This window comes from Eulemur rufifrons, chromosome 9 (assembly GCF_041146395.1).
Source record: "Eulemur rufifrons isolate Redbay chromosome 9, OSU_ERuf_1, whole genome shotgun sequence".
Lineage (NCBI taxonomy): Eukaryota > Metazoa > Chordata > Mammalia > Primates > Lemuridae > Eulemur > Eulemur rufifrons.
The window spans coordinates 41690836-41760430 of record NC_090991.1 but is presented as its reverse complement, the minus strand read 5'-3'; the positions used below and the strand labels follow the sequence as shown (position 1 = coordinate 41760430).

At 55.8% G+C, this 69595-nt stretch overlaps 2 protein-coding genes across 2 annotated transcripts; both read right to left on the bottom strand.

Annotated features, from left to right (window-relative positions):
• Positions 1-27738: 27738 nt before the first annotated feature.
• SPPL2C (signal peptide peptidase like 2C) lies at positions 27739-29763 on the bottom strand. The gene has a single exon (XM_069481586.1). The coding sequence runs from the start codon at positions 29761-29763 to the stop codon at positions 27739-27741; it is 2025 nt and encodes a 674-aa protein (XP_069337687.1).
• A 10042-nt stretch (positions 29764-39805) lies between these two features.
• CRHR1 (corticotropin releasing hormone receptor 1) lies at positions 39806-65267 on the bottom strand. Its single transcript, XM_069481585.1, has 12 exons — positions 65183-65267; positions 56596-56715; positions 51905-51990; positions 45046-45152; positions 44179-44299; positions 43811-43964; positions 43484-43544; positions 41323-41395; positions 41006-41091; positions 40651-40786; positions 40444-40485; positions 39806-39946 (listed from the first exon to the last, which is right to left on the bottom strand). Exons 5-12 carry the CDS (start codon positions 44206-44208, stop codon positions 39806-39808), a joined length of 723 nt encoding a protein of 240 aa, XP_069337686.1. The 5' UTR covers positions 44209-44299; positions 45046-45152; positions 51905-51990; positions 56596-56715; positions 65183-65267.
• Positions 65268-69595: the final 4328 nt, after the last annotated feature.

Sequence of the window (69595 nt, the reverse complement as noted above, 5' to 3'; positions counted from 1 at the left end):
TGCAGTCCCCGCGCCTGTCTGTGCCTGGCTGCTGCCGTGCGTGCCCGCTAGCAGGGATCAGCGGCCGCCGAGTCGGTCCACATCGCAAGGCCAGGTGACCCCTGCCTTTCCGAGCTTCCCCAACTGGGATCCGCGCACTACCTTCTCCCAGGCACGGCGCTGCTCGCGTCCCTGTGCCAGGCGCGCGCAGGGGGAAGGGCAGCTGAAGTGACAGCGCCTGGACCCCTCCCCATCTCCCCCATTCCTCCCAGCCCCCAAATGTCCCCTGCGGGTTCCTGAAGGAGGAAGAGGGGAGGGGGCGGGCCACTGCCTTAAACCAGGGGCAGTGAAGGCCCCGCCGGAATCGCTGCCTAGGAGGTATAGGGAGGGGCATGGAGTCATCTTTTCTAGAACCCGATCCATATTTTCCTTAAGGGCTGATGGCAAACAGGGGCAGAGAAATCAGATTTCAGGTTCGGTTTCGGGGGTCGTTACTGGAACCTCTCACACACATACTGACACACACGCTCATTGCGGCAAAAGGCTGCGATCGGAGTGCACAGCAGCCCCCTCCCCCAAGCCATCGCCATCCGCGCCCCACCCTGTGGGCACAGCCTCCACCTGGGGTCCGCGCGAAGCGGGTCGTGTGGACCTTCCAGCGCGCGCGCACACACACACTCACACGCGTGTGTGCATCCCTGCTCACGTCCCCTTCCAAGCCACCCTAGCCCCAGCTGTCGAGCACAGAGGGCGTAGGGGGGGCCCCCCGCCGCTGCCCCCGACCCATGCCCAGCGCACGAAACCCATCTCTGCGGCTCGGGGGGGCGAGGGGCGGCGGCGCTGGTGTGCAGAGGGGCGGACGCGGAGGCAGATTTCGGAGCCTCGGCGCTTACCTGATAGTCGACAGAGGGTGAGGACGGGAGAAGACAGCGGAGGAGGAGAAGGTGGCTGTGGTGGCGGCGGCAGAAGGTGGGCGGTGGCGGCGGCGCTGCTGCCGGTGCCGGAGCTGGTGGGTGGCGGTGACTGCGAGCGCGCGCGCCGGCGAGAGGGCGCGTTCTCGAGGCCGGCGGGCGGCGCAGGCGCGAGTAGCGGGAGCGCGAGCCTCCCAGGGGCGGGGGGCGGGGGGCGGGCAGCACGGCCTCCACGGGCGCCTTCTCCTCCGGCCACCAGCGGGCGCGCGTGAGCCCCACTGCTCCGCCCTCCCGCGCCTCCCGGCTCGCTCCCTCCGCGCTGCCCTTCGCTGGTCCCCTGCCCCCCACGCCTCGGGCCGCGGTGCTGATCGCAGCGCGCACGCGCGTCTCGTGGCGCAGGCGCACTCCGTGCCTCCCGCGGCTGGAGCCTTTGTCTTGTCGGTGGGGTCGCCTCCTTCGGGCCCTGCGGGGTCGGGGCAAGGCCAGGTGATCCAGACACAAACCCGCTGCCCCTTTTCTTTCCGTCAGCCTGGAGCAGTGTCCTGTCTTTGAGAGGTCCTGGGCGGGCTTCCAGATGGCCGCTTCCTCATTCCGTCCTGCCGTCCACCCCGGACCCCCAGGCCTTCCCCGGGGGCCCCGACCTTCCCCTGAGTCCCTGGGAATGGTCCTTGGTTGGAGATCACCTTCCCTAGCGCCGCTTCCTTTCTCACCTTTTTTTTTGTAATTGACCAAGGTGAATTCTTTCCTTAACAAATCCTCATAAAACAGGCCAACTCTGTTGTAATACAGTAGTACAGGTTTTTTTAAACAAGGAGCATTTGAATCGACTATTCCTGACGCTAGAAAAAAATCTTAAACGAAGTTGGAATGGAGCTTACCACATTGCAGAGCATTTTCACATAGACAGTTATTTTTATCTCGTCTGTTGAGACACCTTTATAGTGTAAGTAGGGCTTGAGATCTGAATTTTTAAGTGCCTGCTAGAGATTGTCACCTGGATGATACGCCTCAGGCTGAAACTGACCAGTGACGCTCATTCTCCCCATCACTCAGTCCCAGGCTTTGGCCTTAGCTTGGATTCCTCATCTCCCCAACATCAAATTTAAGCCTTGTCAGTGGGAGGATTTCTATGTTTGGGGATTTAGGGGCAGCCGTCTCATTCTAGGAGATGGGAACTTGTCTTGAAGCTTTAATTTGCATAGCTCTCATGTTCTTTTTTAAACCAACGTTGTATCTTATAGATTAATAGAAAAAGCAAGTAATTAAACACGCTTTATTCACACGGGTTTAATTATTAATACCAGGAGCACTGGGTGGATGATGGAGATGGTGCTAAAGCCACTGGTTCTGAGTTTCTGGAGATGACCTCTTTTGTTGTCATTGTTCCAGCTGCCACCATCCTGGTTCAAGACTTCTACTTCTACTTTGGTTCTAGACATGTAGGGTGGGGCCTTACTGGTCTCCCTGCTCTCAATTTCTCCCTGTATTAGCCCACCCTAGTCAGTCTTCAGAAGTGATCGTTGTAATTATGGCAGTCTCTTGCTCAAAAATATCTGAAATTTTTTAACTGCCTCCTAAATGAAGATCAACTCCTTAGCCCAGCTTTCACGCCCCCTCCCCCTCCCCTTAATCTGAGCCCCCTGTCCTCTCCAGTTTCATCTCTCACCTGCTCTGTGGCCAACTGAGGTTGCTCAACTAGAACTCATCTGTACTCTGGGGTTTTCCTTCGCCTACAAAGTCCTTGCTTTTTCCCCACCCACCAATATCCTATCTAACCTTCGAACCCTTGCTCCAATTTTATCAAAGCCTTACCTACTTGCCCCAACTAGAAGGGATATTTCCAGTCTCTAGAAGGAGTTTAGCAAAGTTACTCATCTCTCTGAAAGTGCAGAGGAGGGTGGAATTAACGTCTATCTTGCAGGATTAAAATTTTATTATCATCCCCAATAGTTTCCTTTCCCCTTTTCCTGTAGGGGGATTATACATCCTTGTCCATTACCAGCTACATGATGTAGACATGCCTGAGCTGGAGCTTTAAGAGGCATTGCTACTTTCCACCACTTTTATTCTTCCTTCCTGCCAACAGAGTGGCATGTCCCCAGAGGACTGCTCCTTCATCCTTGGTCCCAGAATGAAAAACCCAAGGAATTACACATAACATGAGCAAGAGGTAAACATTTTTTTGTGTAAGTCACCAAGATTTTAGGAGTTGTTAACTCCAGCAAAGCTAACTGATACAGGAATTAAATGAGATTGTGTATGTGTATAATGTTTCTTACACGGTGCCTGGACAAGTAATGGACGTATAATACAATAGTATTATATAGACTTGTTATTTATTTAATCATCATCTTCATAATCAATGCTTTTGCTACACATTATTTTATTTTTATATGTAAAATAAACAGTAGCACTCAAATTAACACTTCACATTCAAATTTCTCATTTCCCCCTCTCTAAGAGATAGTATAATGAAGAACTGGCAGATACCTAATGACACTGTGGTCTCCTGATATTGAATGGTTACATTTACCTACATTAAACAGAAGTAATGAATGCTAGAAACAATCTTATGTGTATCTGCCACTTAACTGTATGTGATGCGGAGCTGAGTGTTCATTCCAGATATTAATAATTTAGTCACTGTAGGTAGCTAACGGCTTACTAATTCAGGTTAATAAAATGCAATCCCTCCCTACCCATCCCTCTTGCTGAAGTAGAAATCTCATGGCCACATATGTTACATATTTTTAAATATATTTTTATGTAACAACCCCTTCCAGATGACACATATGTTATATAACATATGTAGGACCACCGAAGGCAGAATCGCACAGGGGAAAGAAAACTGGATTAGATATCAGGGAGTTGGATTCTAATCTTAGCCATCTTGTATGACTTTAGACAAATTCATTACCTTCTGTGGGCTTCAGATGGGGTTAGAATTGAAATCCACATATCTATGGAATTTGGGAGCTCTGCAGCCACGTCTATTCACAAGGTAGGCTAAACTGTTGTTACAAATAGACCCTGAACTCTCATGGTTCAAATCCAACTCCCCTAACAGTCTAGGGTGGGTGTTCCAGGTTGGTGCGTGGCCTTCTCCACGCGAGGTTCAGGAACCCAGGCTCCTTCCGTCTTGTGGCTCCACCACTCCTTAGGGCCTTGTTGTTTTGTTTGGTTGAGGCTGGGTCATTGCTTAGAGGGCCCAGCTGGCAGAAAGGGAGGGAGCTTATGGAAGCACACTGGCTTTCTTAGAGGCTGGAAGTGGCATCTGAGCATGTTCCCCTGTTAGAACTGATTCACGTGGCCATCCCTAACTGCGGGAGATACCAGTAAATGCAGGAGAGTCATGGGCTCAGGAAGAAGAGGAGAAAGGTTTGAGTAGCAGCTAGTCTCTGCCATATATATGTACTTTTTACATGGAGGGTAAAACAAAATCCCTGGGATAAAAACCCTGAACTTGTCTATCATGAGATTCTGACATTTGTGAATATGTTGGTAGACTATGCGGGGGCAGGGGGATTGATAACTAGGAGAGAAAGATAAAAGCCAAATTTCCAGTTATGTTCTGAATGAGAAGGCATCATTGTATACCCCTGTATCAGAGTATATTTAACCTTTTTTGCACCATGGAACCCTTTGGCAGTCTAATAAAAGCCCTATCTCGGAAGAATATTTTTAGATGCATAAAATAAGATCCATAAGATCAGTTTTCTGTTGCTACTGCAATGAATTGTCATAAATTTAGTGGCTTAAAACAAAGCCAATTTATTATCTTATAGTTCTGGAGGTCTGAAATCCAAAATGGGTCCCATGGGACTAACATCACGGGGTGTCAGCAGGGCTGTGTTCCTTCTGAAGGCTCCTGGGGACAGTCTGTTTCCTTGAATTGTCCAGCTTCTGGCGCTGCCTGAGTGTCTCGGCTTGTGGTCCCCAGCCAGCAGTCGTGTCACTCCAACCTCTGCTTCTGTGGTCACATCTCCCCTTCTGCCTCTGGCTCTCCTGCCTCCCCATTTCACTTATAAGGACCCTTCCGATGGCATTGGCCACCCACATAATCTAGGATAATCCCCACCTCACGATTCTTGATCTTATCTGCAAAGTCTCTTTTGCCAAGTAAGGTAACATAGTCACAGGTTCTAGGGATGAGGACCTGGGCATCTTTGGTGGGGCATCATTTTGTCTGCTGCGGAGGGCGTGGTGAGGGGGACACAGACCCTTCATGGAAGATGGCCTGGGTCATGGGATCAGGTAGGCCATGAGACCAGCGGAGATGCTCGCTGAAGGCCAGGGCGGTCTAGAATGGACAGACCAAGACGTGTTACAGTTGTGGAGGCTGAAGCTTAATAGGGAGAACTAACCTTCTTTTTCTAGGTTTCCCCCGAGAAGAAATGCCTGCTGGGATATTGACGAGGCTGGTTCCTGAATGTGTATGGAAAAGTACATCTCAGCGGTACAAGGAATGGACTGGGTTGGACGTGGAGATGTGCCACTAGATCCCCTCTAGGGAAGGACTTGAGCTGCTGGCCATGCTGTTGCTGGCAGCCTTCAGCGCTGGTCTAAGCTGCGGAGAGCTGCCTCCTCCAAGGCAATGCCGTTCCTAAGGGCTGACCAAGGGCAGGGGGTAAAGACTCCACGTAGGGGCAACTCTGATGGCCCATTTTGGCTCCAGAGAGTCGCAGGTAGTTGGCCTAGGCTGTGGTCAGGCCTGCAGCGCAGCTAACCTCCTGCGCACTCCTGCTTCCTTCCCCCCCTCCACGCGTGTGCATCACAAGGGCACTACCTGCTAAATACACATGCTGGACTCCGTCTCAGAATCTGCTTCCCAGAGAACCTAGCCCACTCCTTCATTAATGCATTAAAAATAAAATTTAGCAATGGCCTTAATAACTTTCCTAAGTTCAAATAATGGTACTTTTAACTGATATTTCAAAATATCAATAACACATGTGCTGTGGTCTGAAAATAACTATTAATGACAAAGTCACTCATACTGTTAATATTATACTACATTTATTATTGAAATGCTAAATTTCGGTAGAAATTGTAAAAATAAAGATGAACTTTTTCCTTTCTAAGTTCATGGATCCTTAGGTTAAGAACTCATATGTTATTTTTCTGTATAATAGGGGTTTAATAAGTCCATTTAATTGAAATGTATAAAGGCTACAATGAGATGAAATGAGCATTTCCTAAATGACTATATTATTCCTGGGTTTAACTTTTGAGTGATAAAAAATACAAAGCAGCAGTGTTTTAAATAAGACATAATTTTGGCCGGGCGCGGTGGCTCATGCCTGTAATCCTAGCACTCTGGGAGGCTGAGGTGGGCGGATCGTTTGAGCTCAGGAGTTCGAGACCAGCCTGAGCAAGAGCGAGACCCCATCTCTACTAAAAATAGAAAGAAATTATACGGACAGCTAAAAATATATATAGAAAAAATTAGCCGGGCATGGTGGTGCATGCCTGTAGTCCCAGCTACTTGGGAGGCTGAGACAGGAGGATCGCTTGAGCTCAGGAGTTTGAGGTTGCTGTGAGCTAGGCTGACACCACAGCACTCACTCTAGCCTGGGCAACAGAGTGAGACTCTGTCTCAAAAAAAAAAAAAGACATAATTTTATTTATCTCTTACATAGAAGTTCCAAAGTATTAAAAGGCTATTTTAGAAGCTCCAAGGCCATCAGGGAGCCCATATCTGTCTATGTGGTTTCTCTATCATTGTTAGCATGCTGCCTCATAGTCCAAAATAGCTACTTGAGCTCCAGGCATCACATCTGCAATCTAGCCCCCAGAAAGGAGGAAGAGATGATAAAAAGAGCATCTCTGTACTTTAAAGACATTTCCTGAAGTCATGTATGATATTCTAGCTAACATCCTATTGGCCAGAATTTACACATAACCACACATAGTTGCCATCGAGGCTGAAACATGTATTTCCATTATAGAAAGCCTTGTGATCAGCCACAGGGGGAGAAGGGGACATCAGGGAACAGCCACAAAAATGCTAAGAAGTTGTCACTTAAACCATGCTATCAGTTGTGAAAACACTTTTCAAAAAAAAGGCATTTTCTGCTGAGACAGATGACAGCCTTCAAGACCAACATTCCTTTATTTTCTGTTGTAAATTCCAAAACCCAGATTGAGGGCATATTTAGACAGCCTCGCATGTATTTGTTCTGCCTAATTGTCTTCTAGGCAGTGTGCTTTGATGAGACACCTGACAGTCCTCTCTCAAAGCCAACATTGGGAAGTATCAACGTAAAATACAGCAAAATTAGAGAGTGAGTATTAACATCACCAACAAACGCTTCGAACGGAACCATCACCAGATTCCCCTAATGTCTGTTCCTCTGCGGCAATTGAAATGTGAGTTGACGTACCTGCAAATTTACATGCAAAATGTTTTTGAATGTTTTAATTATATAAAGCGAGGCAGATCCATGCTTTAATTTCCCTGAACTGACTTCTCACTGATTATTTTTTAAGCTGAAGTTTTCCCTTCTGTGTTTATATCTCCCGAATGCCTCTTACCCAGCTGCGCTTCCCTGTTTTCCTGCCAATGCCAGTTGCCCCTTGTCTAGGTTTCCTGGGTTCTGGCGAGAAGCAGGTAACTGCAGATGAGGGTTTAGGTTACACATGACTCAGCAGCATAACTCTATTGTCAAAAAAGCCAGGATGATCCTGGGGTCCAGAAATAGGGACAAGGCATAACGGATCCATGAGCTCATCGCCTCGTTATATTTGGCTTTGCTGACACACTCTGGACACCCCAGCGTAGGGGAATGTCAGATAATTTGGAAGGTGCTCAGAGGGGAGCCCTAAATACAAAACTTGAAAACGATGAGCAGAAATCCCTTGCACTTAAACCACGCGAGCAGCTGTGAAATCCCACTCTGTGGAAGGCGTAATCAGACTTTTAAAAGTAACCAAAATATTAAGATCTGAGTCAAATTTCCTGACCTACAGTCTGGCATTTGTACTTGGCTATTTTATTTTATTGTTTTATTTTATTTAGGAACGAGGTCTCACTGTGCTGCCCAGGCTGGCCTCGAACTCCTGGACTCAAGTGATCCTTCCGCCTCAGCCTCTCAATTAGCTGGGACTACAGGTGAATGCTACCACACCTGGCTTGGGCTTTATATTTCACAGGCTGTTCTTTATTCAGGGTGAAAAGAATTAGCATCTTTTTTCTAAGTAATACTAATTTCTAAGTGCAACTGCTGACTGTTCATAGACTAGTGTTCTTTCTTTTTAAATCAGAGAAGCAGGTTGTTCGTCCATTTATCCATTCAACAAACATTTGTGTCCCCACGTGCAGTGAATACAACAATGACAAAGGCCTCGAGTTGCTTACAGTGTAGTGATTTGCAGGTGACTTACTAATTTATACTGATCTTAAAAATTCGGAATTAGGGTCAGGTGTGGTGGCTCACGCCTGTAATCCTAGCACTTTGGGAGGCTGAGGCAGGAGGATCACTTGAGCCCAGGAGTTTGAGGCTGCAGTGAACTATGATAGTGCCCCCGAACCCCAGCCTGGGAAACAAGTGAGGCTTTGTCTCCGAAAAAAAAAACAAAACATGGGGGTTTAGCCAATCTGAAAAGGCTATATATGATATGATTCCAACCACATGACATTCTGGAAAAGGCAAAACTATGAAGACAGTAAAGAGATCAGTGGCTGCCAGGGGTGGGCAGAGGGAGGGATGGACAGGCAGAGCACCGGGGAGTTTTAGGGCAGTGAAGCTCTTCTGTATGATACTGTGAGGGTTGGCACATGTCATTATACACTTGTTTCAACTCATAGGTGTGCAACACCAAGAGTGCACTCAGTTAATGTAAACTAAGGACTTTGGGTGATGATGACAGGTCGATGTAGGTTCGGGGATTGTAACAGAAGTACCACTCTGGTGTGAGATGTCGATAGCTGGGGGGGAGCTGTGCCCGGGTGGGGGCAGGGGATATGTGGGGACTCTCTGTACTGTCCACATAATTTTGCCGTGAACTTAAAACTGCTCTTAAAAAAATAAAGTCTATTTTTTGAATTAAAAAATTGGGGCCGGGCGCGGTGGCTCACGCCTGTAATCCTAGCACTCTGGGAGGCCGAGGCGGGTGGATCGCTCAAGGTCAGGAGTTGGAGATCAGCTCTGAGCAAGAGCGAGACCCCGTCTCTACTAAAAATAGAAAGAAATTATCTGGCCAACTAAAATATATATAGAAAAAATTAGCCGGGCATGGTGGTGCATGCCTGTAGTCCCAGCTACTCAGGAGGCTGAGGCAGTAGGATCGCTTAAGCCCAGGAGTTTGAGGTTGCTGTGAGCTAGGCTGACGCCACGGCACTCACTCTAGCCAGGGCAACAAAGTGACACTCTGTCTCCAAAAAAAATAAATAAATAAAAAAATAAAAATAAATTGGGGGTTAGAGACCATCCAGGCAGCTTCAAACGATCAGTTTCAACTATTGCGGGTAGCGTACACTATTGCAGGTAGCATATACGTTCTTTAAAAATCCAATGCCGGCCGGACGCGGTGGCTCACGCCTGTAATCCTAGCACTCTGGGAGGCCGAGGCGGGTGGATTGCTCAAGGTCAGGAGTTCGAGACCAGCCTGAGCGAGACCCCGTCTCTACTAAAAATAGAAAGACATTATATGGACACCTAAAAATCTATATAGAAAAAATTAGCCGGGCATAGTGGCGCATGCCTGTAGTCCCAGCTACTCGGGAGGCTGAGGCAGTAGGATCGCTTAAGCCCAGGAGTTTGAGGTTGCTGTGAGCTAAGCTGACGCCACGGCACTCACTCTAGCCTGGGCAACAAAGTGAGACTCTGTCTCAACAAAAAAAAAAAAAAAAAAAAAAATCCAATGCCAAGTCATAAACAATACTCCTCAATGGCAAAGGCAGGTCCCCGCTGAATTGAGCGGGTCAGCCGGGAGGTCCTGCGCTGGGGGATTGTGCTCTGTGCCCCTTTTTCCTCTGTACAAGAAACTATCTGTGTTTTAAAACATTAAATCAAACCTGTCAGTCTCATGTCTAGCATTTCAAATAAATAATTGCCCTGGAAGAGTCCCTGGGATTGAGCAGCTCATGGAGTTTATCACTCTGTTCTGGAAAATTTTGCAGCACCAGGCTGTCCAGACTGTTCTCTTTAACACGTCTCTGGGTGAAGGCTGCTGCGCTTCTGTCTGCAACCGGTGGGCCCAAGACACATTGATTTCCTGACTCCTGCATGTGAGCGCAGAGCTGACAGCTGACACAATAGAACCTCCAGGGGCTCTGAGGCGCTTTGCTTTGCTTTGCTTTGCTTTGCTTTGCTTTGCTTTGCTTTGCTCCTGTCAGGGACGGTGGTGCTAGTCGAGTCTCATTTGCGGTGCATCAGGGAATGAGCTGTAAGTCACCCCCTGACAGGCTGTGCGTAGGGTGATACAGGGTCGGCTGTTTAAACACTGCTTTAGTGTAACGTGGCTGAGTTCCCAGCTCTTTAGTCTGCAATTCATAGATGTCTCTAAATTCACTCATGCCTTTCTCCCATATTCCAGGGGAAATCTATATGGAGAGAATTAAAATATTCCGTTGACGTAGAGGTCATGGGCAGTACTGGGAATTTAGGGGATCATATTCACGTTTTTGAAATGCAGTGGGTCCTCATGACTCGTGATCTCATATTGGCAAATTTGTCTACTTGCTAAAATGTATCTGTAGCCCCTGCGTCAACGCTTGGGGCACTGTCGTGGCTCTTCGTGGACAGGTGCCTAGTGGCAAAGACTTTGCTTGGCCCCACACGTGTTCCCTGCTAAGGTCGAGCAAGGCGACCCTCTGCCTTCTCGGTTCAGCTCTCAGACTGTAAGCAAGTGTCCTCTTTGTGATCTATTTAGTGCCACTTTTCGTGGGTGTGCTTTTTATTGGTGATTTCACTGTTTAAAACGGCCCCCAGGGCAGTGCTGAAGTGTCGTCTGGTGTTGGAGAAACGTGTGGGTTAGAGAAGCTTCGTTCAGTGTGTCGGCTGTGAGCTCGATGTTAATGAATCAATAGCACACATTAAGTAAGGTGTTTTAAAACGGAAACACACACATAAAAGAAGGTTATATATTGATCAAGTGATGAGAATGTTGTGCTCAGGGGCTGGCAGGAACCTGAGGCTGCATTTCCCCTGGGAGCAACGGTTCGGCATTGGCTCATTCATGGTGACTTCGCGGGACCCAGCTACTGCGGATGATGAGGATCGACTGTAGTTTGGTAACCAGGGACTGGCCTGTGGCCGGGCTTGGCACGGCAGACGGGGCCTCGGTTGGCCAGCTCGTCACATTCCTCACCGTCCACTCTTCGCTCGCCACTATCCCAACACATCTCACTTTTTGCAGTTCAGTGAATCACCACCCCTCTCACTTCGCGCCTTCCTCAGGCCGGATCATTTCCCATCTCTCCTGAATACCCCTAATTGTCCCTCCAGGCTCAGCTCAGATGCTCTGCTAAGGAGGCCTCCTCTTACCTTTGAGGGTCAGGAGTCGCCCTGAGTGTCCCACTCACACACTGGGTGTGATCGCTGGTGAACACGCCCACACTCACCCGAGTGGGCCACCCTGGAAGGCGTGGACTCTATTTTATTCACCTTCGTATCCTTGGCCTGTAACCCAGTCCTGGACACACAGTAGGTGCTTCATACGCAGCTGATGCATGGCCGGCAGACTGGATGGAAGAACAACTGGGTGACGTAGTTCTGAGAAACAGGTGCCGACTGTGGATTATAGCACAGCCTGGGGGTTCAGCATTAGCAGCCCAGGAAAGTGTTAACGCAGCTGGGAAAATAAACAACAGCAGGTACAAACCTAAGGCCCATAAAAGATATACACAAACCCTTTCCAGAGGACCTAGCGTGGAAGAGGCTGTTCAGCCTGTCTCCCGTGGCCTTCAAAAAGTCCTGAATCATTGTTTAGACTGCCTTTTATTAAATACCACTCCCCTCCCTTTCAAGGTCACCGTCAAGCTCTATTGGGTTCTGAGACGGATCGGGGGGAAGCTGGGGAGGAGCGGGAGCATCTCTCCCCGTCCTCCCGTCGCCCGTGTCTTGTGATTACAGCTCAACAAGCCGAGAGGCCAGGAGGACACCAGCAAACCCAATAATCCCACGATAACCACAGGCAGATTCAGACTGAATTGGAGTTGCTCAATTCCTCTTGCCAAGAGCAAGTGCACAGCCGAGTTACACACACACACACACACACACACACACACACTTCCTGCCCATTCTGGGGGGTGTCGCTCTTTTCTCTGGGTACAGTGCTCGCTGGTCATTCTCCGCCAGCCTTTACCAGTTCATTTCTTCTTAGTCCATAGGTCCCAGGATGGCTGCTTAGCGGGGAAGCCCAGGGTCAGGCCTTTGGAGCCCCCATGACCTCCTGTGCCCTCCCCGTCCCCCCCTTTCCCCAGCTGCCCCACCAGCTGTGGGCCCTCCCCGCTCTGTGATCACCCCATCCCCTTCCTGCCATCTGGGCCGTCCTCAGTGCAGCTGAAATCCTCGCTCCATTATTGTGTGTGTGTGTGTGTGTGTGTGTGTGTGTGTGTATGAGTGTGAAGGGGGAAGGTGATGACCAGAACGGTGTCAAAATGAAAAATTCAAGAACCCAAGCCCTGGAGTCTGAAAAGCTCTGAACCAACTTTAGGAAGTGTCCTGTTGAAGCCTCTCATTTTACAGATAGGGAAACTGAGGCCCCAAGAAGAAAGACCCTGAGTGATTTCATGGCACAGCCGGATTTAAACTCAGGCCTTGCACTTCCCAGGGCGGCACAAGCGAAATGGTGCCCTCGGCAAACTTGAAAGTTCTAGCGGAGCAGAGTTCTCAGCTGGGGGAGGTTTTGCCCTGGGGACATTTGGTGAAGTCTGGAGACAATTCTGGGTTGTCACTGCTGGGGAGCTGGTGCTCCTGGGATCTGGACATTCAAGACCAGTGGTAACTAGTCCCCGGAGGTGGTACCCGGCCACTGGCCCAGCCCAGGCCCCGCAGTGGCCCGCCTTGGAGCCCATGTGTGACTTCCACAACCGCAGCCGACGCCGCATGCCGGGCAGAACGTTTTGCTTGTTGTGGTTTGGGGATTTATATTTGGTTTTGGTTTGTTTTCATAATGTGAACTTTTCATTACTCACATCTAGGGTTTCTCAACCACAGCGCAATTTGGGACCACGTGCATCCTTGTCGTGGGGACTGTGCTGTATGCTGCAGGGTGTGGAGCGGCGCCCCTGCCCTCTACCCACTAGACGCCAGTAGCACCTCTGTGACTTTGATTAGCTGTCTAAACACCTAGTCCTATTCCTCGGTCCCATCCATTGCCTTGCTCATAACCGGCACTTAAACCTGTGACTAATTGCTCTGGCACATGGCTGTCCTCAGAGATGCTCTTCCCTGGCCAGGTGTGCGGGTGAGATTGTTGCGTGCGGTGCTGTGCACACGCCGAGGGCTGTGCTGGTCCACAGGCCAGCCCTCCTGTCCTGGGGAGCACACGGCGCCCTGAATTCCCTGGCCTCCTGGGGTTGCATGGGGCCATGTGACTCGTTCAGACCAATGAGCTGCGAAGGAAAGTGACAGGTGTCACTTCTAGGCTGGAGCACTGGATTGCTTGTTCAAGTCCCTGCAGGATTCGTTCCATCTGCTGAGGTCATTCTGGAAGCTCCAAACTCCCTGCTGATCCTCATGGGACATGTAGCATGAGCAGAAAACAGACTTTGATGGAGCCATTGAGATCTGGGTACTGTTTGTCACTGCACGATAATCTAGCCTTTCCCGACTGGTACAAGGTGAGTACACAGAAATTGGCCCATCTTCAGAGAAAACGCCCAGTTCAAACCAGCGATTGGAGTCCATTCAAATGGAGAGATTATACAGGGTTAAAACAAAGCTCACGAAGTTAATTAACATTTTATTGAGTGACAAACACCAGTAAGCTAAGAAAACAACTTGTGTTGTGTTTCGGTTGTTTACAAATTCAGGAGGGGTACACAGAGTGTGAGCGAGTGTCCTCTCCTCGTGCTGCGTGACTGGCTCTCGGGAAGTCACAGTGGGGCTTTTGTGTCCAACAATAGCATCTCGGGACCCGCTGGCTTCGCTTGTTCATTCACAATAACTTATTTCTCTTGCAGGTTCGGGCTGGTGATTCCGAGTTTGGAATATGGAACCAAAATGATGAAACAACTAAAGAAAAATTGTATTAACCAATTATAAATATAGGGGTGTGTTCCTCTTTAAGTATGAAAAGTGCGAAAGTCCAAACTAGACAAACCAGGGAGAGCCACCAAGACTCAAGCAAAGCAACTCTTTTACAAAGAACTCTTTTTGCCCAATTCTGCGGGTGCTCTGAAGTGCTGCCTACAGGTACCGAAGTGCCTGAGGTAGCAGCGGTGGGCAGAGGATTGTAAAGCTAGGATTCTTTACCATTGAAGACCAGCCACTATAAACATAAAGCATTTTATAGATGAATGCACAAGAGAGAAAAAGAGATTTAATATTCTTGTCATTAAAAAATATCTTTAGCTTAAACTTTAAGCCTTAAAAAAAAACGTGAAGCACATTTGTCCAGAGGAACTGTTTATTACCACGTTTTTTTCTGAGTTTGCAAACGTCAGATGGAAACCCCAAGTGTTGATTAATCTTTAGGATTCTCTTCTTGCCAGTACTACTAGCTAGCTGGTAAAACTGGGCAGAACACGTACCTCTCTGTGCCTGTTGCCTTGTTTGTAAAATGAGAGGGTTTGGATAGAAGACCTCTAAAGGTCTCTTAGCTCTAAAAAAAAAAAATCTGATTCTTTGAGAAGCACTTCTTTGAGAAAGAAGTGTGGCCCATCCTTGTATATAGGTGATGCATTTTGCCGACAATCAGCCACCAATTTGACTTTTTAAAATCAAAAATGACTTTTTACAGATAGGTTAGTTGCCGGCAGAAGTCAGATTTGGCAGCATCCAATGTTCTTGGTGCCTGAGAAGTGAGTGCCTTGCGGGAGAGGGCTGGTGAGCCGCGAGCTGGCACAGTCGGGGCGCCTGCTGTTGGAGGCGGCGGCGGGGCAAGGGGAGCCAGTCTGTACACATGTCACGGCCAGGCCGTGGGCGGAACATGGGGCCATGTGGACACCGTTGTTTTGTCTACCTGGGACTCTTTCCTCCTTTCTGGGACTCGGATGTCCTCTTCTTTAGGAGAAATACCCCCTTTGTCCATTTGAACCACGTGGTTCTACTCGAGGTCCCATACTATGGTTGGTGTCTACCCCTCTGGCCTTGCAAGGAGCACATGATCCAAGCTGGGCCAACCCCTCGGGTTTCCTAGTTGGAACTGGAGGAAGAGAGGGCTGGTGGGGCCGGGATCCTGGCCGGAGCTTTCCGTGACCTCCCTGCAGCGTGTTATGAACCAGCCCCATCCCACCCCAGTGAGTTGCAGTTAACCCTTTGGTGAGGGTTCAGCCCTCAGCTGGACTTGAGGGAAAGGAGGAAGAGGGAGGCGGCCCTGGAGGCGTGTCTGGGTGTTCAGCCCAGGGAGGCCAGGCCGAGAGGGCGGGTGCGGCCCAGCGTGATGTGGCCAGGCCGAGGCCACCGCAAAGGGTGAGCCGTACCGGCAACAAAATCCCCCTGGAAAGAGGAGTGGCCAAAGGATGGCAGAGCTCACCAAGAGAGACAGAGAGAGTGGGAGGGAAGAGAGAAATGGACAAAAATCTTAGGAAGTTTAGGAAAAAGAACGGGTGGAAAATCTCGGTGGAGAGAAAGACAGGGGCACAAAGAAGAAAAGAGGGCAGGTGTGACGTATTGTTACGTGGAGAGAAATTGTTGAAAATCCATTTGAGTTTCAGTGCAAGGATCTGCAAAGAGGCAAAGGGAGCGACTGCCTTCCGTGCGTGTGGGCAGGGCGGCGCTGCCCACTGCGCCGGGCTCCAGAGGGGCAGTGCAGGACTCCCTGCAGACGGGCCACCCTCCCTCACTGCTCTGGAGCTCTGTGTACCTCGAGACAGCCCCCATTGCTTACAGACTCGTTCTGCCTTATGTTCCACGTTCCACCAAGGTCGCGCTCAGACTCACTGTTGGATTTGTGACGTGGCGGAGGCAGCCGCCCCAGCGCCAGCCCTCCCACCCCAGCCCTGAGCATTTGAGTCCCTTCGAAGGCTGAGCCCCTAACTCCCTCCTCCTAACGGCAGCCTGCCTTTCCCTCGGCATGTGCTTGTCACACTGGCTAGTCAGGGAGGCCCCCTGCAGAGGTGACCTTTTTAGCTGAGCTGTGTGGAGGCAACCACAGGGCAAAGGCCCTAAGTCAGGAATGAGCTAGAAAGTTTGAGGACTAGAGAGAAGCCAGGTGTTTGGACCATTGGGAAGAGGGCAGGGGTGGAGTGGGGAGGGGGCAGCCTAGGATACAGCCTCAGCCTCAAGATAAAGAAATCCAGGCTGGGCTTGGTGGCTCACACCTGTAATCCTAGCACTCTGGGAGGCTGAGTGAGACCCTGTCTCTACTAAAAAGAGAAAAATTAGCCAGGCATAGTGGCATGCACCCGTAATCCCAGCTACTCGGGAGGCTGAGGCAGGAGGATCGCTTGAGCCCAGGAGTCTGAGGTTGCTGTGAGCTAGGCTGATGCCACGGCACTCACTCTAGCCTGGGCAAAAGAGCGAGACTCTGTCTCAAAAAAAAAAAAAATTCCTGAGCCGGAAGCAACCTCGGAGAGGCCCTAACCCAACTCCTTTATTTAAAAAAAAAAGAAAACTGCAGTTCAGAGAAAGTTGGCACCTGTTTGAAAATTTTTTTCTTTTTAAAACTGCACAAGGAGTACATGACAGCCTTATTGTTAAGAGCTAGAAGAATACCGAAAAAGGGAGACTCTCCTCTGTCCCCGACTCCGCTTGCCCTGCCCTCTCCAGAAGGAACTCCTGCCCACGGGGAGAGGCTCTCTCCAGACTTTTGGGTCGGCATGTACATTCGTATACATGCATTTGGAAATGTATAGCTTTATCTGTGCTTTTCCTTTACAGCAATAAGATCGTACCATATATATTGTTTTGCAACTTACTTTTTTGCTTTGGAGCCCTTCACATTTCTGTTCACGTGGGTAGACTGCATTCTTTTTACCTGCTGCATACTATTTCAGGATTAGGTACGCTATCTCATTTAATCTTTCCTCTCTTCGCCATTTATATTGCTCCTGGTTATCACAGACAGGGCTATGACGAATACTCTTGGACATGCCTCTTTGAATACAAGAGCAAGATCTAGGGAGGGTGAATACCAAGCCGTGGAATTCTGGGTCAAGGGCATACCTGGTGAAATGGTAATTCACACTGCCGAAGAGCTCTCCAAAAAGGTCAGTTCCTCCCACTAACAGAACATGAAGCAGCAGCCTCTTCCCCTAAGCAACACCACTGCCAGTGCTCCTCTTGAGTAGCTAGGACTACAGGCATGAGCCACTGCACTCAGCTAACTTTTAAATTTTTTGTAGACACAGGGTTTCGCTATGTTGCCCAGGTTGGTCTCCAACCCCTGGCCTCTGGTGATCCTCCCAACTCGGCTTTCCAAGGTGCTGGGATTACAGGCATGACCCACTGCATCCAGCCTGATTTTGTTAATCTTGATACTTCTTGCCACTCTGTTGGGTAAACAGTGATCTCTCTTTGTTGTTTTCTGTCGCTGTAGTAGCTGTTGTTTACCTTTTCATTTTGAAATAAGTTGAGGCTTGCAGAAAAGTTGTGCAAATAGAGTTCTCATGGGCCCCTCACCCAGCTTTCTCTAATGTTTGCCTCTCACCTAACCATAGTACAATTATAAAACAAGAACTTGGCCAGGCGCAGTGGCTCACGCCTGTAATCCTAGCTCTCTGGGAGGCCGAGGCGGGTGGATTGCTCAAGGTCAGGAGTTCGAGACCAGCCTGAGCGAGACCCCGTCTCTACTAAAAAATAGAAAGAAATTATATGGACAACTAAAAATCTATATAGAAAAAATTAGCCGGGCATAGTGGCGCATGCCTGTAGTCCCAGCTACTCGGGAGGCTGAGGCAGTAGGATCGCTTAAGCCGAGGAGTCTGAGGTTGCTGTGAACTAAGCTGATGCCACGGCACTCACTCTAGCCTGGGCAACAAAGTGAGACTCTGTCTCAACAAAAAAAAAAAAAAAAAAAAAAAGAACTTAACATTGATACAGTGCTAACTAAACTCCACTATTCAGATGTCTCCATTTGTTCTACTCATGTTCTGATTGTTTTTAAATTTTGTTTCCCTAATTGCTAGAAAGATTGAACATCTTTTCATATGTTTTTTGGCCGTCTGTATTTCTTCTGTAAAATGCCTGTTCAAATTCTTTGCCCGTTTTTTTTTTTTTTCTTTTGGATTGTTTGTCTTTTTCTAGTGGCTTGGAGGGGTTCTTCCAGAGCTCTTCCAAGCTTGCGCAGCTCATTAGTTGCTGAGCTGGGAAGAGAACCTAAGTTTCGCCCACTCACCTATGTCTGTCACCAGTGCCCTGCCCTCAGTTCTCCTTGACTCTCGGTTGCTTCCTCCCTCCCTTGGCCCACCACAACAGTGGTCCCCAGCTGGCAGGGACCACGTTCTTATCAGAGAAGCACAGCAAGCCAGGGCTGCTCACTCCTTTTCACTGGTTGCCGCTGAGCTAATGACATCAGAGGCTGTCCGGGGTGGGTCTTGCATGGACACAGCTCACTTTCTGGAAAGTCTTGTCCCCCTTGGTACGGAGACAGGTGGCACAGGACGCCAGCTGCCGGGGCCCAAGAATGCATCATTTGGCTGCCCGTCGCCTCCTTAATTGCCACCCTGGCAACCGTCCAACCTCTGGCACGGGCAGAACGGAAGCTGCAGAGGGGAGGGCGTGTGCAGTTCCGTCCATCCGTCCAAGAGGCGACGCCATCCAGGACGCTCCGACTCCCGACTCCCCTTAGGGCGTGAGCTCATCCTCCAGCCACAGCTCCGGAAATGGGCAGGAGGCTGTGGGCAGGCGTGGCACTGCCAGGGTGGGGTGCAAAGGCGGCACCCCTTTGGTCCTTTGTAGTTCTGACAAGGATGGAGATGGGGCGGGGACACCACTTGTCCCTGGTCTGGTCCTGTACGTTTGGAGGGGAGGGTGATGTAGCGGGTTGCATGGTGCCCCCCATAGATGTCCATGAAGAACCCGTGAATGTGACCTTATTTGGAAAAAGGGTCTTTGCAGATGTCATTATTTACGAACCTCAAGGTCAGATCACCCTGAATTATCCAGGTGGGCCCTAAATCCAATGACACGTGTACTCATAAGAGAAAGGCGGGGGGAATTTGAGACACGACACAGAGCAGGGAGAAGGACACGTGAAGGTGGAGAGAGAGATTGGAGCGATGTTGCCACAAGCCACGCGATGCCCGGCGTCCCCTGGGAGAGGAAGAGCCGCAGTCTCCCCCTGCTGAGCCTTCAGGGGAGCAGCCCTGCCCAAGCCTGAATCTCAGACTTCTGGCCTCCAGAGTGTGAGAAAAGAAATTTCTGGTGTCTTAAGCCACCTTGTTTATGGAAATTTGTTACAACCACCACAGGAAACTAACACAGGTGGGAACCAACTAGGCGCTAAAACTCATAATCCTCGAAAGGACAAGAGAAGTCCGCCCCATTGTTGTGTGAATGGGAGGATGAGAGCCGCAGGGAAAGCGGGTGTGCTCTGACCAGCGTAAACACACATCAGGGCGTTCCGTTCATGCAGCGTATGTGGCCATTTCCTCTTGCAGTCCTCACAGGTGACAGGTGACAAGCAGGATGCTGGCCCTTCACCATGGAAGAGAGCAGCGGTGGGGCTCACGCTGAGCCCCTGTGTGAGGCAGGTCACCTTGGCTTTCCCAGGCCCCTTCCAGACCCTCAGCTCAGGTCTTGGTGGCTTCAGTCCCCACAGCTCCCCCCCAGGCTGCATCTCATTTCCTCCTCAAAACTCAGCGGCCAACGGGCTGTTCCTTGAAGGCTTCATTCATGATTGTATCACTTGTGGGATGAACTTGTATGAGACAATGGCTTAATGTTTCTTCCAGGACATTTACATTACATGTCAGCAGCAGGGGCCTGAGGTGTGATATCTGAACCCAAAGAATCACCTCTTTGACTTGGGAATTTTATGACGATGATAGGACTGCATGGGCTGAATATTTATGTCTCCCGCCCCCAATTCCTAGTGTATGCTGAAATCCTTTTTTTGCGGGGGGGGGGGGGGGGGGGCGGCGAGGACAAGGTCCTGCTCAGTTGCGCAGGCTGGAGTGCAGTGATATCATCATAGCTCAATGCAATGCAACCTCGAACTCCTGGGCTCAGTGATCTTCTTGCCTCTGCCTTCGGAGGAGTTGGGACTACAGGCACGCACCACTAAGACTGGGTAATTTTTCCTTCTTTTTATGTTTTTTGGTAGAGATAGCACCTGGCTATGTTGCTCAGGCTGGCCTCAAACTCTTGGCCTTAAGTGATCCTCCTGCCTTGGTCTCCAAAAGTGCTAGGATTACAGGTATGAGCCACTGCTCCTGGCCCATATGTTGAAATCCTAACCCCCAAGGTGATGGTTTTAGGAGGTGGGGCCTTTGAGAAGTGATTAGGTCGTGAGGGTAGAGCCCTCAGGTGGGATTAGTGCCCTCGTGAAGGAGCCCCCAGTGAGCTCACTTGCCCCTTCTGTGAGGTTATAGAAGATGGCTGTCTGTAACTGAGGACGTGGGCCCTCATCAGACACTGAATCTGCCAGCACCTGACCTTGGACTTCCCAGCCTCCAGAACTGTGAGAAATAAATGTCTGTTGTTTATAAGCCACCCAGTCTATGGCATTTTGTCATAGCAGCCCAAAGAGACTAAAACAAGGACCTCTAAGGGTGCCACACGGTGACGGCGGCTCTGGGCCCCTCTGGCAGGAGGAGGCTGGCGGATCCTGCATAGTCAGCCCCTCTTCTCTCCCTCCCTGCCCATCTGACCTTTGGCTAAATCTTTTAAGCCAGGTCTCAGGTCATCAGGGTGGCCACCTTACCAAAATACAACAAAATCACAGAAACCTGGTTCCTCCTTCAGCCAATACCAAACAATGATGCAACTTCCAACCCATCACCCGTGCTTCTGGGCCACCCGGCCCCCAGGCAGGCATGCGGGAGGCCTGCCCAGACGGGCAAGGTGGACACCTGAGAAAGACAAGAAGAGTTGGATCTACGACCGAACAGAGGTCTTTGAGGACAGGTGAAGAGGAAGTCAGAAGTCTAGAAAGTGAGGTCAGTGAAGACATGGCAGCAAAAAAATCAGAGCCCAGAACTTGCCCAGAAAGGGCCGAACTTACCCCTGGACAGCCCCGGGACTTCATGAAGCAACCTCTGAGAAGTAAACCAGAAAGGGTTTCCTGTGTGTGAAGGATTCTCGCATTAGTTCCCAGGTTTTGGTTGCCTTGGCCTTGTCACTGGCATTGCTGTGTGACCTCGGGCAGGCTGCTTTCCTCTCCGTCCTCAGTTCTGGAGAGTTCTGGAAGGTCTCTGGAGTCACTGCCAACACTGTTATTCAGACCTCACCCCTCCGCCATCTTATCTGCTATCCACGTCTTTAAGAGGCTCGAGGAAGCTACTTAAAGGTGTTTCTCAGAACAACCTTCACAGCTGTAGTAGCCCAAGGTTCTCCCAGCAGCAGCCTCAGCCTCCTGCTTCCCTTCCAGCACCCCCTTCCTGGGGTCTCTCTGAGAACCTTCCCATGATTCCCGGAGGGTCAGAGGGAGGTACGGGACCTGGATCAGACTCACGTGCCTGGAAGAGCTCCAGGCAAGTGTCCTCGCGGCCGCAAGGTGGGTCCCTAGGAAGAGCCACACCAAAGATAAAACTAAGCATTTGAAAAGTGAAGCCATGGTGGACAGGATTTTGTTTACAAACAGACTGAATAATCGTGGCACCTACTCTTCGTGAGTGTGGAGGTGTAAACTGGGCCTCAGGTTGGGGAGACAATATGTGGAGTCTCCCCCTCCTAGGAATAGGAATAGTCCAGCACCAGAGCGATTTGAGGACACTCATGCACGGTGTCCTGATTCTATGGGATGGCATAAGCCTCAGGGTGTGGATCGTCCACAGGCGTTAGGAACATTCAGCAATGCTGTTGGGCTACTTCATTTCAGAAAATACCAAAATACCCTTCTCTGGGACACCTCAACCTTCTTAGAACCCAGATTCTAAAGGGTTATCCCTTGGCCCAGTAGGGACTTCGGAACTCTGCTGCTGGGTAGTTTATTACACATATGTTAAATATCACCCCTGATTATAACTATTCCCAAGTTCCCTAACGGTGTGCACCTGCCTGCTCTTATCGTACTGGCCAGCAGGTGGCAGCACAGGAGCGCTCACGGTTCAGGATCGTAAGGGGAAAAAAGACGTTTGGTGGTTCAGTTAAACTGCAAGAACCCCTCTTCCTGGCTCTGCGGTGGTGCCCTGCTCACAGCTGGGCACCCACACACCACAGCCCAGTGGGCATGGGCAGGGGACACCCAGGGAAGAGGATGGCTCCACCTCTGGGAGATCATTTGGGAAAGATGGCATTTGGGGGTGTGCTGCATGCTGTCCTGGCAGCTTGCTCTAAAGCTGGGCCTCACAAGATGAGATACTGCATACATCTGACCTGTCATACATTCTGGCAAGTGTTAGCTGTCCATACACATACCTTACCTCATCCAATCCTTACAACAAACCACAAGGTAAGTCTCAGCAGCCCATTTTGCAGATGAGAACATTGAGGCACAGACAGCCTCAGTTGCCCGGCATCACATGGCAGGTGAAAGCAATGCTGGGCTCTGAACCTAGGTCTCGGTGAGTCATTGCAGCTGTGTCCTTCCTCTCTCGCTGGGGAGGGGCTTGATGCTGAATCACAAACCTTCTTTATCAAGCAACACACACGGGTACCTCCCAAGGAGAACAGAGGGCTGTGCCTACTGGGCCACAGAGCAAGGGAGCAGGGACACCCAGAGTTTTCCTGGGGGAGGCATGTTTTCAGAGGAGCATGGATTGAAAACTGGGGTGTGTTGAAGGCGAGAGTTGGGTCCCTGCTGCTGGGCTGGGAGGCAGGAGCTCTATTTCTCCTGTCCCATTGCTGTGTGACCTTGAGCAGGTCCTGACCCTCTCTGGGCTCTCCTTTCCTCATCTGTGGATAACAGCTGATTCTCACTTTCCCGGGAATCCAGAAGCTCCAGCGCCAAACTCTTTCATTAACTAAAAAAACAAGGCAGTGACTCGTGGGCTTAACCAAGGCTGCAGAAAGAAGAACTGGCAGCCCAGTGAAGCAGCCCCGACACTGGGGCCAGGCCACCCGGAGTCGTGGGTGTGGCCTTCAGGAGTCTCTTCCTGCCCTGGTCCCATCTGAGGTTTCACCTGTCACAGGTGGGGCTCTTCAGGAAGCGGGCGCCGAGATGCAGTCGGAAGAGCAGAAGGGATGAGGAGGAGGCTCCGGCAGGGGGAGCTACTGGACCCACGCAGGCCTGTCACAGCCTCGGCCAGCCCTGGGGCATCATGCAAGGACCACCTGCTGGGTGGAGACAGCCAGGCCCTGGGCCACTGTCTAGCTCAGTCTCATGCCCCCCCTGCACCATGTCCCCAAAGAGCTTGAATGAGCGAATGAGCGGTCTGGAGAGCTGAGGGTCCCCGAGGAGGCTGTCAGCTAACCACACTCCTCAGAGTGGATGGGCAGGGAGTCCTTTCTCGAAGGAGGACCTGGGCATTGTCTGTCCCTTCAGGAAGGGACAGGCCTGGGGGTAGGGAGATGGACCACCCTGCCCTCTGGGGTGGGGAATCCGGGCAGCAGCACCCCCACTCCCGAGGGCCCAGGGAAGGCCTGGTGGGGAAGGGACGGATCTAAAGGGAAGAGCAGCGGCAGGTCACAGCCCGGGTGTGTGTGTGTGTGTGTGTGTGTGTGCAAGTGTGCACGCGGATGTGCATGTGTGCCTGTGTGTGCACATACGCGCGTGTGTGTGTGTGTGTGTGTGTGTATACACGCACATTTGCAGTAGCCATCCTGTGTCCCTCTGGCATTCAGGTAGGGGCTGCCTGCTCTGGGCCCCTCTGGCAGGTGGCAGCTTGGTTCAGCCACCTGGATCATGCTCAGGCCCTGGGAAGGGGACTGGCCGAGTGAGGCAGGGCCTGTGGCTAACAGGAGGCCCCTGGGCAGGAGCAGGAGGCGCCGGGCTGTCAAAGGCACAAGACTGTGGGACTCTGTGCCGGGCACCGCGCAGCTCCGTGCCTGTGCGTATGATACTTACCACAACCCCTGGGGGTAGGGAGTGTGCTTACGCCCATTTTATAGATGAGGCAATGTTCACAGCCCCAAGGTCTCACAGCTCCTAAGGAGGACGTTCATCCATCCCACGGACCGGCTGAGCAGATGTCTCTCTGAACACCTCCTATGTGCCAGGCCCAGTGCCTGAGAGACAAACGAACAGTCTCTGGGCGTTCTAGAGAGCGGGGCAGGCGGTGGAGTTGGCTGGTTGGTTGGTTGGGACGGTTGGTTCAATTCCTCCTGCCCCAGGCCAGGATCGGCCAGGGGAGCGGGGTGGAGGCTGAGCCTTCGGGTGTGGTCGGGTGGGCCCCCGTCTGAATGGGTGTGTCAGGGTGGGAGGCAGGACCTGGGCCCCTGCACCTTGAAGCCCTCCCCACCTCCTCCTGGCCCAGCTGAGGCAAGAGAGCAAGGCCAGACTCTAAGGGTGGGGTAGGGGTCGGGGGGGTCCCTCAAAACTACAGATGCCTGGTTCCACCCCAGACCTTCCAGATCAGAATCCGTGGGGCTGGAGCCCAGGAATCTGTATTTTTGGCAGGGACCCCAGTGATTCTGACATGTAGCCATGCTTGGGCACCGTTGTCTAAGCCCTTGGGCTGCCTGCTAGACCCAGAGGCCTTGCCCGCCGCATCTGTGAAGTGGGCAGTCGCTGCATGGTGTTCTCGGGAGGAAAGGAGGGGTCTTGCAGTCGCCTGCCTCCAGCCCACTCCCCGCACCTTTTCCCGAGCAGGGGAGGAGCGTGGAGTGTGTGGGGGGGATGCAGGTGGTTTTTCCAATTTCCACGCAGAAGGCAGTCGTCCCTGTGTCTCCGCGTGGGCTCCCTGGGAACGAGACTCAGGTGCACCGTGGGCAGGGGGTGCTGGGCAGTGGTCTCTGCGGAGCTGCCTGGGAAGGAATGAGGGGTGCAGGTGGCGAGGGGGAAGCTGGCCCTCAGTTTGGGTCATCCAGGGCCCCAGGGAGCCCACGGGAGCTCTGGAGCCGGGTGTCCTTCATAGAGGTCTCCCACATTGAGCCGTCGTGGCTGTGGCCACTGCAGGTGGGGCTGACTTCGGATGACCAGGATGATGTCCTTTTGAGGAGTGGGGCTGAGAGCAGCGCCGGGTGCTGCCGGGCACCCGATGCTACTGCACCCTGGGCTGCTATCCGCCCCAGGCCTGGTCTCAGGACCCTGTGGGTGCCCAACCCTGCCGTCCAAGCAGCACCAAACAGCAAGCTAGGGGGGAAGAGGGGTCGAGGCAACAGAGGCAGACCTGGGGCCCCTCAGGCTTCCCCCCCATCAGGCCCCTGGATGCACGGGGAGGGCCCCTACCAGGCTCTCTCGAGCCTCCCTGCCTTGGAGCAGGAGTCAGCCCCGCACAGGGCGCTCCAGGCCTGCACGCTCAGAGCCCAGCGGCAAGTTCCTGGGGGCGAGCAGATCTTTCATGCTGACCTCCCAGTCTGGGCGAGGGGGTGGCCAGGAGGCCGCGGCTCCGTCCAGCCCTTCCCCTCGGGCCTGGCAGAGGCTGTTGCTGCCCCCGGCAGGCCCAGTGACGCAGGTCAGCAGCGGGGAGGCTGCCCAGGCTGGGGCTGAGCCAGGGCCTGTGGAGGCCCCTCTGTCCAGGCCAGATGGCCGCTGGCTCCGGTGGGAGGGGCTGCCAGCGCCTCCGGTCAGCAGCCTGGCCAGGCCCCTCACCCTTCCCTCGCCCAGCCCGGCCTTCAGCCGCTGTGTGCCGAGGGGCTGTGCTTCTGCCCCTGCGGGGGGAGAGGGGGGCTTGGAGACGCCCACCTGCACCGCCTCGCGCCCCTCACTCCCCGCTTACCAGACCCCACAATCTCACATCCACAGACCAACACCCTGCAGGGACCCAGTGGGGTGGCCTGGGTGGCAGGGTCTTCCCTCGTGGAGTCCCCTGCTCTTCTACAGCTCCGCTGGATCAACTCCTCATTCATTCATTCCTCCAACAAATAAATCAAGCACCTACGGCTTAGCAGGCCCTGTTCCCAGCCCTGAAACTACACAGATGAACAAGACAGACGAGGTCCCTGCCCTCCCGGAGTTGTCACTCCACTGAACAAGAAGAAAGTTCTAGGGAAAGGAAAAAGCACGGAGGCCCATGGTGGGGAAGTGAGCGTGGTGGGTCCAGCATGTGGTCACGGTGGTGGAGGGCGTGGGGGAGAGGGAGGGGCGGTGGGGCTGGAACCCCAGGGCCTTGTGGGAGCTGGATTTGGTTCTGTGAGGCCTTTGCTAAGAGGAGTAAGATAAACTTAGCTCACATTCATGTGGCCCTTCCTCTGTGTAGGACATTGTGCCTGTCACCTGACATGAGCCAGCTCATTCAAACTTCCTAATAACCCCATGGTAGGTCCTATAATTACCCCATTTTACAGGCAAGGAAACCGAGGCACTGAGAGGTTAAGTCACTTGCTCAGTGACGTGCTCCAAGTCAGTGGTAGAGCTGGGATTTCTGGTGGGCAGCGGCTGCAGAGCTCTAACCACTGCACCAGACGGCCTCTCAGGACATTTCCTCCTCTCCCGCACAGCCCCCTCCAGGATGCCGTCTCTCACCCCAGAGTTTGCTCTGATTAAGCAACATAGAAACACACCATATGGCCTAAAAAACTGTAGGCTCCCCAGGAGGTCATCTTGTCCATGCACCTGCCTCCAGATGGATGTGGTATTATAAGTTCCATTTTGCAGATGAGACTACTGAGGCCCAAAGGGGCTTGTCCATGATCCAGAGTCAGTGAGGGAGGTGTGAGAACTAGAGCCGTGGTCTCCTGAATTCTTCCACCCCAGCCCCAACATCTCCAATCCCTTTTGTCCCCACTTTGAGACAATTCTCAGGTCAGTTTTTGTCTGTCCTCCACCCCTGCCCTTCCCCCAGATAGACAGAGCCTCCCCCAATGCCCACCACACAGTGGCGCACACAGCAGGGGCATACTCAATGTGTGTGAGTGGAGTGGGTGGATGAATGCAGGAACGTTCTGGGATTGGTGCTGCTGTCTGGGTTGGGAAGAGATGTTTAGCAGAATGGATGTGAGCTGAGGCATGGAGGATGCTTAGGAATTTTCTAGTGAGCCAGGGAGCTGGGTTGGAGTGTTTCTGTCTGGGGTGGGAAGGGCATCCCAGCCAGAGGGAACAGCATGTGCAAAGAGAAGGAGAGACGTGGAGTGGTCAGGGAGCTGCTGTGGTTTCGCTGGACCTGAGCATGGGGAGATGATGGGCAGCAAGGCTGGGTGGGTGGCAGGAATGGGATGGGGGGCTGTCTGCCAGGCTAAGGAGCTGCAGCTCGGGCTTGGGGGGCGGGGTGGGCAGGCAGGGAGAGGGGAAGTAGCCATCTAGTGAGCCCTGGAGGCAAATCCTGACTTTGCTGCGTGAACTCGTGCAAGTCATATGCCTTCTCTGAGCCTCAGTTTCCCCCTCTGCCCAATCTGAGGGTGGTGCCCACTCCTAAGGACCCTCCAGGCCCTGCACAGACTTATTCTGTGGCCACTGCTCTCTCACAGTCCTGACACAAAGAGGCTCCTCGGGAAGATGTGGAACCTCTTTAATGCCCCGATTTCTTGTTGCCATGCGTGGCTTTACTCTGCAGTGTTCCGCCAGCCCTTTCAGAGGCACGTGTCCCAGGGGCTCCAGTTCACAAGGGAGCCTGGGTGGACACGCTCTTCTTCACCTTCGAGCCCTTTCTCTTGTGGAGCCCTGCCCAGGGCAGGCCGGCAGCCTGGGCCTGGGTGTGGGTGTGGCCCAGCTCCGAGGGCTGGGACAGCAGGGGCATCAGTGGCACCGGCTCCTCCGAGCCCCGGGGGGAGATGGGGGACAGCTCACGGGCATCCAAGTTGGCATCAGTCCAGCCCTCAGAGCTGTCACTGTGGCCCTCGGCACTGGTGGCTTCATCCTCAGATATGGTGACAATCTCAGCTTTGTCTTCCCCAGTGTTGCTGTCTAAGTCCCCTGCCCCTTGGTCAGTGGCCTCCTCAAATTCTCCGACTGTGTGGACTTCTGCTGTGGCCCCCTGCTTCTGCCCGGAGCCCGCTGAAGGGGCCCTGCAGAGCTTGGCTCTACCCCGGCCAGTCCAGAAGAGGGTGAGCTCTTGGCGGCAGGCGGCCACAGCCAGGCTGGTGAGCAGGGTGCTGGACACCAGGTAGAGCAAGGCGGGCTGGCCCATCTGCATGAGAACCATGGCCGTGAAAGTGACCAGCAGACCCCCAGCGTAGGCCATGGTGCAGGCCACAAAGTAGATCTGGCGTGAGTGAAATTGCATGTCAAAGCGGTGGCAGTAGGCTACCAGGAGGCCAGGGACCACGATGTCACCGAAGCCGAGGATAGAGAAGGGCTGGTCGCACAGAGTCAAGGCCGAGAAGCTCAGCCAGGGCACCCTGAGCACCAAGGGCAGCCTCTCTTGCCGCGAGGACTTTGCTGGGCCCAAGACCACCTCCACCATGACGCTCTTGCCGGTCTTGGTGAAGAGGGGAGTGACAAAGACAAAGAAGACATCGAAGGCCACCAGGGCCAGGAGGAAGGAGGCGCAGTTCTTGAGTGTGGGCAGCCGCACCCGCCGCAGGACAAACAGGCAGTAGGCCACGCCCAGCGTGTCCTGCAGGAGCCACGCCCATCTGTCCTGGTTGCGGTAGGCAACCCAGAGAACGGTCACCATGGCGCACAGGCCAGCGAGGAGCCCCAGAGGCAGCTGCAGAGAGGCCCGGCGGCCACGCGGGCGCCGCTGGTATTGCCGCAGGGGCAGGTGGCGCACCAGGGGGGCCAGGCAGCTGTAGAGGCCGGTGCCGGCGCACAGGCTGAAGAGCCCGATCATGACATAGACAAAGAGGTCGTAGAAGAAGTAGAGCAGCAGCCTGATGGTGCAGGACAAGGTGAGCACTGCGCCCATCATGGCCGGCGTGAAGTCCACTGGCGCATCCTCATCTTCCTCTTCCCCCCAGCCCCCCTGGGTCCCCTCGGCTCCTGCTGCTTCTGGCTGATGGTGGCCGCCGGGCCCCCCTCCTCCTCGGGCCCGGCGCCGCTGCAGCTGGTCAGCCTCGGTCAGGCCGGCCCAGTAGCCGCCGGCGGCCACGGTGCCTACAGCCAGGATGAAGATGACCAGCATGTTGTAGTCGATGATGGGCTCCGGGGGCGCGTACATGGCCACGCGGACCAGGCCGTCCCCTTGAGTGTGGCTGAGGATGTCGAGCATGTCGGTGTAGCAGAGCACAGCCACCGGGATGGTGAGGTCCGGCAGGGGCTTGCGGGGGTCCTGGGACGCCAGGGCGGTGTCTGAGCACTGTTGGTCGCTGACCCGGCTCACGATGAGCAGCCCGTGGGCGCCCTGGCCCTGAGCCAGCCGGCCCTTGGCGTAGAAGCTGCAGTTGTCCCTCATGACCATGGCGGTGGTCTGGCGGAGGGGCCGCTGGCTGGGGGAGCCGGGCAGGGCCTGGGGGGAGGAGCCCTCACCCGGGCACCAGGGTGCCATGGTGCCGTCGTGCAGGGGCAGGAGCGGGGCGTGGCGCAGGTCCCGAGGCAGGCTGACATAGTCGGAGCTGAACACGACGCAGTAGTCCTTGCTCCAGTTCTCCGACACCACGTGGACCACGCCGTACTCCCACTGGGCTGCGGTGTTGGTGAGGAGGAGGAGGAAGCCCACCGGGAGGAGGAAACCCAGGCACGCCATCCTCTTCAGTTGCCTACTGCGCCCTCTTGCGATGGCAGCTGTTCACAGCCCAGTTCCCCTCCCGGGAGGCAGGTGTGGCCCTTTGTCACAGAGCAGCTTGGCCACCTGTCCTGGAAACTAGGGCCACACCTACCTGGTCATAAAGCCTTGTCGTCCGGGCTGAGGGCACTGCTGCTGGGCACAGGGTCCCTCCCAGGATGGTGTCCCTAACCCTGGCCATAGTGGAGAGGGTCTCTGGGTCCTGCTGTCTGCCCAGGTCCACTGGGGCTACAAGAGGTGGGAGAAGGGGGTTGGGGCGTCCAGACAGGATTCTGGACCAACTTTGCCCCTTACCACGGGTGACCCGGGCCAACACCTCTCCTCTCTGGGCCTGTTTCTTTAGCTGCAAAGAAATAAGACTGTTGGACCAGAGAGTTTCTAAGACCCCGTGGAGCTCTGAGCTCAGCGACATTGAGCACCTTCGCTGAGCACTTTAAGTGCCGGGTACTTCGTGTGTACTCGCTGCACAGCTGCAGGGAGGTGTCACGACACCCACCCAGGCCTGGCTGCAAGCTGCGCTTCCGAATCAGTCCCCTTTCTACCAGCACGTGGCCAGAACTCTTCCCCAGCCTCCCTCTTAGGAACGGCGTGTGCCCAAGTTCTCACCAATGGAAGTGAAGCCGAAATGGTGTGAGCCCCTCAGGCCAGGGGCCTAGGCTGAAAGACTAGGGGGCTCCCTGTCCACTGTCTCTTTCCTTTTCTCACGAGTAACAACAAGGACAGGCCTGCGATCTGGCTTTGACTGTGATGAAGAGGACAATCTCCTAAGGAATGGGGAGAAAGAAAGTGAAAGGCTCTGGGTCTCTGTATGTCTCTACACGGAGCAGTAGCCATGGGATGGTCACCGTGGACTGGAGAGAGAGAGAGAGAGAGAGAGATGTGGTCTTTCTTAAGCCATTGACTTATCACTGGTCTCTTCGTTATAGCAGCTTAACCTCACCCTAATACACCCACTTTATGGATGAGTAAAACCGAGGCTCAAAGAAGCCCAAACTGACACAGCTAAGAAGTCTGGGGGCTCCTGTGCTGCTTAAATGGCTGGACCTTGATGTCTCTCCCAAACATTTCGAGCTGGACTCAGAGCCACTGTCCCAGCCACTGCCCTGAGGCAGGTGGACTTCCAGCTGGAAAAAGAACTCGAGTAATGGAGGGAGCTGGGTTTGAAGTCAGGAGCCCCAGGTTCTGGCTCTACAGGTTTCCACCAGCCCCGTGGCACCTGCTCTCTCACAGGCCAGCCAGGACCTCCTGTCCAGGCTTCTCCGGGCCACCCACAATGGGGTGGGGTTGAGGAATGGGGTTATCAAGGCAACTGGTGCATGTGGGAGGCACCCTGGGGCCCCTGGAGCCTGAAGGGAGGGATTCGGGGCCGGAGGTGGCAATCTTGGTCCCATTGTTCCCACATTCTCCCCACTGGCCTGTGGTGGTCCTCTGCCGCCTCCCTGGCTGGCGCTCACCTCCTTTTCTCTTTGATATGGTGACAACACTTCTGCCAGAGTTGTGCTCTGCCACTGGCCACCAGCAGAGCAGCCTGGTGTCCTCAGTTTCTCTCAGTACACAGTGACTCTTTGACCTGGCCACTGCCTCGGGACAGGGCTCCCCTCCCTGGGGCCGTGGCCCAGGTCTCTGGAGCTGGTGGTTGGTAGGCAGGAGCCACAGCCAGAGAATCCCTGCACAATACTGTGCTCCCCCTGCCCCCACGCCACCCCCAACGCGGCCCCAGCTGCAGCCCCCAGATCTAGCCTAGCCGCTCTGCCCGAGGGTGCAGCCCCTGCCACCACTGCTTGTTCTTTGATTCAGGCCTCACTTTCAATGTTATTGCACTGCGTGGCTTAGAACTACAGAAATGTATTCTCTCACAGTTCTGGAGGCCAGAAGTCTGCTACAGACTGAATATTTGTATCCCTGCAAAATTCCTATGTTGAAGCCTAACCCCCAGGGTTATGGTATTTGGAGGTGGGGCCTTTGGGACCGAAACAGGCCATGGGGAGAGCCCTCCTGATGGGATTAGTGCCCTTATAGAAAGAGGCACAAGGGAGATGATCCCTGTGTTGGTCACCTGAGGATACTGAGGATACGGGGAGAAGGTGGCTGCTTGCAAACCAGGAAGAGAGCCCTCACCAGGAACTGAATCAGCCGGTGTCTTGGTCTTGGACGTCCCAGCCTCCAGAACTGTAAGAAATAAATGTTGACGTTTAAGCTGCCCAGTCTATGGTGTTTGTTATAGCAGCCAAGCTGACTAAATAAGTCCAAAATCAAGGTCAGTAGGCCATGCTTCCTCTGAGACCCTGGGTGGCTTCCTTCCTTCCCTCCTCCTAGCTTCTGGTGGCGGCTGGCAGTCCATGGTGGCTCCCGGTTTGCAGCTGCACCACTCAAATCTTGCCTGGGTTGTTGCATGGCATTCTCTGTCTCTGTGTCTCTTCTTATAAGGACACCAAGCATAATGGGTTAGGGCCACCCTAGGGACCTCATCTTAACTCAATTGTATCTGCAAAGACCCTATTTCCAAATAAGGTCACATTCACAGGTACCAGGGGTCAGGACTTCAATATATCTTTTGGGGGATGCAAGTCAACCCTTAACACACATGTCATTTTAACCTCCAAGGAGCGAGCTTGCAGTCACTGATCTGTCTTGAGCTCTCTCCCGTTACGGGTCCGTCCCTTGCAATTCCGAGTCACCCTCCCTGGGAAATCTGCACGGATGGAGCACCATCTCCAACATCAGCTCTGGATTCTTTGAAGCGCAGGGTGTGCTTAAAGGACCTTATGAAACGGTCAGCAGGAGGAGCCCATCTAGAAATCCTCGCCCGCCCAGTTCTTTACGTTGGTCTCACCCACGCCTAATTTGACAGCAGTTTCTTTGTGACTCATTTATATGGTGTCTTTCAAAGCACTCAACTGAATTTTCCTAAGAAACATGATGTTTCTCATGTGCATTGTTTGTGCACTTCCCATTCATTCATTAATCTAACATTCAGTTAGATTACAGACTGTAATTACAATGACAAGTGAACTGTCAGAAACACGCTAGGGAACACACACAACTGGCTGGCGAACGAGCCACCGGCCGGTGCGGGGAGCAGTGGGCAGGGTCCGGGGAGGGGGCTGCCGGCTGCCCCTTCGGAGGGTTCCCATTGCCAAGGGGAGGCTGGTCTGGGGGGTGGTTAGGGGAGGGAGGCCTGGCCTGAGAGGTTCTTATCACGGAGCGTAGCCGTGTCTAGCTGGGTGCACGTCTCTGCATCCAAGCGTGCAGATGCTGGGCACAGCAGGGCCACCCGAGGGCTGGGATAACAGGACTCTTCTGGCGCCCGAGCGACTGCTAATGTGTGAGCCCTTCCTCAGGGCCTGTCTCCATGCAGGCAGTCTTGGGTCTTTTAAAAGCCAAGGATCAACACACCTACTAGCATGGCTATTATCACAAAAACCAGACAGTTTCAAGTTTTGTTGAGGATGTGGAGAAACCGGAGCCGTCGTACACACCTGGTGGGAATGCAAAGTCACACAGCGCTATGGAAAACAGTTTAGCGTGTTCTAGATGCGTTAAACATAGTCAGCATATGACCCCGCAACTCTGCTGCTGGGTGTGCACCCAGAAGGATTGAAATCAGGTGTTCAAACAAAAACTGGTGCACGAGTGCTCGTAGCAGCACTGGTCACAGTCTCTTGGAACAGGTGGGAAGACCCCAGTTGCCCATCAACTGAAAAATGGATAAAGCGTGTTGTATCTGTCCTGCGGACTGTCATTCAGCCATGCAAAGGAATGGCGTTCTGACACGTGCCACAGTGCGGAGGAACCTTTAAAACATGATGCTGAGCGAAAGAAGCCAGACACAAAAGGGCAAATAGTATATGATCGATTCCGCTTATCTGAAATATCTGGAATAGGCAAATCCACAGAGACAGAAAGCAGATTCGCAGTGGTCAGGGGCTTGGGGAGGGGAAGTGGGAAGTGACTGCTTGATGTGGGTGGGGTTTCCATTTGGGGTGAGGAAAAGTTCCAGAACTAGATAGTGGTGACAGTTGCACAACCTTGTGAACACATTTAAAGCCACCGAACTGTGCATTTTGGCATGGCTGAAATGGTAAGTTTTGTGCTATGTGTATTTTGCCACAATTAAAAAAAAACAATAACAATGACCAAAACCAGTCCCCTCCAGTGGCACTGTCCTCAGGACAGGTTTCATTTTAGTTCTCCTGGACCCCGTCAGACCAGCATGTGCCCTGATTTGGGGGTCAGGAAACATGGGCACCCCAGACAGAGCTTGCTCCTGCCTTTTCTTCCTGACCTCCCCTTGGGCTTGAGCAATTCTCTGAAGGCTCGTTCCTGCTGAGCCTTTTCCTGGGCCCCAGCTCGCTGAGGGCTCTCAGGGCTCTATTCAAGCCCTGCTTCCCAGATCCCTCCTCTCCCCGCCCCGCCAGCCCGAGCATTGCCCTCCTCCGTGCCGCCTGTGTCCTGGTGGGTGCATTCACACCGGTGGCTGCTCCAGGACTCTGCAGCCCTGCCCCTGCCCCCCATATAAGCCTCCAGGTGCAGCCACTCTCCCAGGTGGCACCCCTACATCTGCAGCCTTGCTCCCCCACACTGCACAGCCCACAGCTGTGGCCTGGCTCTCAGGGTGGCTGCGCAGGGCAGGCCAGGGGCAATGTCCCTGCCTTCTGTTTGGGGACCTAGGTGGCCATCAGAGCACTTATCTTCATTTACAAAGGACAGCGAGGGCAGCAGACCTGGGCAGCCAGTCTTGGGAAGGGTGGGGAAGGTGCCCGGCTCACCTGGCCCCCATACCTGCCCTCGCTTCCCTGCCCAGCCTCTCCCTAGCTATGTGTTCTAGGACCCAACAAGGGACAAGGGGCCAGACCACCATCTGCTCCCTCCCCTCTGCTCCATCTGCCCCATAATGCCCACCCTAGCTGATGCCCGTTGTGCTCCGCCACCACCCCTGCCCCCATCTCCTTACGGCCTAAGAGGCCCCTGCCCCCTCCTGTGCCTCTACCTGCCTTGGTCCGATGCGCAATGAGGCTGGGCAGCAGGGCTCTGTCCAAGACACCTCAGAGGGACAGAAGGGGACAGAGTTGCAGTCCGGTGGCCAAAGGTCGTCTCTGGAGTTGTCTCCAAATGATGATCTCATTGGTGTTTCCACCTTGCTGAGAGCTTTGAAAAATATACACGGCCCGGGCCTCTCTTGACCTTGGGCTGCCAACAGGGCCTGCAGGGGTTGGTGGGCTGGCGGTGGGGCCCCAAGGTGGAGCTGGGACAGGGCTGGGACAGAGGACAGGGGGAGGCTGGCCGCTGGGGCTGGCCTGGAGGGGGGTTTCGGAGAGTGAGTTGCCCGAGGCCCACACTCTGCAGCTCCAACTCCCACAGCTGGCTCCTCTCTGAATGCCAGGTGGGGAATGAAGAATTTCCCTGGGGAGGGGAGTGGAGGGGGCAGTGGGGCCGGGAGGGCAACCTTGCAGAGACCTCCATGTGCGCAGGAGTAAGCATCATAGAGGCCACTCGAGGCCGCCGTTGCTTCTCATCTGGCCATGCCACTGCTGGGTGCCCTCGGGCAGGTCTCTTAACCTCTCTGGGCTTCATTTTCCCCTATCTGTTAAATGGGGATAACGGCACCCTGCCTCATAGGGCACTATGAGGGGTAGATGAGATTACCGTGTGGAGGGCTTAGCAGCACCTGGCGACTAGTAAACAGTCAATAGTGGTCAGTATTGCTGATGGTCAATTGCAAAAACCAACCCCCTGTGTTTGGGCCACGTGTGGGCAGTTGAGTTGGAAGTCTGGGATATCCCTGAGCTCCGGGACCAGTGGCACCCTCACAGGGCTGGGCAGAGCCCGGGTGGCCTGGGCTGCACTGTTTGAAGTGAAGCATCGTTTTAAGGAGTGGAGGTTGGAAGACGTCAGGAGCTGGGGAAGGAGGTGCTGGCATGCAGACCCCTCATTGATCCCGCCGGCTGGTCAGAGCAGCTGGGATGTTGGCTGGGCCGCATTTGGGCCAGTCCCATTGTCACGTGGGACGTGTCCCAGATCCATCCTAGACCCTGAGGCCTCCTTGCTGCCCTCTTGCCCCAGAGCTGCTTGGTGGGTGCTGGCCTTGCAACACTGACACCCCAGAGACTTCAGCCAACCAAGGAGTGGCAAAAGCCCTGCACTTGGGCCAGACCTTCAGTCTCAGGGTGTTGCTAGGCCTCGGGGTCCTCGGCTGCAAAATGGGCTGGTTCCTACCTCCGTGAGCCAGCTGAGGATTAGGTCATACATGGCATAAAGGAGTTCACGCAAAGCAGTCTACAATGCCCGCAATTAAGCTATCATTACATGGATTCCAAAATCCACCTCCCTCCCTAACGCACGGTTTTCCCAAACCTGACTCCCTCCCCAGACCTGGTCCCAGGGTGGCTGAACCAACAGCAGCAGGGCCTGAGAAGGAGGCCCGGCGACAGGGGGAGGCTGAGGAGCACAGGGCAGGGGCTATGCTGTGACACTCGGGGGCTGGGGAGACCCCTAACTGGAAAAGCAGTGTGGCCTTTCCCCCACTGCTGTTCTGTGCTCATGAGGGAGGGTCTCAGGGAGAAATGGCTCAGGTGGGGGCAGCTTTAGGGGGCTGTAGCCTCTGGGTATGGCGTAAAGTCCTTCCAGGTGTGAGGGAGGGGCCTGTCCTGGGGTCTGGGAAGTTTCCCAGGGACCCCCACCCTGCAGCAGCCCTCCACAGTGTAGTGACATTGCCCGGTCATGGCTCCACTCACCCCCAGAGGGGCCTCCCCCTACCCACAAGCTGAACCTCAGAGAACGGCCCAGAGCCCTGGTCTAGGGGCTTGCCTTGTCCCCGTGCTGAAGCCCTGAACACACATCTGCCACGGACAGGTTAAGCTCTGGGCCTCTGCACTGCAGACTTTGGGGCCCAGATGTTCCCCCCACCCCGTGCTCTGAAGCAGCCCCTCTGCCCTTGGGGTTTCTGGATGGGAGGGTCCCCTAGACTCCCTCTGGACCAGCCCCCTGCCCAGGGACACCCTCTCCAGCTTCTCCGACGACCGCCAACTTTGCCTTGGAGTGTCCTGAGCATCACAGTGGTCGCTGGCGTCCATCCTGGCTCCCCCATGCCCCCCACTGGGGCCCAGCACGGTGCTGAGCGAACAGGTGGTGCCTGGAGGGTGCTGTTGGCTACAGCAGTGGTCCCCAGCCTTTTTGGCACCAGGGACTGGTTTCATGGAAGACAATTTTTCAACAGACTGGGTGCGGGGGGGGGGGGGGATGGTTTCAGGATGATTCAGGCACATTTATTGTGTAGTCACACCTCTCTGCTCATGATAATCTGTATGTGCAGCTGCTCCCCGGTGCGAGCATCACCGCCTCAGCTCCACCTCAGATCATCAGGCCTTAGGTTCTCATAAGGAGCACCCAACCTAGACCCCTCCCAGTTCCTAACGGCCTGGGAGTTGGGGACCACAGGGCTAGAGCATCTGGAGGCACACGCAGGCAAGGGGGTGCTGCCTAGCTTGGCCCCATCTCTACCCTGCCTGTGCAGCCCCCCTCTGCCTCCTCCCACCCCAGCCCCGCAGACCCCTCCATCCTTGGGCTGCACCCCCCATCCCAGCCCTCACTGTGCAGGGAGAGCCTCAATCTCTCACTTCTCCTCCTTCACTGTGGGTGAGAGGCAGAGTTGACAAAGCTGTCTCAGTTGTGGCCATCTGAGACTCGCCAGCCACTTCTGGTCCCTTCTGTCACCAGGACCTTCACTGGGCTTCTCCCTGCTCGCCCCAAGCTGCTCTGGAAGCCATCCGCCCACCTCTGTCCTGCCGTGTCCTGGACCTCTCTCTGTTTAAGCGCCCAGTGCTTGGGAACTGGCAGAGTGGGGCACCCCCTATGGACACCCTTAGCTCCCCTGGGCCCAGACCCTCACCCAGGACCTCCCCTCCCTCAGGAGCTCTCAGCACCACGGGTGTCAGTCTGTTCCTGGCGCCCAGACGCCACGTGCCCTTGTGCGCACCCAGGTGCGCATGTGCACGCACACCCTGCGTGGCCTCCTCCCTGGTCGGAGACCCAGAGGCAAGGCCCAGGCTGCCCTGGGCCTGTGCAGAGCTCTGCTGTCCCACTCACACCCTCGCCCTTTCGAGGCAGCGCGCTGGCTTCCGCCGACCTGCACGTTGCTGTGCCTGAGGACGCTCTCCGCCCGCGCTGCGGCCCACGTGGATGCAGGGGAGCTAATGTCCCCTGGGGGCAGCCCTCAACCAGCCACTGGTGGGAGTCGGTGGATAAATACATCCTCTCCCCACCCCCTAGGCTCCAGCCGGCTCCCGGCTTCCCCAGTGGGAGGGACCTTTGCTGTCTCCAGTGATGTGGTGTCACCTGCCCACCCTCTCTGGGCTGCCCTCCTAGCCCAGCCTCACTCCCACTTGCCCTCCCTCTGCTCCCCTTCCCTCGAGTGTGTGCTAGAACCCTCGTCCCAAGGTCTGCTTCTGGGGGACCCCAGGCTAAGATGGCACTCAAGGTCTGTCCAGCCCCCTGCCCCCGCCCCCAGCTTCCTACTCCGCTGCCTGCTTCTGGGCTCAGCTCCTCCCCGGGCCTGGGACACACTCCTGTCTCCTTTGTTCAAGCTGCCCCCCTCGCCCCCACCCCATGGCATCCTTCCCCTGTGTCCCCAATCCATGGACCGTCTCTCCCTGCAGCTGTCCTCTTTGCAAAGAGCTACCCCTAACTGGCCCTGGCCAGACCCCCTCCTTCCTCTAAGTCCCCTGCCCTCGTCCCTCCCGGCCCTCAGGGGCTCACCCAGCTCCCCATCCTTGCCCAGGTGTAAGTGGTGTCAGGTTCCCAGCAGCACAGCAGCCCCTGAAGGCTGAAAAACGCCCCCCACTTCTCCGAGTCACCCTCCCCACCCAGCCCCGGCAGAGTCCAGGCCTTCACAGATGCTGGTTGAAAAGATAAATATTATTTTTCACATCAACCACCCCCCCTCACAGCTGATACCCGCATCTTCTGGGGGTCCCTCACAAGCCCAGCTGGCCGTCCAGTCACCCTGGACATGGTGGGTCCGGTGGGGGCTGGGCCAGTCGACACCTGGGGTGTAAGTGATCTGTCGGCCAGGGGCTTGTCCCGAGAGCCACTTGTCCTGCTCCAGGGCACCCGGGCAGAGAGGGGCCTTCTCCTGTCTTTTGTTAGCTAGCCATCCTGCCCCAGAGGCCGGGGCACTGAAGCTGGCAGGCTGGAGGCCCCCAAGAGCTCTCTGCCCACCCCAGAGGGGCACTGGCCCTGGCTGGGCACACCTGGTTCTTGCTCACAGGCTGCTCTGTCCCCCTCCCAGCCTCCTGTCTTCTCACAATGGGGAAACAGCCAGGGGTGGGGTGACGGGAGTGAGGGTATCGTCCACGGTGGGGTGGGGGAAGCCGGCCTGGCCTGCAGGGAGTAAACATCGAAGGGTGCAAGGCAGCAAGGCAGGGCATTTCTGGTGGCAATGCCACAGTGCCAGTGAAGCTCTGGTGGGTTGGGAGTGATTTCCAGTGATGTGGCCCGATGTCTGATGATGTCTCCAGGGCTCCTGAGCACGTGGCCTGGGTTCCCAGCGCTGTCGGGCGGCATCCCTGGAGGCAGCTTCTGGTGACTGAGATGCTGTCTTGAGAGTTTCCCATGATGCCCCTGGGGCGGCAGCCTCCCCGCAGTTGCTGAGGACAGCCCCAGGACCCAGTGGGCTGGCTTCTTGTGCTCTGGAGGGACGTGTGTGCTGCTGCGGGTTTCCGGTTCCCTGTTTCCATTCATTCCCAGTTCCCTTCCCCAGCGGCCCTGGGCGCTGCCCAGTCCTGCAGGCGACTGTCCATCCTGTGGCTCAAGCTCCGCTGCTCCCACAATCTAGAACTCCTGCTCGGCAGAGGGTGGAGCGTGGCCCCCCCAGGCTCTCGTGCCAGCTGCTCCTGGCGGGGAGGGCGTGGGAAGGAGCGGGTCGCCTCCACAGATGGGTGGTCAGCGAGCCTGGCCGTCACCCCCCAGCCACAGCTCTCAGGGGGCCGCTCCGCGGCCCTGCAGCTCAGACCGCCGTGGACTGCTTGATGCTGTGAAAGCTGACGCGGGTGGGGGACGTGGGGATGGACATGGCTCGGGCCACCCGGGCGCGGATCGAGTGCTTGTCCTGCCACCGGTGCCACCTTTTTCGGATGGCAGAGCGGACCTGTGGGCACAAGGCAGGGCACGTCTGAGCCTGGGGCTGAGGACCCCTCCCCTCCTGGGCTGCGCAAGCCGCTGTCTGGGGGAGCAGCTCCAGGCGGGCGGTGCACAGGGGTCCACACTCAACGTGGGTGACATCGTTGATTTGCATGTTTGTTGGGACAATTTTCTCCAGTGTTCTGAGGAAGGGGCACCTTTTTCTAATCCACACAAAGGCACTACACGGCCTCCGCCGTGAGGAATCCCTGTCCTCGACCCGCACGCTTTTCCTGCCCCTGCGCTCAGCCCGGCCTGGGTTTCCCAGACTCGGTGAGACTGAAGCCCGGGGCATCCGGCCAATGCCTCTGAGAGCAAAGGAGCAGAGTGGGCAGGTGGCAGGGCCCCCACCATGGGACCTGGGAGGAGGAGGAGGGAGCCAGCACCTGAGGGCCAGAGGAGGCTCTGGGCAGTCTCTAGTCCCCACAGGCCTCAGCCACCCTGAGCCCAGTCCCCGGTCCTCACCTCACTGTTGAGGAAACAGTAGAACACAGACACGAAGAAGCCCTGGGGAGGAGAGACAAGGCCGGTCAAAGGCCTACGGCAGGTGGTGTAGCCCCATCCGGCCTCCCTGAGCCTCCTGCCCTCCAGGCCCCTGCCTGGGGGAAGCCCCGCCCAAGGAGGTGCAGGCCTGGCCCCTCCAGGGCTGGAGGGAGGGGAGGGCAGCTGTACCTGGAAGGATTCCAGGAAGGAGTTGAAGTAGATGAAGACGACCCGGGAGACCTCATCCTCCCCGGGGTTGACGAAGAACAGCATGTACGTGATGCCCAGGAGTGGGAGCAGCACCAGAGTGGCCTTCACTGCCTTCCTGGGGTGGGGCAGACAGGGGGGCCCAGAGTCACAGCCCAGCCTAGAGGGGCTGCCTCTGGCTCAGTGAGGGGGGCCAGGGCTGGGGGAGGGAAGGGGGAGTGGCAGGTGTCAGGAGTGTCTGAGGAGGGGGAGCTGGGACTGCCAGGAGGGACGGCCAGGCCTAGGGGGGACCCTGGCTCTGAACCCCCCGGGGGTGGGGCATGCAGGACCCAGTCACCTGTACTGAATGGTCTCAGAGGTGGTGGACGCCCGGAGCTTGGTCATGAGGATGCGGACAATGTTGAAAAGGAAGATGAAATTGATCTGCAATTTGAGCACATGAGCGAGGCGGTGCAGGCGTGGAGGTGTGCAGGGGCCTGGCTCGGAGCCCCGGCTGCTCTCCCTCCTCCTCACTAGCACTTGTACAGGCCTGGCCCGTGCCCCCTCTTTGGGTGGCCCCCACCTCCAGGCAGAGGGGTCTTTCTGTCCACGGTCAGCACTGATGGCACCCCCCACCCACTGCACCCTGTCTCCTGTCCCCACCCAGCTTCTTACCAGCAGGACCAGGATCATGGGCCCCTGGTAGATGTAGTCGGTGTACACCCCAGGCCGCTTGCCAAACCAGCACCTAGAAGGCCACAGAGGGAAGGGGAGGGGAGGGTCATCTGGGTCCACGTCAGTGGCATGAGGGAGCGGCAGTGCTCGGCCAGGGTGGGAGTGGCCGGAAGCCAGGATGTGGGTGCCCCAAATCCAACCCTGGCAGGTCAAGCCACTCGATCCCACTGCAGCGCCTCAGCTGTCCCATCTGCAGAGAGCACAGCACCCTCTGGGGACATGCAGAGCTGGAAGCAGGCACTGTGGCAGGGAGGGCACATGGGAGACACTGCGACCAGGAGCAGGCCCCACACGCCACCACTGCCTCCTCGCCCTGGTGGTGGCCAAGGCTCAGCACGCCCCTGGGGTGCTGTGGGGCAGCAGCACACACAGTGGCACCCAGCAGTTAGCCTTGCACCCAACAGTTAGCAATCTGCCTGAGTCCGTTCAAATGCAGCCTGATCAACCTTGAGGGGGAGACTTGCGCAGGTCCCACCTGTCGCAGGAGGCAGCTTCGCTTTGCATTTTCCCAGGTTTCCCTCCTGGAAGCCCCAGGGAGGTCTGGGGAGTGAGCGGGGACAGGAAGCCCTGTGCCCTTGTGGGCAGTGGCTAGATCTCACGGTGCCTCCAGAAGCCAGAACGTGGGGTTTTTATGTGAACCCTTTTGACTTTGTAAAGGTTGGCTACAAAATCAAGTCTTCTGAAAACACCACGTAGGCCAAAGGCAGCTGTTTGAGCGCCGGGTCCAGTCCTGGGGCTTCTGGTCTCCAAGTTCCGGCTGCTCACACCCAGGCCGCTGCTGCACCGTCAGCATCTCACCACTAGGTGGGGCGTCGGAGCCGCTCAGACCCACTTTCTCCTCCAGTCCAGGAATGCTCTTCCCTCCAAGACCCAGTGCGCGCGCGCGCGCGCGCACACACACACACACACACACACACACACACACACACTCACTCACTCACGCACGCACACAGCAGGTTTTTGAACCTTCCACCCCCTCCTGTACTCACGCACACACCTGCAGGCACAGGCGCCACTGCCAGGGTTTACGAAACTCCTGTTCTGGGGCTCAGCCTGCCCGCCCGGCTGGGTGCCCACCCGCCCCTGTGCACAGGCGGTCAAAGCAGCCTCATCAGTATGGAAGATAATCTTCCCGGCTCCACGTGGAGCCCAGTGAGGCTGCGGGGGCCCCGTCCCCTCCGCGGGGGAGGAGAGGGTTCGCCACTGTGATGGAGGCTGCCTGGACCCCCACTCAGAAAGAAGGTTCCTGAGAGCACTTCTTTCGCCAAAAAAGATCCTGGTGCCTCCCCTGGCCATCTATGTCCACCTTCTTTCTCTCTCTCAGTGGTTTTCAGTCTTTCTCAATCTTAGATAAACATTAGAATCATCTAAACGGTTTTTAGAAAACCTAAGTTGCAGGCCACACCCTGGACCAATTACATCCAACTCTCTGGGGTGGCGACGCCCCAGCATGGCTACTTTTTAAAGCTTCCCAGGTGACTCCAATGTGAGCCAAGGTTGAGAACCACTGCGACAGAAATCAAGTTTCCAGGGGTGATTGGGGACACCTGAGTCCATTTTATAAGGCACCACAGGGCTTCAGAGCTGGACGGAGCCTCTGAGATCATCTGGATCTGTTTCTAATAAATTCATGGAGTCTTTTGTTAAAACAAGTCTTAACAGAACACATTTAAATTGCATTTACTATGTGTCAGGCACTATTCTAAAGGCTGAATATATATTAACTCATGTTACCCCCACAACAACCCTTTGAGGTAGGCACTATTATTAGGGTGTCCATGTTACAGATGAGGAAACTGAGGCAGGCTGCAGTAATTAGCTATTTAATGATGGAGCCACGACTCAGAGCCTGTGCAGTCTGGCTCCAGACTGTCTCTCGTGTAAGCTCGAGGCAGATAAAGGACACTGGATCCCGGCTGTCCAGCCCCCCCGGAGGGGAGGGACCCTCGGACTGAGTCCTGCCCCCACCTCCTTTCCCTTATAGATGCAGAAACCACAGTCCTGACGGGAAAGCAGGCGTGGCCCAGTCCTCAGGGCGTGTCAGCAGGGCTGGGCGAGGAGCCCGGGCCTAGAGGTTGAGAAGGGGAAGGAGGTGACTTACTTCTCATTGTCGTAGTACAGCTTCCCAATGGCCCAGGCCACAATGATGGGGAAAGGCACACCTGGGGGAGAGAGGGGGTGTCATAGAGCCCCTCAGCGGGGCCTGGGGGATGCCAAGCCTGGAGGACCCCAGTGCAGCCGAGGGTCAGGGGGGTCAGGGGTTGCTGGGGTTGAGCTGGAACCACGTGCCTCCTACCCCCAGTGAGGGGCGGAGGGCCATGGCGCACCCCACCACCCCAACCCGGGCTCCGTCTCTCAGGTCCCCAGCCTGCCGGCCTGAGGCTGGGTGAGGAGAGGGCAGGCGGGGCCAGGAGGCGGCCCAGCTCACCCCAGCCGATGCAGATGAACATCCACTTGCGCAGCCGGTCGGTGGAGTAGGTGAGCACGATGGCCGTGTGCAGGTAGCAGCCCTCACCGAACATCCAGAAGAAGGTGGTCACGTGGAAGTAGTTGTAGGCGGCTGTCACCAGCCTGCACCAGCCCTGCCACCCCCAACCAGAGCCGATGATGGAGGAGGGGCAGCACCCAGCCGGGCCTGGGGCCTCCTCTGGACAGGATGGGGCACACACCCCCTGGGATCCTGTCCCTGTCCCCTGGTCCCTGAGGCCGGGCCCAGCCCCTCCCCTGCAGGGGACCCCCTCCTGGGCCTTCCTCTGACCTGGGTGTGGCCCCATCCTGCTCCCCGACAGGACGCACCACATTGCTCTGGTGGACCTTGGGGCTCATGGTGAGCTGCACCACGAACCAGGTGGCGTTGCGCAGGATGAAGGCTGAGATGAGGTTCCAGTGGATGATGTTCCGCAGGCACCGGATGCTTCTGGACAGCGGAGCAGGTGGATGACGGGAGTGACAGGAGGAGAGCAGATAAGGCACAGGCCGCCAGCGCTGCTCCAGCCCACATGTATGTATGGGGAAACTGAGGCAGAGCAGGGCTGACTGGCCAAGTCACGTGGGGAGGTGGCAGCAAGGCTCTCTTGATGCCCCACGTGGCCCTTCCCAGCTGTGACCCACCCAGACGTAAGCTCCTGGGGGCAGCGCCTGGCACACGGCCCGTGTTCCCTGGACCAAGGCTGCCTGCTACCTGCGGATGCCCGCTGCCCCCAGGGTGCCCCTGACTCCCTGCCGTCACAGGATGGAGACTCAGAGCATCAGTCCTGCTCCCGTTGCCCCCTGTCCCGGCCCTGCCACCTGCGCCCTTGGCAGCAGTGCTGAGGCCCAGGCACTTTCAAACCTAAAAAGGGGGTGTCACTCTATGGAGGCCCCACTTCCAGGGCTCCACCTGCTTGGTCACCCCAAAATGGTGCAGCCCAGCCTGGGTGTGGGTGACACAAGGTGGGCCTGGGCCTGGGCCTCCTCCCTCTCCACCCTCTGCCCCCAGCAGCTACTGGGGAGGAGCAGAGCGGCTCTGCCAGTGGTCCCAAGAGACCTGCATATGCCACCCTCCCACCGAGGGGAGGGCAGGGCATCCCCTTTCCAGCACCCCCCTCCCCAGAGCTGCCCCTGCATCTCCTTCTCCACTCTGCTCAGGGTGGGGACGGAGGAGGCGGTGCAGGGCCTTCTCACCTGAGCCGCAGAAAGAGGACAAAGGCCACCAGGAGGGCCAGCAGGGAGATGCAGTGGCCCAGGTAGTTGATGATGACAGCGACATGGTAGTGCACCTTGCTCTTTTTCTGGAGCAGGAGAGAGGGGGAGAGGTGAGGCTCCCACACGGCCACACCCCTGTGCCCACTGGATGTGAGCGGTTCTATGAGGACAGCGCCGGGGGTGGCCAGGACAGAGCAGGATGGAGCAGGTATCCTCACGGTGCTCCCGTGCGGAGCCCCTGCTATGTGCCAGGCATCACTCCGCAGCAGCACGTCAATCCAAGAGGCTGCCTGTCTGTCTGTCCCTGAATCCCATGCTCTGTCCACCGCTCCAGATTGTTGGACAAAGAGTGGTCGAACTGAACCTCCACATCCCACGGGATCCTCCCTCCAAGTGCACAAACGTCGGCCGCTCACCGGGTGCCCTCACGCTCAAGGCCCCCACACTTCCCTTCAGTCCAAGCACCAGGTGGCCCCTGAGGGTGCAGAGACGCCAGCCCCCCCCACCCCCCGGACTTCTTTCCCTACCCATTTCTGAACTGCGTCGCCATCTTTTCGGTCAGCCCCACATCCCTCCCGCTGCAGTCGCTGCCTGCTCCCGGGAGCGGAGCGAGGAGGGGACGCCGGCCACAGTGCACCGGCCCCTGCCGTCATCGGCAGCCACAAAGTCTCTCCAGGTTGCACGACTCACCGCCGGGTCCTTCCCGTCCCTGGCCAGGGGCTCTGCATGAAGTGAACGGGGTGCCCTCCCAGGACTATCACAAATCCCCCAGTTTTATTTCTTAATTAATTTAATATACTGATGTAGGCTGCTGCCCTCCACTCTCTAATCATCTTAAGCTCCAAGAGTGATGAAGCCACTTACAGAGGATTTTCGTGTCTCTTATCTCCTTAAACCTCAAAGCAACCCTGCGGGAAGAGCTGGAAGGGCGTCTGTACCTGATTTAGCAGGAAAACAGACCCAGAGGTAGGTTGACTCGCACGAGGTCACCCAACTTCAAAACCACCTCTTACCTGCACATGCAGATCGGCAAGATGCTAAGGCTACAAACAGGTCCCCAGCCCATAATGGGGGACTGGCCGTCCCCAGTGCCCAGCTCTCTGCAGGCTCTTGCACCCCTACAGCAAAGCCACCATCCACCCTCTCCTAGGTCCTGAGAAGGCAGGGCCCAGGAACCCGAGCCTGGCCCACGGCCAGGCTCCGTGACTGTGTGCGAGTGAGGGGAGGCAGCACGGACGTTGGAAAGTGGCTGGCTTTGAGAAGTGGGGTCCCCGTTGGTACCTCCCTCCCTCTCCCTTTCTCGGCTCTAGCGTGGGGCTGAGGATGACAATGCACAGAAACTGGCCACAGGCAAGTGCTGAGACAGGGACGAGCTCACAGCAGCCCTTTCATCCTTCCAGAGCCACCAAACAGCTCCTGGCCCTCTGAGGACCTTCCTGTCGGAACACAGAATCCACCGAAGTCAGAGCTGTCCCCAGGGGTCAGCCCTATCCATCAGGCATCCCCGAAGAGGCTGAGCCTGCCCTGCCCCACTGCCCTGGCTGCTGTGCCCTTCTGAAGGGGCGTCCTCACCGGAGACCCTCTCGGGTCTGGTAGAGGCCGAAACCCTGTGCTGGGAGCTGGTTTTCCTGGCAGGGGCTTTCTGGAACTGGACAGCAAATCACATTAGCAACTCGGGCCTTGGAAGGGCCCGGACCAGGGAGGTGTAAATGAAATCAGGTGAGAGAGGGACAGAGAGAGGGGAAGGGAGCAAAGGGTACCCGTCGCCCATGCAAATGGGGAGGGTTTCGAAGCGCCTGGCGGCAAATGCCACGATCCAGAGGCTCCGGAAGATACACACACATCACAGGCTGTCTGGAGCTGGTATTTAATTTCCTTTATTAAATTCTCCACGAATCCATGCTGAGAAGCCCCTGGGTAATGACAACATCTGTGGAGTGCGCGTGGCTCACGGGCCCGGGCTGGACGGGGGCGCAGGGGTGTGGGGAGCCCTCCACCGCCACCCGCCGCCCGCACCCCCACCTCGCCCGTGTCGGGCCGTGCTTGGGTCCTTGGGCTGCGGTGGGAGGAGTCATTTATTGAGCGCCTGCTGTGTGCTGAGCACTGTGCCAGGTGCTTCACAGACGTCTCCGCCTTTCCTTCTCACAACTGCCCTGAGACTGGTCCTTTCATCCCTGTTTTTCTGGCTGAAGAGGCGGAATAATTGGTCCACACCACATAGCCAGCAACTGGAACCGGGAGCTGCCTGGCTTTAAAAATCCCTCTTTTCCCTGTCCCCGTGGTACATTTCTTGGGGGACAAACAGGAATTGAAAACAGAAGCCCTCTCTGGGGAGGTCTGGCTCCGTTCTGGGCTTAGGAGCCGCAGGGGGCTGCCGTGGGGGGCCCGGGGGCTCAGGAGGGTGCTTCTCCATGGAGCCTCACAGGGAGACCCGGGCCAAAGTCTCTGTGTGACTCCCTGAGCCTGCTGGCCCGGGCTGGGTTCAAGCCCCATCTCCCACTGGCACAAGAGCCGATGCTGTCTGAGAGACAGCCCGAGAAGACAGCAGGAGAGACAGCAGTGTCACCCCAGAGATGGCCAGGAGCAATCTGAGAGGTGGCCACCAATGCCCTGGGAGACAAATAGGTCCCGTGACACCCAGTGACACTGAGGAATTTCCAGTAACAACCACAGATGTGGCCAGCATTATCTAGAGAGCCAGCAATACCCCGAGAGACATCAGCCCACCCTGAGAGATGGCCAGTGACACCCTAAGAGAAAGCAGCAATTCCCTGAGAAGTGGTCGGTGACACCCGGAGAGAACAGCCAGCAACACCTGAAAGGACGCCCAGTGACACCCTGAGAGATAGCCACTGACACCTGCAGGAGCAGCTGGGACACAGCTGGTCCTTGGGGACCTGACCAGCACTCTGTCCCGGTCCAGTTGGAGACCTAAGACAAGCAGGTGGTCCAAGGAAGGTGGCCCGGTGTGGTGCTCGGCGGAGGCCACTCTGCTGTACCCCCAATGCCCAGAATCTGCTAAGCAGTTGGTGCCCGGCTGGCTCTGAGCAGACGCTGCAAGACACCACGTTGTCCCAGGTGGCAGCGGAGTCAGACCTGCCACAAGGCCTTGCAGGGAGGGCGGCAATGAGACCTCCCTGCCCGGACCCCACGGCCCCTTCTGAGTCCCGAAGCCTCGGTCTCGCTCCCGTCCCTGCTCCCCCCACTCTGTGGGGCGTCCTCTCCATCTGGGCTTCCCGAGCTGCCCCCTTAGCCCCCACCGTACTCCAGCCCCGGCTCCTCGAAGTGCAGTCCCTGAGCCGGCGACATCAGCGTCTCAGAGCTGGTGGAAACCTTGAGAAAAGTGGAATCTTAAGCCCCACCCCAGACCCGCCGACTTAGAGTCTCTTTTGCAAGAAGCCCAGAGGACCCCTAAGCACCTTAGTGTTTCAGAAGCACCGGCCCAACTACAGCTCCCTTCTCCCCGCACTGTGAGCAGTGAACCTCACCCAGAGTCCCTTTCATGTCCCACCAAGGTGTCCTCCCAGGATATGCTCGAGGCCCTGACTCCTACTAGCAGGGTGCGGGGGACCGGGACAGAGTGTGAGTGTCCTGGGGAGTCAGGACCCTGGGGAAGGTTATCGTAGTGGAGGGAGATGGGGGGAGGGTGCTGAAACGGGCAGTGAGGGCCGGTGCAGGGTGGTACTGGGGGCTCAGTGCTATCCCCCCCGGGCCAGGCAGTGCCTGGGGGCCTGTCCCCTGGTGGTGTGGGCAGGTCTCTGGGGTGCCTGGCCTTGGGGTGCCCTCTCAAGTCCCATTTCACAGGCAGACTTCTGCGAAGCCAGTCTCTGCAATACCCCAGGGCGCTGGTGCTTAATTAGGGCTCAGCCCAGGCCCAGAGCTGAGAAACCTGCCACTCAGTTAATTGGCTACTTTCCTCTTTGCAGTTCTGGGATGGGGCGAGGAGTCTGGGAGTGGGGAGGGGTCTGGCGAGGCTAGGGGCTGGCAGAAGGGGATGGCATTTTCACTAATTAAATTAATTGATTACCCAGAGTGCCAGGCACCAGGCCAGCAGGGGCTATGGGGGAGAGCAAGCGGTGGCAAAGCCAGGCAGAGGTGGGCAGGGAGTCGGGGGGCAGTCACTGCATCCTGGTGGGGGGGGGTGTGGGTGAGGAGGGGGATGCGCATGTTACCCAGACATCCCTGCCCCCAGGTGCACCCCTGACCTCACGGGTGAGATGAGAGACAGAGGGGTGGCAGATAGATGGAACGTGTTCCATAGGCCAAGACAAAGGCCAGCACCACCCTCCCATCTACCAGGAGGCAGAGATCTGAATAACTCTCAGCCACGTTAGGGGACTTAGTGAGGTCCAACTGGAAGGGAGGGGCTTGGTGGACCGTGAAGACCTTGCCCTGCCCATCGGGAGGGCCGGATGCAGGGAGGGGACTGCCAGCAGCTGCGGCACCTAAGAAGAGGACAGACACCTGCCCCTCTGGGGTGGGGAGAGGGCGGCTGGTGGCCTGACCTCCAGCTGGAAATATATCTGCCTCAGGCTCTGCAGACCCTGCAGGACCATCAGAGCAGAGATGGGTGCGATGGAGGAGCCGGACACCTCTGTGCCTCCCCGACACGGTCCCTCTGTGGGCATGAACGTGGTCTCGAGTCGCCGACAGCACTGCCCTGCCTGTCTGAGCACAGCCCTGTTTCCTTTCCTCCCACCTCCTCCGCTGTGTGCCAGGCCGTGAGTTCCCCACCCCGCCCCCACCCAAGGCCATCTCCTCTGGCCCAGCTACCTTTCCTGACCTGGAACCCCACTTCCCTCCCCAGCCCAGGAGGGCGCCTCTTCCCCAGCTTCCCAGGTTGGCCCACTGGGTGGGGACTTAGCAACCTGGGGGCTGTCTTTGCTCAGGTCGGACCATCAAGAAGCCCGGCCAATCCACTCCAGCTTTCGTTGAACCTGATCATCTGGCCCGCGGGATCTGAGATGCCAGGAAGCCCCTCACCCTGCGCCCGCCGTGCCAGAGCAGCACCATGAAACAGCTCGTCACTCTTTTTTTTTTTTTTTTGAGACAGAGTCTCACTTTGTTGCCCGGGCTAGAGTGAGTGCCATGGCGTCAGCCTTAGCTCACAGCAACCTCAAACTCCTGGGCTCAAGCGATCCTACTGCCTCAGCCTCCCGAGTAGCTGGGACTACAGGCACGTGCCACCATGCCCGGCTAATTTTTTCTATATATATTTTAGTTGTCCATATAATTTCTTTCTATTTTTAGTAGAGACGGGGTCTCGCTCTTGCTCAGGCTGGTCTCGAACTCCTGACCTTGAGCGATCCACCCGCCTCGGCCTCCCAGAGTGCTAGGATTACAGGCGTGAGCCACTGCGCCCGGCCAGCAGCTCGTCACTCTTTAAGACTGAACATCGACCTATCTTTGCAGCTTCTGGAAGGAGACAGCAGAGCCCCAGGAGCTCAGCCACGCAAGGCCAGGAGGCCTGGGGAGGGGCTGAGCAAAGCGCTCAGGGCCAGGGTGGGCGCCACAGGTCGGGGAGAGTTGTTGCTGCAGGCCAGGCTCCTGGCAGCAGGCACAGCAGATCCCGGGCTCCAAAGCCCCAGGTTCCAGGCTCTGCCTCACTCTGGCCACGTGACCTTGCGTGAGTCACTCCCCATTTCTGGGCCCTCAGTCTCCCCATCTGTAAGATGAATGGGTTGCACTAGATCAGAGTTTCTCACTTTGGCCCCATCAGAAGGTTCCCTTGGGACACGTGTTATAATAAAATGCAGATTCCCAGGTCCGTCCTGGGCAGTTTGCTCTCACAGGTGTTAGCGCTGGGACCTGTATCTGCACATGCTCTGGGTGAGGTTCCCAGGCAAGATGGGAGGGAGGGTCTCAGGTCCCCTCCAACTCAGATCTTCAGGGTTGGGATGCTCAGGACTCTCTTCCACACCCCAGAAGCCCAGGGCCCTCGGACAGCCTGGGACATCTGCCCTTTGACCCCCACCTTCCTCAGCACCCACTGAGAAAGTGGCAGGAGGTGTGGGGGAGGGGACAGGGGGATGGAGGGCAGCAGCAACGCCAGAAGGACAGATCTAGCCATGCCACTGCCTCATGTCACCCTTAAGGGATTATTTATTGTAGCACTGTTTGTAATAACCAAAGACTGGTTAAATAAATTATGGCACAATGTGATATTATGCAAATGTAAAAGAGAATGAAGATGCTCTCTATGTACTGATATAAAACAATCTCCAAGATAGATGATTATATGAAAAAAGCAAGGTGTAGAACGGTACGAATAATATGCCGCATTTGGGTAAAAACAAAAAAGAAAATATATATATATATATATAATTACTCGTATATGCAGAGAATGTCTCAGGAAGAGCACTTAGGAAATTGGCAACCCGGGAGGGAATCCAGTGTTTGAGATGGGGTGGGAGGGAGACACTGTATTCCCACTTGTACCTTTTGGATTTTGCAACATCTACTCAAAAACATTTACATTTTTAAAAGGATCTCCAAGGTCTTTTTCCAACTGCACTGCTACCCCCATCCCTGGTTCTGATGCAGCCCCGTGGCTGGACCTTGACATGCCCGTCAGGTGCGTGGGGAGGAAACGGGTGGGGAGCCCGTGACTGTGTCTGGTCCGACTCTGCACCCCCGGGACGGTCCCGTGCCCAGCGCATGCAGCCGCCCGATGAGCATGAGCAGAACGAAGGACTCGGCACAGCCCTCCCTCGGGGCACTTGCTCCCCTGGCGTCAGCCTCTGGCTCCCCGACACCGCCCGGCCACGCAGTGGGCATGAAACTCTGCCGGGGGCCCTGGACCCCCTCAGTGTGGGCAGCCTAGCCCGCTCAGCCTCACCTCCACATTGAGGATCTCCTGGCACTCGGAGTAGTTCACGCGGGCAGCCCAGCTGCCGTTGGCCAGGCACTCCCGGTAGCCGTTGTCTGGGAAAAGGAGAGAGAGGCAGTGAGGGGAGAGCAGCAGGCATCTGTCTGTCTGTCCGTCTGCCCATCTAGCCGTCCGTCTGGGCCAGCACAGGGGCCTGCTGGCCAGGGGCCGTGGAGTGACGCTGGGGCGAGGGGCTTCCTCTCTGCCCTATTCCCCTGCCTCTTTTTGCCTATTGTCCCCCAGCAGGTGGGGGTCAGTGGCTCCCCTAATGCCTGCCGGTGGGCCCCGGCTCTGCCCACCCATGCCGGCACAATCAGGCCCACAGGACTGGCCCGTGGACAGGCTCGCCCAGCGCGGCCGGTTTCCCTGTGAGCCCTCATGTGGTGGCAGATGACGCGGTGGGTGCTCTTCTGAGCAATCTCCCGTTTTGGGGTCTTGCATGACAGGAAAAAGAACGGTGAGATCTCATGAGTCAACTCTCACGAGGCTGGGCATGATCTGATGACGGAAGGCTATGTGTGACAGCTCACGTGGCAAACAAATCTCCATGACAGGGTTTCTTGGGGTCGGACCATCCACAGTGGAGGTTTAAGTGGGAGGTCCTCACGTGGCAGTTTCACGTGGGGGGACTCGCAGGGCAGGTCTTGGGGAAGGTCCCCGTGGTGGCATTTCCCTATGTGGGCCTCATGTCAGAAGGTCATGGGATGGGAACATCCACCACGGAGGTCTCTGGGACAGAAAATGACAGGCGCAGGAGTGTGCTGGGTCTCATCACCCAGAGCTGCCAGGACTGCTGCGGGCCTGCCCTCCGCACTTGGAGAAGGCGGCAGGGGGTGGGGGCGGCAGGTTCTGTGCAGCCCCCGCCTGGCCTGCAGCCCAGAACCTGTCACCTTGCATGGAGATGGAGGGGGGTCCTGTGGGCCGCCATGACGCCTGGCTTTAGGGCTCTGGGCTGCCCAAAGGGTCCCTCTCACCTCCTTCCTGCCTACCCGCTTGGGCACCAGGGTCCCAAAACCCAGTGGGGAGGAGACCGAGGGAGTTCTAAATTCTACCTTGTCTCCTCTGCTGGCGGAGGTCGCCCCACCCTACCCCGTACCCGGCTCTGGCATCAGTGGCTTTAAACATGTTTCCTTGAGTTAATTCTGGCTCTGACTCCAGGCAGCACTGGCTGGAGAGGACTTGAACCCCGAGCCGTCTCCCTGGAGCCTCCCTCACTGCAGGCTCCCGCTGGACTCGGGCCTGGGAGAGGGCGGGGGAAGCTGCCAGAGTCCCAGCTGCTGGTTCTGGAGCCCTGCAGGGGTGGAACACTGCAAGGGGGCCAGAGGCCAGGGCCCTGCCGGCTCCACCGCTGCTGGGCTGTGGGGGTGACCTTCGGGCCCCTTCTCCTCCCTCGTAAGGGGAGGGGCTGGACCATCCAGCCTGGGAGCTGCCTGTCCGCTGGCAGCACCGTGACAGCAGGGAGAGGAGGCTGAGGAGGAGAGTTGCTGCCTGCCCGCCACCCCCACCCCCAGCTGGAAGGCTGCCAGACCTCCTCCCTGCCCCCCCTCCCCGGCCCCTCTGCCCAGGCGCTGCTCTCACTGCGGCTGCCAGGGGGGAAATCGGGCTGAGTGGATTTTTAAAGCTCTGCCCGGCTTCCCTGTCAGTGGACCTTAGTCTCAGGCAGCGTCGCGCCCTTGGGCAGAGTTTGTGAAGAGGCTGCGCGTTCTCTCCTAATTGCTGAATGAGGGATGAGCTACCAGAGGGCTGAGGCTCGGCGGCTGGGTTTGCAGGGGGGTCTGGGGGAGGTGCCTGGGACCACAGGCTGCTCTGGATTGTCTGCAGAGAGAGGGGTTTGGGGAACAGGCCTGGCAGGAAGGGGCAGTGGGGGGTGGGGTGGGGGGCGGTGGGGTGGGGCGGGGCAGGGCGGTTCCTGCCTTAAGAGGAGAAGCACAGAGTGGCGCTAAGAGCCGCCCCAGACCCAGACAGCCTGGGTCAAACCCTGGCGCCACCCCCACTAGCTGTGCGACCTTGGGCAAACCACACAAGCCCTCAGTTCCTTACCTGTGAGTTAGAATGATCTTAGTAATGGCTCCTACCTCAAAGGCTGAGTACTTTTACTTAACATGTGCAAAGGGCTTGGGACTGTCCCTGGCATGTGGGACTAGCTGTTATTTTTTTATTATTATTGCCTTGGAGCTGTATTTATGTAACCTTGCATGAGATTCAGAACATGTCACTTGTCTCTCTCAAAGAGGGTACCGGTGGAGATTTCGGGAGGAGCCGCCTTCGCCCAATGCCCGCTTGGCATCCCACATGTGGGTGGGGAGCCGGGAGGCCCTCCCAAGGCCGGGTCATCCAGACGGAGCAGGCTCTGATGGGGCAGGAGGGGGTGACCGAAAAGAAAACAGGCCCAATGGGGGGAAGTCGTTGCCAGGGAGGATGCGACCTCCTTGTCTTTAATTGCTGAGCTGAGCAGTCCTCCTGAAGAATCACGGGAAAATGGCTATTTCTGGAAATGCTTCCCATCCCTTTGAAGATCGGATGCAGCAGGAGGGAGGGCGTTAAGGAAAAGGCCTAGAAGTCCTGGCGGCACCTCATCAGTGAATGAATTAATTAGTGACTAATGATTAGGGTTCCCACTCGCTGCTGATTGCCCGGGTGTGTCTGCATCACCCGGGCGGGGGCACCTGGGAAGGGCGTCCCCGGCCCTGCCCTGACGTGCTGTCCTCACGTCCAGGGACCCTCACCCCAGCTCCCTTTCTGGGATGATAGAGGGTCGGGTGAGGGAACCCAGAGACACCTCATGCAACCCCCGTCACCCTGCAGGCAGAGAAACCGAGGCCCAGAGAGGCCCGTGCCCAGGGCTCCTTAACCAGTTACAGACAGAGCTGGGACGAGAACCCAGGACTCCCGGCTGCCACCAGAGGCAGGGCGTGGAGTGCGTTCAGGCAATAAGGCCTGAAAATGCCTATTTGGGGCATGTCAAGTAACCCTTGGGGACGAGCGTGGAGGGAGCTCATTGGGGGTGGCCACAGAGAGCCTGGCAGGCCCCACTCAGGAGCACGGGCTTGACCACGGAGGCAATGGTGAGCCACAGAAGGGCAGATTCCAAGGGAGAGTGTGACAGGGTCAGATCTAGAACCTTCCGCTAGGGCAGTGGCATTGGGGAATGAGGGCAGGATCAGACGTGACAATCCCTGTGCAGGTGGAGCTAACAGGCACTGGTGCCTCCTCCGCAAGCCCCTGACGCCCCAGCCCTGACTCTGCCTCCTTCCTGGGAGCTCCAGAAGGACTCAGCCACACCATCACGAGTGGAGCAGTGGGAGGGCTTTGGTTCCCAGGTTCTGACCCCACCTGCAAGCTCTGTGACCTTGGACAGGTGATTAGCCTCTCTGTGCCTCAATTTCCTTATGGTAAAATGAGCCCCACAAATTGGAGGCTGGCCGACTGTGCACCCCCCAAACTATCCTCTTGGACTGACTCTACCCAGAGGTCCCTCTCCCCTTCTTCCCTTCTGCATTTCCTCCCCTTGGTCCCCACGCCCCTTCCAGTGTCTCTACTCCCTCTCCAGGTCCCTCCCATGGCCAGGATGTGGCGCAGACACACGAGGCTGCAAGATCTGGCAGTGGCAGCCTCCTGCCCTGCTCTGACCTCCCCACTCCCCTGCCGGGCCCTCCCACACCTCCCTGGCCATAGCCCCAAGCCTTATCTTCTTAATCCATCTGGTAGGGGGCTGAGGGGCAGGAGGAATTTGGGCGTTCTGAGCTGGAAAAAGTCTCAGAAACATGTCATCCAGCCCTCTCCACCTTCAGACAAGGGGCTGGAGGGCAGTAAGAGGAGGGAAAATGTGCTGGAGGTCACACATGAGCTTGGAGCAAACCCCCTGGTGTCTGTGGTCACCCCTGGTGCCCTCTTGGGGCTCTGAGCTCAGGTGCACAGGTCCCAAGGGCCACAAAAGAGACCCCAACCCCAGGGATAGGTGAGGGCAGCTGTTGCTCTCTTGATAAGCAGGGATCGAGTCACTGACAGGAGAGAGCAAATTAATTCTGAGCATGGCAGGTGGTGTGGCAAGGAGCTGCAAAGCCGGGCAGTGGGGGTTGGGGGCCCCAGGGGAGCAAGGTGTTTACGTGAGGATCAAGTATCCGAACAGACCCTGGGTCAGTCTTGCCCCATCCCCACCCCACCTATGGACCTGGGATGCAAGTTGAGCCCCCACCCGTGGATTTAAAACTGTTTGTCCCCCAGGGCTGGTCTCAAAGCCTCTCTGAGCTTGGGGTTCTCATCCACAAAGTTGGGGCCGTTCTGATGACCCCGCCCTACCCCGCAGTATTGATGCACCTCAAACAGACGAACCTGCATTTTGTCACCTGCAGGCAAAAGTATCAGACAGACCTGGATGCAAATTCCAGCTGGTGACCTTGGGCAATTTCTGTAACCTCTCTGAGCCCCAGAGGCCTTAGTTATGTAATGGGTGATAGTGTCTCCCAGGAGTGTCATTATAATCACCACTGATGAGCACAGCACGTGGAGCCCGGAGCTAGCTTTTGGCAAAGCAGCTCTACCCACAGAGGTATTAGTATTATCATTATTGTCATCATTATTATTATTATTTCCCCCACCTCCACTCTCCCCATCCTGTCCCACCTCCCAGCAGATGGTCCCCCTGCCTCTTTCATCCTTACTTGTGGTGTTGTAGCGGACACCATAGAAAAAGGCGGGACAGGGCCGAACCACCAGCTGCCCTGCGGGACTCCGGGGCCAGCAGGTACCAATGAGGTCCACAGACGCGTTGCACTGCAGTCCTGGAGGAGAGACGGCTGGTGAGGCAGAGCGAGATCCCCACCCAGGCCCCAGGCAGGCAGAGGACATTCCAGAGTCCTGCCCACCTCCCCGCTGGCTCACACTCACACACCAACTAGGGACAGGACAAGAGCAATGATGTCAGTGCAGAAATGAGCTTACCCTATGTATGGGAAACACCAGGGGGAGAAATCTGAATTTGCTACTAAGGCACTAGGGAGCCAGTGTGGATTTCAGGGCAGAGGAGGAACAGAGATGCCTGGAGGTGGTGGTAAAAGCTAAGGTTGTGGCTGGCATTTGGAGGAAGGCTGGGCAGGCTTCGGGTCCCCTGTTCTGTGGCCTGAGGACACATCTCTCGGCCCCTCACTTGGTGATAGCCTGGAGCTCTGAGAGTTCACAGGAACACTCTAGAACAGGCCCAGCCAACCACTAACCCAGCCCCCTCACACATCTCTGGAACCAAACCACATGCACTCCAGCCCTGCATGGAAGACCCAGCTAAGTGAAGCTGCTCCATCTTCCAGGCGGCCTGATAACCACACTTGCTGAGCTGGACCCTGAAACCGGATTCACCAAGGGCACTATGCGGGGGGTGGGGGGGGGGGAAAGGGAGGGAGACACCATCTGGGGGAATGGAAAGGGTGCTGAACTGTGAGTCTGGGCCCATGGCTTCAGACTGGGCTCTGCTATTAATTTGCTGTGTGACCATAGGCAAGTCACTTGCCCTCTCTGGGCCTTAGTGTCTTCATTTATAATAAAATAGCATGGTCGAATTAGATCTGGAATTCTTAATCTCAGTCTACTGGAAGCTGCAAGGGTTCACAGACACCCTGAATATAATAAAAATTTTGCTATATATATATGCATATTAGTGGAGAAAAGGGCCCATGGCTTTCATTAGATTCTCAAAGGGGTCTGTGATTCAAAAGAGCTATAAACAAGCTGAACTAGAAAGAGGATGTCAAAGGCTCCTTCCAACTATTTGCTTTTTGGAGTAGAGCGTGTGCTTGTGTGTGTTTTGGGACAGTGTTGAGGCCCCAGTGACACTTCTGGAGGGTAGGGGCGGTGTTGGGGCCAAGCATCTCTGTCACAGTCCTGGCACCCCTCCTGAGGCTGCCCTTTCTTTCTCTGCCTATGATGCCCCTCTTGGCAGGAGGCTGGCACATAAGTCCTGTTGAGACCCAAAGTCCCCAGGTTAATAATGTGGAATTGGCACAAGAATGCACAGACGAGAAGGGGACAGCCTCGTCAGGCCTGGCTGAGGCCCGCCTGCCATCTCCTCCCCACATTAGCCTGTCCCCGGTCTCTCAGGAAACAGTCCTGGTTAAACTGGCTTTCGTTCCCTGCTGGACTCAGGGCAGTGCCGACCAGCACTCATACCAAATGCTGTTTTTTCTTTCTAATCAAAGCTATTCATAGGGTGTTCATGCAAATCAGGGCTCAGGGGGCAGAGGCCTTAAGGCCAAGTGGCTTAATTGAAAGAGAAAGAAATCTGGATTGGCGCTTAATGGACAGGAGGTGACAGCAGGCCAGGCGGCTAGAGTGGGCTGAGCCCGGGTGCTGGGCCACAGTGGAGCCTCCGTGAATGTCATCACAGCGCAGTGGTGGAGGCAGCAGAGTGACGAAGCAGGGCCATCCGTGCACGGGCCTGCCAAGTTGGGATCTGAACCCGTCCTGGATCGTGCTGACAGCGCTGAGCCCGGAGGAGCACGTGGCCTCAGGGAGGGGAGGATAATATTATCAACCATGCTCTGTTGTTTCAAAGCCGTTCTTCATCTATTTCATTTGTTCTTCATACACCCTACAATGCCACTATCTCCTTTTTACAAGTGAGGAAATTGAGGCCCAGGGAAGTAAAGTGACTTTCCCAAGGTCATGAGTCAATGAGTGAAAGAACCAAGACTCACAGGCAGGTGTTTTGGACTCTAACTCGAGTGCTCTTTCTTTCTTTCTTTTTTTTTTTTTTTTTTTTTTGAGACAGAGTCTCACTCTGTTGCCCGGACTAGAGTGCCGTGGCATCAGCCTAGCTCACAGCAACCTCAAACTCCTGGGCTCAAGTGATCCTCCTGCCTCAGCCTCCCGAGTAGCTGGGACTACAGGCATGCGCCACCATGCCCGGCTAATTTTTTCTATATATATTTTTAGCTGTCCAGATCATTTCTTTCTATTTTTAGTAGAGACGGGGTCTCGCTCTTGCTCAGGCTGGTCTCGAACTCCTGACCTCGAGCGATCCACCCGCCCTGGCCTCCCAGAGTGCTAGGATTAGAGGCATGAGCCACCGCGCCCAGCCTGCTCTTTCTATTATACCACATTGCGTGTCACTTAGGAGTGGGGACAGTCTAGGAGGCAGCAGGAAAGGGGCAGCATTTATGAAGGGCTGACCGTGCCAGGCACATGCCAGGTGCTCGGTACGTGCCACCTCATTTAATGACACTGCCGTACCTTCCTCAGTATGTTGCCCATTCATTCATCCACTCATTTGCTCACAATATCTACTGGGCTAGGCTGGGAGGACGAAATGGGATGTTCCAAGTGGCAGTGTCCGGAACGGTGCCCAACACACCTTCTCCGTCACTGAGGCCTCTGTCCTCCTTCCTCCCTTCCCTGCACAGCTCCCCAGCTCCCGTTCTCCAAAGAACAGAGGGCAGGGCGGAAGGCCACGTGCCCCTGGTCTGTGGTACAGATTCCACAGCACCCAGAATGCTAATTCTCCCTGCTTTACAGATAAGGAAACTGAGGCCCAAGCAGCCAAATGGCTCATTCCAAGACACTAAGTATCCAGAGACACTAAGAGGCAGAAGTGGATTTTGAACGCTGGTCTTGAAGGGCTCCTCTCACCACACCACAGCTGGCCCCAATCCGGGCAGCTGCCCCCCAGCGTTTGATTGCACCCACCCTGTGCCCAGGGTCCCTCCGCATCGCGGTGCCTCTCCCTTCTCTCCTCCCCGCCCCCTGCAGCTCACAGCAGCGGACGCAATCTCCACGTTAAGAGCCCAGAAATCTGGAGGGAATGAAAGTCTGTGTGAGACACGTAGAAAGGGAGAGGCTACAAGAACCGAGAAGAGAAGCCAAAGGAAAAAAGCCCGAGACAAAGATCCCCCTACCCCAGAGCAAAAGGCCAAGCGTGTAGGGATGGGGGCGGGGGGCGGGGTCCAGGGAATGGGTGGAGCCACACAGGGCGTGGCCAGAGGCGCAAGGGCCAATCCGGAGCGGCGGCCGGGCTCAGCCACGTAAGTGCCGCTAAACGTGCATCGGCAGGGGTTGGCCCTGCTAGGTCGGCCATGTGGTCTTAGGGAGCAGGCGGAGGAGGGAGAGGCAGGGAGAGAAGAGAGGAGAGAAGGCAGGGTGGAGGAAGAAGGGGGGGACCCAGAGGTCGAGGGCAGGGAGGAGGCAGCAGGACAGGGTCTCAAGCAAGTCGGCGCTGCCCATTGGACTTCCCTGCCTGGGACTGCCTCGCGCCTCGGCGCCTTCCCGTAATGCGCCCTGCCTGGGGTGTCCGCCGCTCCCACACAGGATTCCGGCTTCCCGTCCTGCGGGGAAGGAGGAGAGCAGGGGTCCCAGGGCCTGGGAAGGAGAACTTCTAAGGCTGTGCAGGACTTGGGGAAGGGGGGACCAACACTTGTTGAACACTGCACCGTGAGGGGCGCTTTGCATTACAAAATTTGTGCGGCTCATTCAACCCGCCCCACTACTCTCTGGGGAGGAGAAAACGCGAAAAGGCGGGCGCGGGGAGGGGGGGCAAGATGGCAAGGAGAGAGACAGGAGAGAAAGATGAAATAGAGTCAAGACACTAAGGGCAGAATAGGGAGAGGCAGACGGAGAGTCCAAGAGGTACAGAGAAAGATCATTTCCAAGGTGCTGGGGACAGGGAGGGTATTGATCTCCTAGCTGGGAAGAGGAGAAGGCAGGAAGCCAGTCTCTGTGTCACTCAGCCTGGTGGCTACAAGGACCTCAAGGTCAGGGCTGTAGGACTCTGATTCTTGGGCCAACGTCCCCTCCAGGTCCCACTGCCACAAACGCTCAACCTCTTCTGCTCTCCTGGCTGGGGGCTGGGAGGCGGGGGTGGTATTTTCCCACCCTGATATCATGATTCTGGGATGGGGAACAGTTTGGACCAAAGTAAGGCAGCCTTGCAAACAGCCAAGCCAATTTAGCCCCAGTAGCGCCCAGGCTGGGCTGCTGTTAGGAGCCAGCACCTCCCGCAGCGCCCCTCCCGGTCAGTGAAGGTATCGGCTCGAAGGGTTAATGACTTTGCTCTTTATTTAACAAGTACGAGACCCTCCTATCTCTGGATTCTGCATCTGTGGATTCCACCACCCGCGGATAGAAAATATGTGGAGTAAGAAAAGTGTCTGTACTGAACATATGCAGGCTATTTTTTTCTTGTCATTATTCCCTAGACTATACAGTTTAACAACTATTTACATAGCATTTACATTGTATTTGGTATCATAAATCATGTGAGATGATTTAAAGTATATAGGAGGATATGTGTAGGTTGTATGCAAAATAATATGCCATTTTACATGAGGGACTTGAGCATCTGAGGATTTTGGTATCCAGGGGAGCCCTGGAACCCATCCCCCCTAAGAAATGTTCTAGGGGCTGGGGATACAGTAATGAACAAAATAAATGTCCTGCCCTCATAGTGCTTACGTTCTAATGGGGAGACTGCAACCTTCCGCCCACCACACACATCTGTTAACCAGAAATACTATGGGGAAAAACTAAGCGGTGCAAGGAGACAGAGTGACAGGGTGCTATTTTAATTTGGTGGTCTCTAAAGTACTAAAATTTAAGCAGAGACCTAAAGGAATGAGGGAGCCATGTGCACACCCAGGAAAAGAGTGTTCTAGGCCGAGGGAACAGCAGGTACAAAGGCCCTGAGGCACATGTGTGCTTGGTGTGTCTGAGGTGCTGACATTCCTATCACTTGGTGGCTCAACCCCTCATTCTTAGGGCAGGTAGGTCCCTTTAGGGTCCTGCCTGGTTGGGGGTGGGGGCACCCTGGTCACCATGGGCCTTCATGTGGGGGGTGGGCTGGGAGGAGTCAAGCGGGCTAAAGGTATGCATAAAACAGGTCCTCTGTCTCTCTCCTTCCCCACCCCTGCACAAAGCAAATGCATGGGGCCCACACTCTGGTTGCTCGTGGGAACGCTGTGGTCAGACTGCCCCAAATCACTGCAAATGGAGGGAAGAGGAGAGGGGAGCCGTGTGAGGGCTTCCACCTGCCGAGTCAGGGTCTGGGGGGGCCTGCTTTAATGAACAGACAAGAACCCTTTGAAGGCGGCCTATTTAATGCTTGTGCACAATTGGAAACCGGTTTCTTCCCCCAAGTAGGTTATATAGTTCCTGTCCCACCAGGCTTAGGGTCCAAATGTGCTCAGCAGATCCTTCCACGGCAGATCACTCCAGAGGGCAACTGGCACCTGGCTCCGTCCCGGTTACGGTTACGCTGGGCCTCCCGTCAGGGGCTTCTGAATGAACCACGAGGTAGGCGGGCACTTGGCAACAGCCCTGCAGCTGGGACACCCCTCCCCCCATTTGGTTTAAACCCAGGAGAGGGGGAGCAGCAGGTGGCCCAAGGACAGCCTCTGAAACACACATTCCTGCCCATCCAGCCGCATGTGCTGCTGAGATGGATGGGCAGGGCCCCTGCCTGTGTCGCCTGGCATGGAGAGGGTGCCAGAGGGCAGGCAGAGAGTCCTGGTCTTTGCTCCACCACGTCCTGGTTGAGCTGCCTCCTCTTTGGCTGGGCAGAGAAGAAAGATGCCTTTGTCGGGTGTGTGATCTACCAGGACAAGGGGATGGGAGCCTCCTGTCCTGTGGGCCTGTGGGCTCTGTTTTTGCATTCCCAGCACTAGTACAGTGCCAGCCACGTATCAGGTGCTGAGGAAAATTTGGGGCCATGTGCAAACCCAACATGGGCATGGGAAACTGCAGGGGTAACACTGCACCCCTAGATGACTGACTGCTGTGCCCTGGGCACCATGGCTCTGTGGGTGGCCACATAACGTGGTTCTGGTGGTAAAGTCTGGAATCAGGCCCACTTGGTTTAAATCTTGGGGCCATGGCTTAGTAACTGTGGGTGCTTGGGCAAGTTACTTAACCTCTGAGCCTCAGTTTCCTCTTCTGTAAAATGGGGATAAAAACACTTCCCGACTCTATTGTTCTGATGATCGAGATGAAAGCACTTAGAATGGTGTCCCACACATAGTCGGCACTAAATAAATCCCAGCTAGTCTTAGTTATTGTCATTCACTACCTTACGACTGGAGATGGGGACTGATGACCCCAGGTCCTTGTCGACTCTGGTTCCATTTATCTATGATGTTATTAGTTAATAATTCTATTAATTCCTGGCATTGTCTTGCTCATGCTGTGATCTGCCACATGATGGGGCCTTAGCCCCGGGACCCACCTTCTCCCTGCTCCTGGCATGAGGCATGTATATGAAAGGCCCCCCAAAGGCCCCGGCTCAGTGCCAGCCGCCCCGGCCAGACGCCCATCCATCTGTCCCGGCCCCTCCGCTCCACCCTCACCATCTGTCTCTACCGGTGCCATCGGTCTGGGAAGGTCTCAGAGTTGGAAGACAAATGGCCCATTATCAGAAGCTGTTGTGGAGGGTGATGGATCGTGTGCCACAAGCCAGGCAGGCTGGGCCAGGCTGGGGTGGGGGCATGAAGCACAAATCACTGGGGAATGAACACCATTCATCACCGGCTGCTGCCTCCAAGGACAGGTGACAATTGCATGGGCCCAGGGATGTCATTCCTCCTGAGCACAAGCAAGCTGATGGAGCCTGACCAGCCCCGGGGCATGAGGGCGGGGGCTGGGGGCGGGGCCTTTCCTGCCAGGCTCAGCCTCTGAGCAGGTCTCCTCCCTCCCCATCTCTCTCCCCCAGAACTCCGGACCCTTACTCGAGAACCTACTTCCCTGTTCCCCACGGCCCAGCTTAACCAACTTTGCAGCCAGATGCTCTGGGCTCCCAGTACTTCCCCAGGCTTACCACTCCTCTCCCTCCTCGCCCCTCCCTGGGCCTGCCACCAAACCCACCTACTGGTCCTTGGTCAACTCTTGCTTTGGCTTAGAGCACTGGCTCTTCTCTGACAGTCCACACTCAGAGTCTCTCTTAATATTCACCTTGAAACCTCCTCCTTCAAGAAGCCTTCCTGGATTTGCACCACTCCAGTCCTAACCTCCCTGCCACCTCCATTGTAGTGAGCAATTCATGGCAAGTACCTTCTATTCATTCCAACTATATGTAAGCTTTTTAAACGCCTGCCAATATCACCAACAGTGATAATAACCAGCAGTTGCATGGCACGCTGGTTTGTGAAATGCCATAAAACTTAGTGCATTTAATCTTGTAATGGATCCTCGAGGCAGGTATCCCCCCTGCCTCCAGCTTTATAGTCAGGCAAAGGGAGGTTCAAGGGGGTCAAGGGCATCCCTATGGCTGCCAGGACACGACTGAACACCTGCTATGAGCCAGCACAGGAACCCAGTCTACCTTCTCCAAGTCCTGCACTCATTTCTTTACCCCCAGGCCTCCCTAGTGGAGGAACAGCTGGACAGGTAGCAGCTGCTCCGAGTTGTGGAGGCCTCCTGCCCCTGCAGGCTCAGCTTCAGGAATGAATGCCTGCACATCAGCTAACGCGCTGTGTCTGCTTCTCCGCTAGCACACGTCTTGCACTCTGCCTCATAGCATGAGCATGTGCAGACTTGACTCCTGGACCAGACTGGGGGGCCCCCCCTCTTTGCTCCTCCAGTGCCTTGCATGGGGCCTGCTGCATAGTAGGTGCTCAATTAATGAGCTGGAGTGACTTAAGGAGAGACTTGAAGAGGAAGATAAATTCCCAAAGGACAACGAGCCTCCCATAGACCCTCAGGTGTGGGGGCCTCTCCGGTTTTGCCTGGCAGCAGCCATCCCAGGACTACACCAAAAGTTAGAAAACGCATGGCCTTGGGAGCTCAAAGATCTAGATTTGGGTCCCAGCCACCGCCACGTACTGGCTGTGTGGTCTGGGGGAGTTAGGTAACTGTGGCTCAGTTTCCTCATTTGTGCAAATGTCAGGTTTTCAACTCCTGTGAGGATGAAATAAGACGATTATACAAAAGCACTTTGTGCGTGGTGAGGTTACACAGGTGTTAGTAATGTTTGCGGTTCCACAGTCTTTTCTATCCGAGAGGCGTAGAGCAAGGTGTCGGAGGCCACACCCCTCCTGTGCCCATGGCAGATGCTGTTAATCAATCGCAGCTTTCTTTCCCACCAAACTTACACTCAACTTCAGGATCCTTCTTAACACAGCACCCATGGAGACATGAACAATTGCTCAGAGCCCTGGAGGGAACATCTCTTTGCTGCTTGTACTTTAAGGCATGGTCTGTGTGCAGGCCCTCGGAGACCTAGGGCAGGTGGCACTGTGGGGACCCGGAATCTTGATGGAGGGGGTTGGGGGGACTCACCTGAGATGTTGCTGGCCAGAGACAGGCTCTCGCAATGCTGGTCCTGGAGGGAGGCGGACACGGGGTTCAGCCCCAGGAGGAGAAGGGCCTGTGGGCACAGGGAGGTGAAGGACGTGGTTAGGCTGGCGCCACGAGCAGTCTGGACTGCAGCTTCCTGCCTGCCCTCCCGTCCCTGTCACATATCCAGTCTCTTCCCAGATACTCGCCTCCGATCTCCTCCCTCCTCCCTGCGGGTGCTCTTGGCCTGGAAGGTCTGGAGTTGCTCCGCTTACGGAGGGGCCTGGAAGGGACCCCGATAGAAGGAGCCCAAGCTGAATTTTATCCCCGGGGGATGGGGTGCTGCAGGAGGAAGCCACCTCCAACCCCATGGGATCCTAAGCACGGCCCAATCGTGCCCAACACACACACACACACACACACACACGCACCCTCCCACCAGCCTGCTGAACACCAGGGGCTCACAGACCCTCATTAGAGCACCTGCCTCTCCCGGCCCCCTTCCTCCAGAGCTGGCCTCTTGTTCGTGCACTGCTTCCTGGGCCCTCGTCCCCGCCTGACTAATTACCAGTCACTACAAATTGTGCCTTGCTGTTTATCAAGCCCTTTTACATCTGCAATGGCACTTAATTCTGCCTGGGGCTGGCATGGCTGTGCCTACTTGCAGATGAGGAAACTGAGGCACAGAGAGGTAAGGGACAAATGTGTCTAGAAAAACAGCCGCCCTATTCCAGGGAGGACCTTTGCCCTTTAACCTCCCTGAGGGCTCTGCGTCACTCTGACTCCAGAATTTCAGCCCAGTTGGGAGGAGATGGCATGGGCTCATGCCTGGAGGCCTGCCCCTTCTTCAACTAATGCCCCCCACACAATCACTGTGTCCCCTTCCTTGATGTTACCACCCTCCCTATGGATTTAGAGTCAGAAGAGAGACACCTGGTGTCCAGCCCCCAGTTTCACTGTGTTGCCCTGGACAAGTTACTTGACTTCTCTGTACCGCATTGTCCTCACCTGTGAAAACAGGTTTAATCGTCCTCCCTCCCAGGCTTGCATGACACCAGGTATGTAGAAGTCCTCTAAATATTACAGCATGCGCCGTGAGAGTTGGGATTTTGTTTCATTCATTGTGCTCAAATTTGCTGAATAAATTAGTGAATGACATCAACTTCTGGTATACAATAGGCACTTAATAAGGACATGTTTGACTGATTTGAACTCTGCAGTTTTTATTCAGTCGTGGGTTGGAGGGGAGGCAGTCTCCCCTGGGATTTGACCCGCAAGGGGTTAAGAAGCATGGTGAGGAGGGGGGGGAGGGGAGCACTGTAACCTCCCTCCACTGTGGGGACCCAGGTGCTCGTGGCCAGCAGAGCTCCCAGGCAGGGAGCTGCGCGGGAGGCTGCTCTCCTCATCACTGCCCCGCTCCTCTGCTTTCTTCCTGGGGTCCCCTCCCTCTGGCCCTCTCCTGGGCCCCCCAGCTAGGGGTCTCAGCTCCCGCTTGTTCCCGTACCGTCTGCAAAATTCACTGCAGAACTTCAGACACGGACTCTTAGCTCCGTTTTAGGATTGCACAGCAGGAAAATGGCACCGGGAGAGAGGTAGGGCTCATCCAAGTCCCTCAGTGAGCAAGTGGCTAGTTTGGAGCCAGGGTGATGTCCAGCCCAAGCAGCCCTCCTGTACAGCGCTGGGACTCTATGGGGTGAGTGCAAAAGTTAAGGGGGCGTCAAAAAACTTAGTAGTCAAGATAGGTACTATTTTAAAGCAAATTTTTTTTTTTTTTTTTAGAAATGGGTTTCGCTATGTTGTCCAGGCTGGTCTTGAACTCCTGGCCTCAAGCGATCCTCCCATCTTAGCCTTCCAGAGTTCTGGGATTACAGGCATGAGCCACTGCGCCTAGCCAGTAATAATATTTAAATATTATTTATCATGATTGCTGAGGTTTTTGGTACCTCCTTAAATGGGCGCTTGATGGAAGGCCTCACTGGCCTCTCCCTAGTCTGCCCTGCTCCTCCCAAGCTGGACTCCGCCTCCTAGAAGCAAACCGACCCGCCCTTTTCCAGAGGCCAGCTTTCCCTGCTCACCTGCCAAGGATGTCCTCCGCATCCTACCCACCCCCACCGAGCCACCCCCTTGGCCAGTACCCACTCCCTCCCTGTCCTGTACTGATACCGAAGGCAGGCTCTGCTCGCTCTCCCACCCCGCCCCCACCTCCTGCAGGAAGCCCCCCCAATGCATGACTCACAGCATCGTCCCCTCAGTGCCCGCCCGGGTCCTTAGTGATGGTGTTTATTCCATTCCCTTGCTGGCACAAGGGTCTGTCTGCTGTCACTGGACCAAGCCCCAGATTCCAAAGACACCCCAAACCCTGCACCCCCATCCTGTGCCCGGGACGCGGGACATTCAGCAAAACGCATTGGGGTTGGCTAACTCGCTCCTGGACTCGGGAGTGATTATAAGACACTCATTCATCGCTCTGGCCCCAAGCAACTTCCAACACTTTATTAATCAGTAATTAAACTTCACAGTCTCCAGAGAGATAAAGAAATATCTTTACCTCATTTTCCAAATGAAAACGCAGAAGTAGAGAGAGGAGGAAGCCACCAGGCCAGCCATGACGCTCGCTAGCTAAGCAGAAAGCAAAGTGTCTTCATGACAAAGCTGCTCTGCTCTCTGGCACAGCCAGCAGGGACCCGGGCTCTGCCCTGTCCTCAGAGAGGGACAGCACAGCTGCCGTGGCCGGAGGCCCCTCCTAGAAGGGCACTAGGAATCCCTGCCCCCTGCTTCCCGTCCCACTCCTTCCCATGCCTCCTCCCAACACACACCCCCCCACACACCAAACTGGGGCTCCCAGAGGCGCAAGCAAATTAAAGAAACTGGAAACACCCGGTGTGAAAATACCGGCCACACCGCCTGACATCCCACCGTTCTCCTTCTAATCCTCAAGCCGTGCTTGGGTCTTTCGGATCCCCTCGAAGGCACACCACGCTCTGTGCACATCCGATTCCTTCTCGTCTCCCCATCTCCCACCTGTGTCTGCACACTTCTGCCCCTGCGGTTTTCTGCCCCCTGCCTGCCCTGTTCTTGGTGAACTCTGCCGTCCTCAAACACCAGTTCCAGGGCCCCTCCCCTTGGCGGCACCTGCCCACCCTCCAAAGCAAAGCAGCTCAGTCACCCCTTCAATGTGCCCCTTGTCCCCGGCGCACTCTGTGCACACGCTGGCGCCTGTGCTCACGCGGCTCACAAACGGGGCCCTGGGACTAGTCCCGAGTGCTCGGAAACCACCTCCGTACAAAGCACTTGTGATCCAAGGCTCTAATTAGATGGTAAATATACAGGCCCGAAGTTATTATTCTCGCATCCTAATGTCCTGGGATTCACAGCAGAGCAGAGCAAATCTAGATTCATCATAAAACCAAACCAAATGCTGCAGGCAAAGGGCTAGTCTGTCCTTGGCTGCCTATAACCCTGACATTTACATCTCTTTCTTGAACGTGATGGCTCACAAAGCCATTTTCTACCAACAGAGGACCGGTGTTGCATTATGCAAAGAAAAATGCTTCTTAAAATTCTCAGACAAACCTTTCCTCTCAGGAAAGGTCGGCTCTGTAGCAGAATCTGTGCCCGCCCCACCTCTTGCTCTGCGGAAGGTTTGCAAGGGCTTCTGGCTCCTTCCTGAGTCACACTTCCGTGAAAGCCCGAAGTTTTCCTGCGCGTTTCCAGCCATCATCTGCTGATCTCCTCCTCAACGTCCACTACGGTTTTCTGTCCCCACCGACAGGCAATGACTGCACTGGCAGGAACAGGCCCCAAAGTTTCAAGGAAGTTGTTTGTTTCCTCTTAAAACTGAAAATCCTTAATCGGAGAGGCGGGCAGTGTGGAGACCCTGCAATTACTCCTGCCCTCCACCCTCAGCCCCAGCCGCCGGCTCTCCTTCCAGAACTGTCTGACACACCACGTTTTCGGTACTTCAAGAGATTTACATTTTCCAGTTAGCAGAGAAAACCTAACTGGTGCTGAGACTCCGAAGCTGGCAGAGCACGAGGTCCCCTCGCCGCCAGCTAACGCCTGGCTTCCCCACGCCGCCCGGCAGCCCTGAGCCCCTAAATAAAACTTGCAGCTCACCTGCAGATCTCTCCGCTGCCCAAAGAACCAAACTTTGAATGTTAAGTCTGAGGCCACGGGGATGCTGCAGCTTGGTTACTGCACATGCAAGGACTGTCCCAGGATCCCGTGGGTCCCTGACACGGAAGGAGAAGCAGACAGGGCAGGTCTCACACTCCCCACGTCAACGCTGGGGTAGCTGAGGTGCCCAAGGTCACGGAACTGTTTTTAGCAGCAGAGTGGCAGCCGGGAGCCGCTAAGCAGGTGATCTGTGTTTTCCAAGTAGATGGAAGACGGAGGAGAGGGTGGCACCTTCTGACC

Coding starts and splice junctions, on each gene's coding strand:
- SPPL2C (XM_069481586.1), bottom strand. CDS start 29,763: ATGGCGTGCCTGGGTTTCCTCCTCCCGGTGGGCTTCCTCCTCCTCCTC.
- CRHR1 (XM_069481585.1), bottom strand. CDS start 44,208: ATGAGCCCCAAGGTCCACCAGAGCAATGTG. Junction 43,965..44,178: donor AGGTCCACCAGAGCAATGTG/GTGCGTCCTGTC, acceptor TGGGGGTGGCAG/GGCTGGTGCAGGCTGGTGAC. Junction 40,787..41,005: donor TCTGAGACCATTCAGTACAG/GTGACTGGGTCC, acceptor GCCCCACCCCAG/GAAGGCAGTGAAGGCCACTC.